Here is a 72,089-nt window from a genome sequence, read left to right as displayed (position 1 = left end):
CCCGCCAAGTAATGCCCCCAGATTAAGGATCAAGGGAAAATAATACTACGTGACGCGAATTTTCACAATTTTGTATTCCCCTTTAACCCTTCGGTGACCGCTCGTAGAATTTGCCGAGGCACCCCCAATTTAATTTGTTTCCAAAATAAGCTGTTTTAATTCACTTCATATTGATGATATGTTTATTTTGCAGGAGCAGACGAGACTACGACACATACGTACGGAATGTCAAACAGAATTATATAAATATATACATGCATAGAGATAAAGAACGATAAGCGTGACCATCTGTTGCTTTGAACTACTTAATAAATAAAGTGATTATATTGAAACAGTGTAATTTGAATAAATGTATACTTCAATCGATAGCTGGATCAATTATTTAAATCTTAATTAGGTATCCCATCTAGGGAATGTCATCTCGATCTCGTGAAATCTCGAGCGGATTTTCGAGATTCAATCTCGTTGACAGAAAATATCGGACTTTACAAACTTGATCGAGAACTCGAATAATATTTTTGAGATACAAGCGAGATTGAAAAATTGACGCTTGTATATAACTTTGTTTTGACCCAGGAACGAAAAGAATTTTGATCCAGGTTCTGATATTAAATGGGACTGGTTTTGACTAACGATAAAAGCGCTATGGCGCGTTTTGTGCGAAAGAATTGGGTGGACTAAGCGTGCTCACAATTAACCATTTATATGATTTTGGATCGGTTATCCTTTATTTTTCTGTATGTCAAGTACACTAAATAGCTAGTTATATAATGAATGTTTTTAGGCATTTTCTTCTTTCAACCCCTTTTTCACCACCTTAGGGGATGAATTTGCAAAAACGCTGAAATTTGTTTTCTTGTATTTTAATATTTTTACGAAGTTTTGAATTCCTAGCTTAAAATTAAACTTGAACCCCATACAAACTTTCATCCCCTTTTTAACCCCCTTAGGGGTTGAATTTCTCAAAATTGCTTCTCAACTCTTGTACTCTTTATAAATGCAACCTAGTGTATAAATTTCAATATTATAGCATTTGCAGTCAGTCAATCAGTTAGGACACGTGCATTTATATATATATATATACTAGCTGTTGCCCGCGACTTCGAACGCATGCATTTGTATGTTAGTGGTTATATACATGAGCATATAATATTATGCAGCAAAAGGTAGCAGTAGGGACGGTTAATCACTTGTTAATAATTATACAACGCATGAGATTTGTCTGACACAACCTACGAAGTTTCAAGCCCCTAAGTAAAAAAATTGTTCTCGATATAATCCCTCTCAATCCTTTAAGAAGATTTTCAATTTTTTTTCACTAATTTAGGGGATTAATACAAACTTTCAATGAACGCCATTTTAACTCCCTTGGGGAATTAATTTCTAAAAACGCTGAAATCACTTTTCTTGTTTCCTATTATTGTGTCTTATTGTTTACGACATTTCAAGATCACGAATTACAAAAAAATTCATTCCCGATGCAAACTTACAACCCTTTTTTCACTAACTTAGGGAATGAATTGTCAAAAAAGGTGATATGTCTCAGTTTTCGTCTATTTCTATATAGAGGTAATGCCTGTTTACCAAGTTTTAAGTTCCTAGCTTAAAAGAATACCACATATAAATTTCTATCTCCTTTTTAACCCCCTTAGGGATTGAATTATCAAGAACGTTAAAATAACTTTTTTTAATCTTCCATCATGTTTTTCTATGAAGTTTTAAAGTATTTGTAATGGATTCAAACTTTCAACCCCTATTTAACCCTTTTAGGAGAAGAATTTTTACAAACGCTGAAATTATTTTTGTTTTATTCTAATAATATGCCCATATACAAAGTTTCAAGTCCCGCACTCAAATAAATGTTTGACCTCCATACAAACTTTCAACCCCTTTTTCACTAGCTTGGGGGATGAATTTTCAAAAACTCTTAAAATAGTTTTCTTTTCTTTTAATGAAGTACCAATTTACAAGTTCCTAGCTTAAGTTAAATTTTAAACCTGATACAAATTATCAACCCCTTTTTAACCCATTTCGGGGATGAATTTTTAAAAACGCTGATATAACTTTACTTGCATTCTAATAATATGTCGTGATACAACGATTCAAGTCCCGCACTCACAAAAATGTTTGATCTACATACAAAATTTCAACCCCTTATTCACCACCTTGAAGGATGAATTTTAAAAAACACTGAAATTATTTTTCTTCTTTTTTAATCAAATATCTGTTTATGAAGTTTCAAGTTCCTAGGTTAAACTAAATTTTGAACCCCATACAAACTGTCAACCTACATTTAACCCTTTTAGGGGATGAGTTTACAAAACGCTGAAATACTCTTTTTTTTCCAATACTAACAATATGCCTTTATACAAAGTTTCAAGTCCTGCACTCAAAAAAATGTTTGATCTCCATACAAACTTTCAACCCCATTTTCACCAGTTTGAGGGACGAATTTTCAAGAACGTTGAAATTACGTTTTCTTCTATTTTAATAAAATCCCTTTTTACAAAGTGTCAAGTTCCTAGCTTATAATAAAACTTGAACCCCATACAACTTTCATCCCCTTTTTAACCCCCTTAGAGTTTGAATTTCTCAAAATCGCTTCTGAGCTCTTGTACCTAAGTGTAACCTAGTGTGTCAATTTCAACTTTCTAGCATTTGTAGTTTCGGCTCTGCGTTGATGAGTCAGTCAGGACACGTGCATTTATATATATAGAATATAGAATTATGTTGGATACGATACTTCATGTAAAAATACTAATTTACATGTGCCGAACGATGTTTCCCGCTCTAACCCATAGCCGCGTTCTTATCGGACGTACGTTGATTAGCTTGTTAACAGAACAGGGAACCCCCGCAATATAGCTCAAATGTTGCCACATCTGTAAAATCTAAAGCCCTGTACTCACAGGCCCTCTAGTCTTTCTAATGTCCTAGAATTCATAAAAGGCCTGTTTTAAACTGAAGTTAGTTACAAATTCGCCGGTTACCTGTTTTTTCTAACCATATTCGTTAAAAAGAGAGCTATATATATTGTAAATTGTAGCATAGTAAAACGCGCCCGTTATTTACACGCTATTATGTAAAGCGCTTAAATGACGCAGCGCCCGCGCATTGACTTGGACATTAAGAGGTTATATTGTGTAGCTATTTCAGATCGTTGCGAGCTGTACGTGGAACCGACTGTTGATCAGACTTGTGCATCAGAGCATAATATACAAGTAAGTGCTCATTTAAAATATTGCAAAAAATATGAATTATTGTTTATTAATTATTGTTCAGTCTCCATTCAGACAACATTGAATAAATTGAATTCGACTTTATTGAATAAATTATCCGTAGTCTTCACTATTCCAGTCAAGTTTTCGATGTCTTGCACAACATCAGTTAGATATTTCTTATAGCGATTTTTAAATTGTTTGTGATTGGATCGTTCTTCCTGATCCTTTTACCTATAATTATATTTAGATATGTAGATTCGTAACGAATAACAAATAAGACCGTCTAATGAGATAAATAATTAATCGATTTATGTATTCTTTAATTCTACTAAAAAATTAGGGTTTAGTATTTAATATATACATATTTAGTATTTAATAGATAAAGATATAGGACCGTATTTAAAAACAAAAATCTGGAAGCAAATTTCAGTTTCTATGAATATCAGTCTATGTCGTTGCATACACTTAGCCTTTCCGACACTTGGATAATATTGTCCCTATAGGATAAATACTAGGTGTACTGAGCAATCAATTTATGTACATATCATTTTCATAATCATCCTCCATACTTCCATACTAATATTACAAATGCGAACGAAAGTGTGTGTCTGTTCTGTTACCTCTTCACGCTTAAAGCGCTGAACCGATTTAGATGAAATTTAGTATAGGGATAATTTGAGTCCCGGGAAAGGACAAAGAGTAGTTTTTATCCCAGAAATCATCCTTTAAGGGGGTGAAACGGAGGGTAGAAATTTGTATCAGTAATCAATAATTTCTTAAGTAGGGAATAAAACTCAATATTATTATTATTAATTCCATTTCCACGCAGACGAAGTTGCGGGCTAAAACTAGTTATGAATATTTTTAGAACACGACGATGCCTGATGATGTCTGATGACTCACATCAGTATGGTATGGTCTGTATGTTGTGCCGATAGTGTTGATATAAGAATAAGCTAACAGGGAATTTTGTACCTTGGTATAGTGCTCATGAAGTATAATTTTGTTTGCATAGTTGTCTCTTTGTTCCACCATATCATTTTAAAAACGAATCTATCGTTTGGAATACTCGTAGGATACTTATGTTACATTTTTTTTTCGAATTATAAATAAGCGTTACGTTACGTAGAAAAATATTATACAAACATTTTTTTAATACGAATCCCTCAACAGCGCAACGTATTTGCTAAGTACTCGTATATTTTTACCTTGTTCACGATTATGTGTACGGTCAGCTTATGTCTTTTCTCTGCAGCTGACCGTACACATAATCGTACCGTATACTTTCATGAGCATTCTATTGTAATAATATAATTAATTACCTATGGTTATTTCTCGTCTTGGTACCACGATACCACCAATTTCAGTGCCGAGATTTAATTTGTGAGTTTTCTGGCAACGGTATTATATTAAACAAAGTTTATATTACCTATAAGTAAGACGGCTTTGCGGCTATCATGCGGAAGCGGTGCGCCTCTTTACTTAGCCGCTGGCGGGGCAGCGCTAACAGTATCATGATAGCGTTGTTGGACAGGTGGGACTCCCCTCTGCTGCAGCGGTGGACAAAACTCCACTCTGTAGCGAAATAACAATGTATTTAGGTTAAAATTATTTTGTTATTCCCCTAACACTATTTTATAAGTTAAATGAAAATGTAAAAATGTAACTAACAACTATGGATTTTTTATCCGAAATAAAATCCTTTTTATTTATTTATTATTTATAAGTATTTGAGAATAGTAGAGAGAGAAGAATACTTAAGTATTAGTATTTTTTCCTTGGAACTCACCCAACTTCATTTGCATGCAGAACTGTCATGAAATTTGTCGTTTTCAAGCAAAAGGTACCACATTGTCGCTTGTAATAAGGACGCTCTCTGACAGGTTATTCTTAGATACAAGCAATTATTTTCCTGATGGTAAGCAATAATGTGGTACCTTTTTCTTGGTAACGTCACAAATTTAGTATATACGTTAATTAAAGGTCCCTTCTTCATGCTCATACCATTTGACATTTGGGGACCTCGAGCAACTACCGCCATCTTGGAAAATGTTTACCATCTTGGAGAAATTCGCGTTTTACTCTGAATTTACGTTCTCTATGACAATATGGCGTTAAAGATTATTAAATTGTACAGAAAAAAGTAGAAGTAGGAGTTGCTGAATCTATCTATATTTAGTGCTTATACTTTTCGAGGGAAAATTCTCTGTGACTTAACCAGAAAGAAAAGTAATGGGTGTAAGTACTGATGATTCTATACGTCATGTCCTATACTACTGGCCGGATTTTTTCAAAAGAAATATTAGTAGCTTTCTCTAGACCTTCACAACTTTACATTTGTTTCATTAAACAAAAACCATATTTTAGTATGTTAATCATATTTTTTCTTCTAGTGCCTAAACTATTAAGCGGATTTCAAAGATACATCAGAGCCCCTAGTATAAATTTATTCGATTTCGTGACGTGACGTACGCGTTTGCGTTAAGTCTCGTTTAGTATGGGATTTAGAAACAGTACGCCAAGCGGAACGTTTTGGAAACTTAAAATCCCATACAAAATGAGAGTTAACGCAAACGCGTACGTCACGTTACGCTATCGAATAAATTTACACTATGAGTACAGTTAGGTCATTGATATGCAATACAAATTTACTAAAATGGATGTCGGAGAAATACCTATAGGAGTTAATAATGTGTATATCGGTTTTAAATGAGGTTCAACTGACATATAACATTGCTGGGATTCCTATTTGCACGTCTTAAAGTTTGAGCTTCGTGGTCTTCGGGGACCACGGTGATCAGACACCATATTGGAAAGCAAACGCCTTTTTTCTTTTTTTTTTTTCTTTTTACCCTACTGTCTCAGAAGGAGGGTAATGTTTTTCGAGCAAACGGCTAGACGGATTTTGACATTGAATACGTCAGAATTATGCTAGTGACGTCGGCTATATACATTTTGGAAATGGAGCCCGCAAATGAAAAAAGGGGGGCGGGGGATATCAAATGAAAGCTAGTAAAATACCATTTCAAAAATATATGTAACATATCCACAACTAAAACTAAAAAGTCTGATTTATTATTTTTAAGCAGTCGGTTTTTTTGTGTTTATAATAATTTTCTCAGAAACTATGGGTTTTATGTGAATATTGTGTAAGGCTAAAGGGGCCCAACAGTCTGCCGGACGCTATCGGCCTGTCAGTTGTTAGGAAATATCAACTTTTTGTTCTAACTTCCCTTAAGGCGAGACGAAAGCTAATTCAATTCCACACAGAAAAGGTTTGCCACACGTGGTTTTTGAAACAGGCGAATGTTGTTCATAATATTAAAAAATATGTCGTCTCTTACAGATATGGGGGATCAAGAAAAGGCCATTAAGAACGGTGCAACTTTTGGTACGTTGTCTGGGGATGCCCACTGATTACCAGTTCGCCGGAAGATATCGGCCTGACAGTTATTCGCAGTTGTCAGCTTTTGCGAATAACTGACAGGGCGATATCGTCCGGGGAACTGGTAATCAGTGGACCCGTTTACTAGTACGAGTATTTTTAGGGTTCAGTACCCCTAGTGTAAATTTATTCGATATCGTAACGTAACGTACCTTTACGTTAAGTCTCATTTTGTATGGGATTTTGAGTTTCCAAAACGTTCCGCTTGGCGCGCTGTTTCTAAATCATATACTAAATGAGACTTAACGCAAACGCGTACGTCACGTCACGAATTCGCATAAATTTACACTGGGGGCTCTGTAGTCAAGTATAGGAAATAGGTAAAAATAGGTAAATTAATTTTCTACGTGCCATAAATGCGAGTTCTTCAAAGGAGGCATAGTTAATTAGTTATGTTGTAATTATCTATATCGTGATACTAAAGAAAAAGTGTAATTAAAAAAATAAAAGTTATACAGGCCTCGGCTTGTTTTTAAAGTTTTAAGTGAGCGATCTAGCTGAGAAAACAATCTTGTCTTTCTGTTCTTACCGTCTTGGATTATAATGTACACTAGATAAGTAAATATTATTGTATATTTTATATTAAATAAAATAAAAAATTAAAAGGAAAATAAATTTAAATAAATAAATAAATTAAATTAAATATTTTTAGGGTAGGTACTTCTAGGAAAAGAATATTTGACTTTTGGTAAAATTCGTCAAAAAATTTTTTTGTGTGGGTTGTTTGTGTATTTTCTGCACACGACACGTTATTTTTCTTTCTTTTCGTGTCGAGAAACAATACAATGAATAAGTAAAGTTTTATTACATATTCATAATTATGGGAGTTTCCTTTCAAACTTTAATGTCTGTCAGTTAAAAAAAAATCTTGAAAGTAAAACGTAGGTAGCAGCCAATTTTTTTTCATGCGTAGGTATCCACTCTACCACCATTGACCAGGCAAGGATCCATTTCCATTATATATGTCAGCAACCAATCGTTAGATCAGGCAGATCGTGAAATTCCTAGGCAAATCATGAAACGTGAAAATCTTTGTCTCGTTCCCTGAGTCAGTTTGCCCTTCGGGCATTTGAAGGAACCTAACGAATCTATCCTACCTATACCTATCTATTGGTTTAATGTGACTTTCGTCAAAACATTACACAGGGATATTACGATCTGCCTGACCTTACGATCGGCCGCTGACATTATACAACCGTACGCTATGCCCACACTTTCTTGCAAATGAGTTGATAACAATCTCTCTAATCGCTTCTGGGCATTCTAGCTCCATATCCCTTGATCCTGTTTATTTTAGAATCGAACTTAAATTGTGTTTGTGTTGATGTGTTTAGGTTTAGCAACGGGTGCCTACACTGGGATGGCGATCGGAGGCGTCGTCGCGGGACCGCCAGGAGCGGCCATTGGCGGCTTATTTGGAGCCGCGGTGGGCACGATAACGGGCGGGACTGCGGTTGCCATCGCTAACAGCAAGAAGAAATGAGGACATTGCTCTGCAGATTATGCAAACAGTAAATTATTAACTAAAATAGATGTCATATACCAAACAAAAACTGACAAAGTCTTTCAGTGCCAGGGTAGCCTAAGGGTTCCAAGGCGTAAGCCACATAAGGGGCCGTTCATACGTAAGATCCCAAAGAACAGAATATAAAATAGTACTATCGTACAGAAACGACACGTCCTACAAAACCGAAATTTGACAGCGATTCAGGGACGAATCATGGTAACAGCATGATTTCTAATGTATGGCACTATTCCTTTCGGCTATTTAGGGTTGCCAAAATTCAAATACCAAACATTTATTCAGCAAATAGGCCACAGAGGCACTTTTACATGTCCATTTTTACAAACAATAAAAATTACAAATATGGAATCGATGAAATAAAAAATAAATGTCAAATTACACAAAAAAAAACTATGATAAAAAAATAAAACCAACAAATACTAAAATTCTTTAGAGATGTATAAGTCTCTAAGTGTCAGAGATAAGATAAAATATAAAAAAAGATATTAAATTATCCTTAGAGATGTAGAGGGTCTCCAAGGCTTGAATTCTTATATAAATAATTAAAAGACAAAAAATTAAATTAGACAAGAACCGAATGATAAGTGTCTCACGTTAATGCCACTCAAAAGTAAAGTTACATACTTATAACATAACATGTAGCCCGTGTAAGCTTAAACAGACCGGTCTCCACAAACAGCACCCGTTCACGAGTATGACGTGTATCTCAGCCATCGCCTCCCTCAACCTTCATTCGGGAAAGTGGCGGGAAATTCAAGTCATTATCTGTGGTTATGCACGCATAGGGACGTCAAGTTGTGCCAACCCTAATAATTGCTCGGAGCAATGCTGAGCCGAACGGAGCCGAGAATGCCCGAAAGGAGGAGTGTCGCCCCACCGCCCAAACATGCGCAAAGTTAAGATTATACCTTGAAAACCTATTATTACAGTGATCTTCTAGTGGAAGGTCCACTTTCCGAGTGGGTTTTGAGATCAAAATCTTAAGTAAAGATGAACGACAAAGAAAAATTTCGAGATGAAATCAAAACTGATAATTACAAAAAGTCCAAAATTAGGTACTTTAGATTCTTACGTAATAAATATTAAACAGAGGGGAGGGGTTGGCATATTCTTATTTTTTCTTACCAGGGGGGTCAAAAATGGCCAAAATTGCAATAAATAGCACATATTTAAGATGAAGCCGCCGTTTCGAATCCGGCCTCCGCCACTGGAGGCCTTTGTCATTATTTTTTTGGTAACTACTTATATGACATCAATTTCAGTTTATGATTTATAAATAGGAGTGTGACCTCTTTAAAAATACAAATTAAAGTACATATTTAGGTATCAAAATATTTTGATGTGTTCTGCAGATTTTACGAAAACAAATCATGTATGTTTTTTATTGGCATTACTTTTAGCTATAAAGGTGTCTTATAAATTATATGTTATATTTTAAATTTAAAATGTTGCTTCATTTCATAGCCATCTATAGTACATTGTTAACCAAGAGATTGAAAGGCGCCCATTTCTTCCCTTTCACCCGAAACACTCTACTTTTCATGTCGAATAAGTACGAAGAAAGTAAAATACATGTACTATGGAACGTAGAGTTAGGAACGAAATCTCCATGTACTAAAATGTGTCCCTCAAAAAACTTTAAATAGGTGCCGCAACAATACCTAGAATATTTGAAAAAAAAAATTCTAATCATAGACAGCGCACTTTACACCGTCAATAACGTCTAGGTTCTCTCTCGCTACTCTAGCGCTAGTCTGGAGAGTTTTGGAACTATTATTTAACAGCTGTACACTTTTGCAACAGTTCTGCCTATGGAGATTCCATTCCTTAATTCAACCTTCCATATACATGTGGAAATATAAGAAAACACGGCTAAGTATACACTTCAGAAGTATTTCATGAGCGTACTTGTAATTAACAATTTAGGTAAAACTAGCGTTATTTAAAGCGACTTTAAGAAATAACATGAAATTTGACATGAACATTTAAGTATCATATCTGGGGGCTTAGCCAAGATGGCAATCGTACATCGAGAAACGCTAAACGAAAAGATGAAGTGTATCGGTATGACAGATGCTATGAAAAGTCACGTGACTATTTCCATACATTATGTTTTGATTGGCGTTTTCTATCAACGGCTGTCATCTTGTACTAGTTTTCGTTGCAAAAAATTGTAAAACTAAGAAATTAGAATGAGTAGAAGTTTGTTTGAATGAATGAATATGTTTTTATTTCATGTAACCATGGACAAATTCTATAAGTAGAACTGTCAGACCAAGATAAGTTGGCAGCAATTTTAACAGCCCAGACATTGGAAGTGTTATTTTAAACGTCATAATTTACGTTTACTTAACACTTACACAGGCCGGGCTATCAAAATCGTCGCCAATTTGGCTTGGTTGGACTCTAAAAACTAAAAGGTTAGTAGGTTACACTTCCAATATGTTTGGGTTAGCGTTATACATTACTATTCCAAATTTCAAATCGATAGCTTAAGTACTTCTCGAGATATTTAGAATAGGACGGACGGAGTTGCACCATAAGGATTCCTTTAGTACCTTTTTGGTACGGAACCCTAAAAACACTGACAGGAGAATGCAATCCCACGCAGTGCCACAAGTCGGGAGACTTAACCCTGTCTCCTATAATTCGTAGGATGCTCTTATTGTTTTTACACCACCTTCAAAATTTTATGCCAAATGTCATGTCATTTGTTCATGTCGTTTTAAAATGAGAATTGATGAAAAAATGATTATTTACAGTAACAGTAGTTCTTTGGTGAAGAAAAATATAAGTTGCATTAATTCCTTTAGGCAATATAAATCAATTTCAACTCAATTTCAATTTCAATATAGTTCCCCCAGGGGGTGGAGAGTTCAAAAAATAGTCACTTTCGTACAAGAAAAAAGTACAGCGTACAGCGCCAGATCTTGAGATTACGTTAACCAGCGAACGAGTATGATCTAATATCTAATGGAAAAGTGCCAAGGTGATTAGGCGATCAAGATAAAGCTATAAACGAATCTTAAATATGGCAACATTTTCTAAAGATACGACGGGTATTCCCCTTTACCTTCTCTGTTCATTGTTTAAGCTGTAATGTACGTAACAGACGGCCGTAGGTATTGGTATAGGTATAGATAGATAGATAGAATACTCTTTATTGGCACACCTCAGTAAAAATATACAAGAAAAATAAACAATTGATTAAATTATTATTATTATTTGTATGTCTCTTACAAATTCTCGGGACCATGGGGTCCCGAGCATTTTGAAGGCGTGCGTGGGGCCGAAGCCAACACGTAGAGGCCCCTTGTAATAAGACAATTTACTCTAAAAGTATTGTGACACCAACCGACGATTATCCCTGTTCACACTATAGCAGTGCACCCACGGACAAGCCCAGGCTAGTGTAGGACTATTTGTAAAAAAAAGGTACAAAAAGAAACCGGGCTATTGGGTTGAGTTGCTAGTGGACTGGTAACCGAGACTATAGAGGTGACTATGGCACCCGCCCTGATCATATGTTATTATTATTATTATTGGTTTTTTATTTTGTTTTCTTTAAAAAAATGTAACCGTAGATCCGTACATTAGTTGAAAAATTAACGTGGGCACCCTGGTAGAAAGAAACAGTTGTCTCCCATCTCCCTCGAACTATCTCGCTAGGTAGGTTTGCAGGCAAGAAAGCAGTCTAGTTAAAAAAATACTTTGTCTATGGTAGCATGATCCAATGGCTTGTAATTATGGCAGCACTAACGCAGCATTCACATTATATTAAAATAAATATTATAACATCTTTAACAGTATCTGTATATTAAAATATAAATAAATATCTACTAATTATTTTAGTTTTACTTAAAAAAAAAAATCAAATGTAAATTTCATTTACTTATTTAAGTTATTTTTTTATGAATTGGTAAAGTTGTTCCGGTATTTCGTGGAACGGAATATTCGGGTAGTCCCCGCATCCGACACAAAGGACTGATGAAATATGGATAAAATAGCCTGGGCGTAGTCTGAACTCTGAACGCGGCCAGAGCGGGCTCTGCTCTTGCGCAGTTTTTATATTTGAGGTTATTTACCAGTGAAACTTTACGTCCAGAAGGATTATCTGAACAGTAAGTTTTTAATTGTAATTAAATTTTAACACTTAAATTAAATCGAACAAAACACTATTCTTATATCATTATTCTACTTATTATTTATATACGCTAGAAAAAAATGCAAAATGAGGGGCAAAGGTCACTATTATTTTGGACGTTGTCGAAATAAAGGTTTAATTAAAAAAAGTCATGGGGTTGCATTATAAAGTTCCTATTTTAGGTTGTTACTTTATGTTGCGCAATATTCGTATACTTTACAATTAGTTTGTAGGTATTTGGTTGTCTTTAGGGATTTACTTATTTAGGTCAATAATGCATTTTTGTCAGATTGTTCTCTAATAATTATGTTATTTAAAGGCGTCGCTTAATATATTGGATGCTCCATGATGAATATCATCTTTGATATTTTAATTTGGACTAAGATTTTCATAAATTATTTGATGACTCATTATCTCCGCTTATATATCTCCGCGCCACGCCATTACGTCACTCAGACACTTATCTCCGCACCACGCCACGACGTCACTCAGGCAGTCGATTCGATTGAGCCGAAACTTCAAATACATAATGTCAGTTAACAACACGTCTAAAAATATTGATACGGACAAAGTGCTAAAAATATATATACATTTCCTTAATATATGGGCAATAAGTTCGTGTATATACATATTGTTGGCACTTTGGTCGTGGCGATATTTTTAAACGTGACTGTACCATCGAATTGATCTGATGATGGACACAGGAGGCGATCATAGAACTCTGTGGTAAAGCAATGCAACCACATTGTGCTTATTAGAATTGTCTCTCTGTATTGAAAGAAAAGTACAGTCTGCGATAAAAGCTTGTATCAATTTTTTTTTCCAAAAAATGTCTTCAAACATTTTACGTGACAGGTATTCCGTATATGTAAAAATTAAATGTCAAAATGTCTTTATTAGCTCAGATGTATCTGTGATGTAGAATGTTCGCGGCCATATCAAGCAACCCTTAATATGTATCTGTATTTTTTCAGAAATGGGTAAAGGAAACAAAGAGAGGAAGACGGCAATTGAAGCCGGCACCGCCGTCGCAGGGGCCGGATACGGCGGCGCTAAAGGTATGGTACGGTATTACGGTATTACGTCATGATGTCTAGCAAACCCCACATTACGTTTTGTCATTTTTAGGGTTCCGTACCCAAAGGGTAAAACGGGACCCTATTACTAAGACTCCGCTGTCCGTCCGTCCGTCCGTCCGTCTGTCACCAGGCTGTATCTCATGAACCGTGATAGTTAGACAGTTGAAATTTTCACAGATGATGTATTTCTGTTGCCGCTATAACAACAAATACTAAAAAACAGAATAAAATAAATATCTATGGGGCCTCTCATACAACAAACGTAATTTTTTTGCCGTTTTTATAGATAATGGTACGGAACCCTTCGTACGCGAGTCCGACTCGCACTTGGCCGATTTTTTTATAATATTAGAATTTAGTGCACTATTGGTCCTTAATTTGCAGTTGCTTAAAAAAATACCTCTATACTTTAACAGTATAAGACAAATGAAGTTGGGGTTGCTGTAGAGCATCTCTCCAGCAACCCATACCGAATTCCAGTTCTTAACTTTAGGAATGAAAAATAACTTATTTTTATCCTTATTCACCTTTCATTTATGACCGGATACAACATATTTTTTTTATGTATTCAGGTAATTACAACGCAATACTAAACTTAATTACAAAAGTATCGTTAAGCCAATAAGGTTTGTCTTGATACTTTATTAATGTTTATATGTCATACTGCAGAGTTGTCACCATGCCACCGGTCAGGAAACGTTTTAATACCGTCGGTTCATCTCTGTGCGGCCTTGACCATCGGAGCTTGGGTTCTATTCTACCTCGCTGCTCCACATACCTACCGTTTTGGGGATTTTTTAATTATAAAATAATGATTTAGTACTATTTCTACCTACTTGAAAAAAATACCCCTTTAATTCGATAGTAAAAGCCAAATGAATTTGGGGTTGCTGAAGAGTATTTCACGACTCTGACCAACAACTCCTACCGAACTCCATCATCATTATTTAAGTTTTCAGCAAACGAGAGGTTGGAGAACTTAGTTTATTTACGATTTTATTCTTAAATAAGTAAACTTTGTTTAGCTTGATACCTGGTAGGTAGTTGCCAGATAACTTGCAAATAGAACTCGTATTTGTCGTACGTCGCTTAGACACGGTCAGAAAGGAAGAGCTTCACTCCTTCTCTTCTACCGACCTTCTGTAAGTGAAGTATGAGTACAAATGCAGGAGCTTGTAGACGGTCTTCCCTTACATACTATCTTCTCCACATTGACGTTATAGCACAGTTTATGCAGAAATTTATTTTACAGGTGCAAGCGCTGGTGCTACGTACGGGGCCTACATCGGGTGCTGCGGGGGACCGCCGGGGGCCGCTTGCGGGGCCGTGGTCGGCGGCATCGCTGGCGGCGTAGTTGGTGGCGTCAGCGGCTACATCGCTGGAAAAATCGTCAACGAAGTCATTGATTAAATCGATTAAGCTGTAACGCGCGAATTTATCTGGGTGCTTAGCTAAGATGACAATCGTTGACGGGAGACGCTGGCGAGGCTTAGTGTATGAAAATAGTCACGTGAATTTTCGAAGTTTCTATCATCCCGATACATTTTTTTTGTATGGCATTTGTCGACTTTCGATTGTCATTTTTGCTAGCCCCCCGGACCAGATCCATGTTTTACCACGCTGACATTGACAATTCACCGTATAGTGCTGATCCAACAATTAAACATTAACTCTATGTACCTACCGTTGTTAACTATCGACCCAGAAATGGATAGGAATTTGTCAACGTTAGGTGTCAGTTGTCAACTTGTCCACGTGGAGAAACAAACCAATTTCTTGTTTATCAACTTGTAGCTACACAGAAATTAATATTCTTCAAAAAAATTTTTTATTTGTTTTTATATAAAATTAAAATTGTGGTGAAATAAATATTTTTAGTTTGTCTTAAAAATTCTTTTATTCTTCAATCTGGGTAAGAGATTGAATGTTCAAATGCTAACGTGTAAGTACTTAACGTCATGTTGCCTGGCAACCCCACATTGCGTTTTGGCATTTTTATCAACTGAGAATTTAGTACCTACACAAGTAGTACTAATTTGTACTTGAAAAAAATGGCCTCTTCAGTTTGGAAGTACAACAAGCCAAATGAAGTTGGGGTGGCTGTATAGCATCCCTTCAGCAACCTCTACCGATTTCCAGCATAGTTATTGACTTTTTCAGCAGATACAATACAATACAATACAAATCCTCTTTATTGCCAACCTCTGAAAAAAAAACTAAAAAATAAGATACTAAAAAAAAAAATAGGTAAACACTCATCTTTTATTGCGTGGAATTCGACAGGTGTCATAATTTGACGTTTCAGGGATAGAAATTTTTTTTTTACTGTAAATATTATTGTTATTTATTTTTTATTTATTATTATTTTTATATGAAGTTAATATTCTTTGTATGAACTCTTATTTAATTAAAAAAAATCAAAATGGGCAGTTACCGTAAACAAAATTTCAAAGTAAATTGTCGAGCAATTACCTTTCGCAAGGAAAAGTTAACGGAAATCTAAATTTGTGGGACTGCATGTAAGGTGCCACTTTGCAGGTATTTACTTATCCGTAGCTCCAAAACTAGATAAAACTTGCTATCTTCACAAAAAAGAATCATGACTGTAGGTAACAAAAACGTAAACTCAAACAACTCGACCAATATAACCATGAAATAACAAAAATAAAACGACAAAGGAGAGCAACTACATTTACACGTGAGTCATGACGTAAACAATTTTGCAATTTGTTTGAAATGGAGGATAGATGTAATGGTATGCTATGGCCGCCGCTCGCTGCTGCTTCCGTCGCACGAACGGCGGATTACATTGAAACGCTTCATATAACTTTCAATCAATTATAGTTTTTACTTTTAAGAAAATGACAATAATTTTAAGTAGGTGAGATTGCCACATTGCAACATAATTATATAGCTGCAGCCGGCACGCTGTATAAAGTTAGTTAAGTACATCAACTATCTTTGTTTTCACGAATAAATTGTAATGATGGTTGTAAGTAAAAATAATCATGTCAAAATGTATTTCCAATATCTTATTTTGGCTGTTACGTGAAATGCGAAGGAGACGCAAGTTTTAATATCCAAAAACAAAGAAATAAACATACATAATAAAACTTACTAACAACTTAAACTAAAGATAAAAAATTTGGCCCAAATCGCCGTCAATGGGCAAGGTGCCTAGAAGGCTGGCCGTATTTCCCCGCTGTATGGCGATACTTATACGCTGTGCGAAATAGTGGCCAGCCCTCTGGTCGCCCGAGGCCTCTATTAGGCGCGCCGACAAATCTTTAAAAAAATAAATTTTGGCTTATAGTTCTCACCACAAATTTAAGGAGTATTTTTTTGCCTGGTATCACCAGGATACGTCAGTAATCCACGCAATAATGTGTGTGAAATAAAATGTGGCATCTGGTTTTTAGGCGGGAGTTCCCCGATTCGTATAAATTATATTTATAATTCTAGTATGAGATAAAAATGATTACTTTACCACAAGTACCTAGTGGGAATTATGATATCATTTCTAAGAAGTGCAATATACACTATTCGTTTGTTTACTTTATGCAGTAATAAGTATACCTACTTATCATTAATGGCCTGTAACGTGATGCAGTGCAGAGCCGGAAAAGATGCCATGCAGAAATAACCTTGGATAGATTTAGCAAGAAACCAGAACGTAGCCCGCGCCCGGAGTACTTACGTTCTGGGCTATAACCGCGAAAATCGAAGTTTGTCAATTGCGGGCATTTTTCTCTGTCACTCTAATTACATCTTAATGAGAGTAAAAGAGAACGATCCCCGCTATTTAGGTCGGTCGGCGGTCTAGGCCGCGCGGGGTCGCGGGGCGCCGTACCGTGAATAATTATTTTCTCTTATTGCTACATTCAACCCTCTTATTAAGAACTTCGGTAAAAATTTAATTAACACTTTATGTTAAACCGTTATTTAAGAAACGAGTCTGACAACTACCTATTTTCCATTTTGAGTCGTGTCTAGTCCAGGGCATTCCATCATGATACTTACACAACCTTTATGATACCTAGAAGTGTTAGATCACCACCATTTATTTTTTTATCTTCCAATTTCCGAGCAGTGCTCATTCAAAGGAAATAATCTGCTTGTACATAATGTGCTCTGATTTTTGATTCAAAATAGTTATTCAAATAAATCTTTTTTTGTATGATTAGGTGTAAAATGAGTATTTTATATTACAAACAAAATGGTGGCCATCTAAAATGTTCACGCTTTTGGTCCATTTATACGGTTTTTATCTATTTTCTGTGGCAACACTATTGCAAATCAAGAGCAAAGAGCATATAATCACTACGTTTTAATTAAGAGTTACTTTTTTGAACCCTGCCTTGCCCTGTTTATATTGGTAAATAAATTTTATCATCTTAGAATAATATCTTCAATTAGAAAAGTAGTTGTGAAAATTGAGAATTTCGAAAAATGGTCAACTTTGACCACCAAATAACCCATGTAGAACAAAAAATAAAAGTCGGAAATTATCGGAAAATATAGTCTATGTCTTCGTTAATTATAAACACGAAATATTATTCTGTTATTTTTTCCTATTTAGGAAATATGTTTTTTAGGTGTTACTTTTACAGAAACCTTTACAACAGAACCTATACTATAGCCCTTCATAATTTGTTTATTGCGACGGTTATTGCAAGAGATAGCGATACCAGAATTACTACACTTAAGATAACTACGGCAAAAATAAAGGTACTTGTCTCATTAATAAACACTTTATTAACAACTAAATGAAACTTAAACACAAACCCCACATCGTAATGTTTATTTTTGTAAACACCAAATTCAGTGACGAGTCTTATTAATAAATCACCGGGGAGTCACAAATCAGCGTTCATGGCCCTTTCAGGCTGAGCGGGCGATTAACCGCAGCGAGTTCTTGAGAACAGAGGGCTTACCGCGAACCACGTTCGACGTGTTGCCTCCCTGTTACACGTACGTGCGAATTTACAAGTGCGACAGAGAGGTAACACGTCGAACGTGGTTCGCGGTAAGCCCTCTGTTCTCAAGAACTCGCTGCGGTTATCAATCGAGCATTGTGTGGATGTCGTTATTTTGGGAAGCGTTTCCGATAAAGTCTTAAGCCTTGAGCTGCATTTCCACGTGATTCAACAACATTCGGGCATCGTAACGTAAGCCACTCGTAAGGCATTTTAAAGATAAGATAATAATAGGCATTTTAAAGACAATCAAATACCAGTTTTGCTAATATTTTGGTTTGTCTTGACAACCCGACGTATGGAATTCAAATTGTCATGTCAAATTAAAAAAAAAAAACTGTACTTCTTTGGTACTATGCCGCAGGGGCCATTTTTAGGTTTATTTTAGTTTTATTTTAGATCTAATTTAGTAATATTTTCTTTTTAGTTTACTTATAGTTTTTATTATTAATTATTATCATTGTAACATTACAGAAAAAAAAATATTGAACTAGAAAAAAGAACTGTTTAACGAATGTATTAAAACCTCCATACATGAATGCAATGACTTATCACCTACTTGTTCGTCCTTAGATGACAATATTTTTTTGATAGTTGTCTCAGATTTTAACCCCCGTACCACGACACGCCTTGTACCAAGTGCATTAACGATATGAGTAACAACGATTACCCACACACCCACCCACAACACAACCCATTACCCGCAACATTGAATGTGCGGATTTCAGAAATTAATTCACATAATTATGATTGGCTAATACACGCAAACAATTGCTAATGGATCGTATTATTAGCAATTTTAATAAATACCCGCATGACGGTAACACACTGTAGATATATTTTATGCTCAAGACTGTTGCGAATTGGCATTGCATCTCATTTTAAACCCGCGCTAATTTGTAACACTACATTACTATTATAATCAGAGATCGGACAAATTTGCGTCATTGCTCGCAATAATGTGGACATGACTCCAAAATTAATCAAATATGTAATCATTTAATTAATTTTTTACTTGACTTAAATTTTAATTCCTAGTCAATAAATACAAAAGTTTGTTAAAGTATAGATTTATTAAAGAAAATAATCAGTATTTTTTCCAAATTTTCTGCAGTCAGTCTATTTCTTTTTACATCAAAAATATACGTAAGTGCTGAAAAACTCCGCTCGCACTCCACTGATGTTAATGGGGCAAACTTAAGTAGTTTTATAGGAATATTATTATTCCAGTATAATTCAGAGTTTATTTTCTGTTCTAAGTTGTGGGCGATAACCTCAAAATCGGGATAAACTAAACAAAGATTAGATGACAAAGACTACATGACATTTGGGTCATTCTCTCATGCCCATTTAGTTTCTGAGCCCGAATCAAGTGTTAAAATTACTTTATTTTGCAAGTAAAACGCGCATCTTTTAGGATTTAGATAATAGTACAATAGAAATAAGATATTTATTTATTATATTATTTTTTTTTTTTCGGGTTCTCGAGGAACCAACGTATGAAAATATAGTGTAAGGCAACATTGAATTACAATTAAGCAAAAAGTCCTACATTACAATGCAATATCTTTATTTCAGAGTACCAGGACTTCTGAGAAAAACGATTAGAATAAATATAATAGTCGCGACAACGGACTATTATCGCGAATAGCGACGACAGAACACAATCAACAATGAACTACGAAAAGTAAAGTGGAGAAGAGATTCCACATATAATCAGAGAATAAGTACTCAAGGCAATCGAACCGCAAAGGAGAAGTAAAGCACCTGGGGAAGACTCGAATCTATATCAAACGAACTACTTTTAAGGGCATCGGCAAAAATGACAGACGTTATTACAGACCTTTTTAACGAAATAGTTGCCGCAGAATACATACCGAATCAGTGGACTTCTACTATCATTTTACTCCACAAGAAAGGCAAAAAAGATAACGTTGCGAACTGCAGTCTAATGTATACAAAATCTTTTCAGAGGTACTGTTAGATCGCCTGACAAGAAATTTGGAAGAAAATCAGCCAAGAGAATAGGCTGGGCTTAGAAGCGACTTCTCCACATTAGATAACATGCACACTATAAAAGAAGTTATCCAGAAATGCAACGAATATGGTTTTACCTACTATTTAGCCTTCGAGGATTATAATAAGGCTTTAGACTCTCTAAAACACTCTATAATATGGGAAGCTAGCTAGCAAAACAAGGAGTCCACAGCAAATATATCCGTTTAATCAGCAACATATATGTATGAAACATGACAGCAAAAATTAGAACAGAGAAAGTAGGAAAATATTTTCCTGTAAAGAAGACGTCCGACAGGGAGATCCACTGTCTATTAAAGTCTTCTCGGCGGCGCTCGAAAATATTTTTTGGAACCTAGATTGGAGTAAATATGGACTCAATATCAAAGGAGTGCACTCAATCACATTAGGTTCGCAGATGACCTTATTTTAAATACTAGAGACCTGAAAGTTTTCCAAGATATGTTAAAACAGCTTGTAGAGGAAAGTAGCGAAATGGGACTATCAATGAACAAGTCAAAAACAAAACTGATGACAAACAAAAAAAGCGGCCAAGTGCGAGTCGGACTCGCGCATGAAGGGTTCCGTACCATTTAAGACGTATTAAAAAAAAATCTACTTGCTAGATCTTGTTCAACATTTTACCACTTTGGACACACATTTTACCACTTTGGAACTGTCTCTCGCGCAAACTATTCAGTTTAGAAAAAAATGATGTTAGGAACCTAAATATCATTTTTGAAGACCTATCCATAGATACCCCACACGTATGGGTTTGATGAAAAAATTTTTTTTAATTTATTTACGTATTAAAAAAAAAACAATTCACTAGATCTCGTTCAAACCAATTTTCGGTGGAAGTTTGCATGGTAATGTATATCATATATTTTTTTTAGATTTTTCATTCTGTTATTTTAGAAGTTACAGGGGGGGGACACACATTTTTTCACTTTGGAAGTGTCTCTCGCGCAAACTATTCAGTTTAGAAAAAAATGATATTAGAAACCTAAATATCATTTTTGAAGACCTATCCATAGATACCCCACACGTATGGGTTTGATGAAATATATTTTTTTTTTTAATTTTTATGACGTATTAAAAAAAAACTACTCACTAGATCTCGTTCGAACCAATTTTCGGTGGAAGTTTGCATGGCAATGTATATCATATATTTTTTTTTAGATTTTTCATTCTGTTATTTTAGAAGTTACAGGGGGGGGGGACACACATTTTTTCACTTTGGAAGTGTCTCTCGCGCAAACTATTCAGTTTAGAAAAAAATCATATTAGAAACTTAAATATCATTTTTGAAGACCTATCCATAGATACCCCACACGTATGGGTTTGATGAAAAAAAATTTTTTTTAAATTTTTATGACGTATTAAAAAAAAACTACTTACTAGATCTCGTTCGAACCAATTTTCGGTGGAAGTTTGCATGGCAATGTATATCATATATTTTTTTTAGATTTTTCATTCTGTTATTTTAGAAGTTACGGGGGGGGGGGGGGGGGGGGGGGGGTCACACTTTTTACCACTTTGGAAGTGTCTCTCGCGCAAACTTTTCAGTTTAGAAAAAAATGATATTAGAAACCTCAATATCATTTTTAAAGACCTATCCATAGATACCCCACACGTATGAGTTTGATGAAAAAAGATTTTTTGAGTTTCAGTTCTAAGTATGGGGAACCCCCAAAATTTATTGTTTTTTTTTTCTATTTTTGTGTGAACATCATAATGCGGTTCATAGAATACATCTACTTACCAAGTTTGAACAGTATAGCTTTTATAGTTTCGGAAAAAAGTGGCTGTGACAGAATCGGACAGACAGACGGACATGACGAATCTATAAGGGTTCCGTTTTTTGCCATTTGGCTACGGAACCCTAAAAAGACTCCCGTTACTATAGACGGTAATATAACAGAATATGTGAACGATTATACATATCTGGGACAAATCATTTCACCCAATGACCTATCATCAAAGAAAATATAAAATAAATAAATACTGCATGAAAAGATATTGGTTCTTAAAAGAAATCATGAAGAACCCCGGAGTACTATTGAATGCTAAAAAGAGTGTTTGATTCGTGTATCCTGACTAAGCATGGCGTACGGGTGTCAGACATGGTGCTTGACGAAAGATCACATACACAAATTAGAAGTCTGCCAGCTCAACGTAGAATATAGTATACTCAACGTCAAATTAAGAGACAGAATAAAACTTAAATGGATGTGAATGAATTTGGTCGGGCCCTTTTATGTCCACTGCTAGTCAGGCACTCGCAACTGGTTGATCATGCCACTTGTTATTCGAGAAGTGACGTCACAAACGTAGTTTTTCATGTACGTCATCCAAATGACAATTGCCAACCCAAAAAAACCCTTATGGTTTCGTAGAGTTAGGCATTGTAGAGATAGAAGCTGGGCTCTACAAGAGATCTGATAACTTTTTGACAGTGCGAGCTTTATGGTTTTGTGTTGTCAACATTTAACATGAAAATGTTTTTAGTGGGATACTTGACACGTAAAATACACTGTTAAATTTTTAAAAATATATTTAAATAGTAATGACTCGTAAACCACTGGCAGTAAGTTTTGAGTTTCACGCTGCCGCACCAAATGTGTTAAACAATACATAGAATGTGTACTGTGTTTAAAAAACGCTACATTAAAAATGCTAAATCGGCACAAAATGAGAGAATAGCCCATTTAGCGCCAGAGTCACCATCCTACTATCCGGGGTTAACCGGTTAAACTGTTAACTTAGTGTCAAATTGTAGGATTAACCGGTTAACCCCGGGTAGTAGGATGGTGCAAGTGGCGTTTAAGGGTTAAATAAGTAAGTAATATTATTACCCGAGTTATTCCACAACGTAAAAACATAAGTCATTGCCAGAAATATTTTTTTTTTAGCTTTTATCGATTGACTGTAACACAGGCAATTGGTACTCATTGTAACTATTCTAAAAATCCCAAACACAATTAGGTTGCGTTGTTTCATCACAGAGTTCCTATGGCCACCTCTTGTCTCCATCATCAGATCAGCTCGATCGTACCATAATATTGCATAGTGACCCGACTTACATATGTATGAAAATTGAAAGCTCAATTGAAAATTGCGAAGTGGGCCAAATTTAGGTTACAAAGTTTAACCCACACTAACTAATTAACCAACTAACATACTAACCGCGCAGCAAGTTAACTGAAGGAGTGTAAGAAGGAAAAATAGTGATATCAATGCGTTGACTATATATGTTTTATATGAGTACCATCCAGCTGAAATAGAAAAAAATATTAGTATTATTACCTTAGTAACGTAATTCGACGAAAAAGTAAGGTAGATGAATTTAACCCTCCCTGGCGCTAAGAGACGGGTTTGACATACAGTTTACGATACAAATATTACAAACAAATATATTAGACCGCGGGCTAGGAGCATATTTAGGAGCCCCGCTTCTGTTGCGCATCAGGGATATTTGCTGAAGCGCACGTCAATTGCTTTTATACTTAATAATCAAACGAACTTACCTGTGAAGTTTGATTACAATTATGCGAGTATCCAAATCCAAGACAACAAATATAATTTACTAGCAGCAGTACACGTTATCGTGCAGTCCAAGTCACACATTTTAGAGATTATAGTATTTAAAAAACAAGTTCGCGCTGTCCCTCTCACTCGCTACGCTGCGTTCCTGCTTCGACATCGCTCCTCCAGTACTCATTATTTCAGAGTTATTTTTGTGTTATTAACAGAGACTATTTTATTTTCATTTTTGGGGATGGGGGGCGGGTCTTTGTTGTCTTGGATTTGGATACTCGCATAATTGTAATCAAACTTCACAGGTAAGTTCGTTTGATTATTAATTATACTTCGTATCCAAATCCAAGACAACAAATATAATTTACTAGCAGATGTTCAGAGCTTTGTATTTAAATTCAAATCCTGAATGCGAAAATAAAATAAAATATCGATATCAAATCAGTATGTTACGAACATACTGATATTATTGATTTTGACTAAAGAGAACAACGTACCACCTAGAAGTTATTAATTTATATCCAATTTAAATAATTATTTATGTATCCACATAGTATAAATGTAAAATGTATGTATAGCATAATAAAATTAAGGAGTGAAATTGCTCTTGGTATTTCATTTCGTTAATATTAAAAAAGTATAAAACTTTCTTTGATTTCACTGTAGTATATTGATAAAGTTGTATATATCTTAATATTCACAAGGTAGAACTATTTTTATGTCATTTACAAGCCAGGACGCCATTAAGTGTAAATGTGTTTTCAAGCTTTAGTTGGCTCTAAATAAGTTTTAGATGGGCATTTTCTGTCTGTAACCATATAAACAAACCATTTTGTATAATTTAGAATTTACCAACCATTCTCTGGATGTAATTACAACGGAGACAAACAAGCATACGGCCTGCCTGATGGTAAACAATCACCGTAGCCTATGAATGCCCGCTACTGCAGAGGTATATTACATGCGCGTTACTGACCCTAAAATATAATCTAATTTTATGTTACGACACTTTAAAGTTAATTTTGAATACAGCAATCAATACTTTCCTCGGTAAATAGCCTTTGAGTGAGGTAGATAAAGGAGAATTTTCTTCATTGTAAAGCTACCATAAATATCAAGGCTATATGTAAGTACTTTAAAACTAAGTCTGGACAATTACTAGTAGAGTATCCTGTAGGTATTAAGTATTTGAAACTTATCACTTTGAAAATATAGATGGACTAATTTTAGTTATTACCACAGATCAAGAAATAGTAATATGATATGATTTATAACTAAATAGCTAATCTCATCTGCTTATGCGTATCTGAACGATGATGGCTACTACGCTAACAAGTGGCAAGGAACTTAGGTAGATTATGTGTTGAGTTATGATATATTTGTGAACAAAATATCTGGCATGACTTGTAACTTGTACTTCATTTTAAGGAGTAACATTTTTTAACGTTACCTACAATAAAACTGTACAGTGTGCATTGCGACGAAAAATGAAAACTATTTAAGCTTTCTTTTACAGCAAGACAATATGACAACCCGAGCATTTACATTTCAGACAATAATAATGTTATTGTTAAAGGATTTCAACCCTTTATTGCGATTATTAATCTAGCTACTTAGCGCAAGCGGCTGCAACACGTGGCAGCATAACTCTAGTTGCATGGTTGCACAATTTACAGCACTTATTTCGCGTCGCGGGATAGTGCATCAACGGCGGTTCACCTCTTGTTTGATGCGGCGATGTTCCCCTGAAGTTTGGAGCTGAGAATCCGTAAGTAAATTGTACCGGATTTATTACATTAGGCTCGTTGATATGGTATATTCTTGACAGCATATCAAAGCTGACGTTTGAAGTTATTAGGAGTATAATTTGACGTTGAGTATACTATATTCTACGTTGAGCTGGCAGACTTCTAATTTGTGTATGTGATCTTTCGTCAAGCACCATGTCTGACACCCGTACGCCATGCTTAGTCAGGATACACGAATCAAACACTCTTTTTAGCATTCAATAGTACTCCGGGGTTCTTCATGATTTCTTTTAAGAACCAATATCTTTTCATGCAGTATTTATTTATTTTATATTTTCTTTGATGATAGGTCATTGGGTGAAATTATTTGTCCCAGATATGTATAATCGTTCACATATTCTGTTATATTACCGTCTATAGTAACGGGAGTCTTTTTTTTCATGCAGTATTTATTTATTTTATATTTTCTTTGATGATAGGTCATTGGGTGAAATGATTTGTCCCAGATATGTATAATCGTTCACATATTCTGTTATATTACCGTCTATAGTAACGGGAGTCTTTTTAGGGTTCCGTAGCCAAATGGCAAAAAACGGAACCCTTATAGATTCGTCATGTCCGTCTGTCTGTCCGATTCTGTCACAGCCACTTTTTTCCGAAACTATAAAAGCTATACTGTTCAATTCGGATCGGCTTGACTCCTTGGCGCTGCGTAGAGATGTGGCTTCGCTCTGCATTTTCTATCGCATGTACAACGGGGAGTGCTCCGAGGAATTGTTCGGATTAATCCCTGCCGCTTCTTTTCGCCATCGCCCTACGCGACAACATTTCCATCCTCACCACTTAGATGGTTGGCAGTCCTCAACTGTGCGTTTTTACAGGAACTTTCTGCCTCGCACTGCTAAACTGTGGAATGAACTGTCGCCTGCGGTATTTCCGGACCGATACGACCTTCAAACCTTCAAGAAAAGAGCGTACTCCCATCTTAAAGGCCGGCAACGCACTTACAACCCCTCTGGTGTTGCAGGTGTCCATGGGCGGCGGTAATCGCTTACCATCAGGTGATCCGTCTGCTCGTTTGCCTCCTCTACCATAAAAAAAAAAAAAAAAGAACGTTATCTTACTATTTTTGTAGAATATTATATAAGCGTACGCAAAAGGCCCGCCAAATATTATGAACATCGCCGCGACTACAATGGATGCCGTGCGAAAGCTGCCGCCTAAGTTGTCCTGCGCCATGGTCACTGAAATATTTTAAAAAAATTGATCACGTAGGTCCCAATGTCCGTTTGTTAAGGTGTGTACACACCAAGCCAACGAACACCTACTAACATTTTTCAGTGTTGGCTGTCGCATGTTCCTTGGTTCCGGTTCAGGTGCGTACACACCAGGCCAACGAACGCCAACGAATGGGTTTCGCTGGCCTTCGTTGTCTGTGTCTGGACGGATTAACAAACGCCAACGATTGTTTGTTGGTGTGTAATTTGTTGGTGTGTAAAAACTAAAAACGCAGTGTAAATTTGCCATACGATAGGTAAATAAATAAAATAATAGTAATTTAGAAACTGTTCTGTGAAGTCGTTTTTTTTACTAAAGATTATATCTAATTCTACTCACGTTTTCAGAATCTTTTCCTCTTATATACATATCAATACTAAATAATTAATCTGTAAAAACTAATACGCAATCTAGATACAGCGATGCTATATGGAGATATGTCAAGATTGTCGTCTGTCACGTAATAGTTTTTCATGGAGGTCGAATTTTCTGTGGTAAAGTATGTTAATAAGGCATACAATATATAATTTCATAATTAAAATTATTATAAACAGGCGACGCACGTACCACTACGTACGTAAATCGAAAAAAAGATCGACATGTTTATATCCAATTTTCGAGGATAAATATATTAAAATAAATATTAGGTATAGGGCATTATTAGTATTATTACACAAATTGACTATAAAGACAGTAAGCTCAATAAGGCTTGTGTTGTGGGTACTTAGACAACGATATTGTATAAATATTTATAAATACCGAAATACATAGAAAATACCCATGACTCAGGAACAAATCCATGCTCATCGCACGAATAAATGCCCTTACCAGGATTTGATTGAACCCGGGACCATCGGCTTCATAGGCAGGGTCACTAGGCCAGACCGGTCGTCAGGATATTCTTTACGGAGCACTGAATTTATTTAATATATCCTCTCTTTCGTAGTAGTGCGTAGTGCGGCTCCTTAGCTCGATTTAGTATGGAAGTATGGTCCCATCCGGCAGCAAACGAAACATGGCATGCATATAGCTTTTAGGTTGATAAAAATAAATAGAAGTAGAAACACGCACGATCTCATGGCTACCGGGTTAAATCAGCTTTGTTTCATCTAAGGAACAAATCGTGCCAGTGGCATCGCTTGAGACCGAAGTGTATACTCACTGCACTTCACTTAGTGTGACTTAGTCGTCGGACGCAAATATTATAAGGAGAAATTAAGCATAATTTGAAAACTATAAGTCTGAACAATATAAGTACTGAACAATATACTTCTATGAACAATATTGCAGAGAATTTTATGGAAAAATATACATCTCCGCCGTCGTCGTGAAGACGACCAGGAGCAACACCGGTGTGAGTGGCTCAGGGGTGTCGAGAGGTGTACGCCGCTTTCTAGTCTTCTACCCAGTGGCTGATAACAGCCACTGTGCCAACTCGCGTCTTATGCAAATTTCCACTTCCACCCCTGGAGCAGGAACATGAAAATATACATCATCAAGACATTTTAATTATATAGCTTTCACAGTACTCATAAGAATCTATGAAAACTAAAAATGGGGATTTAAAATGCATGCCAAGTTTTGTGCTTTCTGCCGGATGGGACCATAGTTGAGGCTATGAAACCGCACTTGCAGGTAGAGGGAAAAACTGTAGCATTCGGGCATTCCCAGCTCCGTTCGGCACAGCATTGCTCCGAGCAATTATTTCGGTTGGCACAACTTGACGTCCGCGTCCCTTTGCATGCACGACCACTGATAAAATAATGACTTGAATTTTGTCAACCCTAAATAGCCGATAGAGATAGTGCCATAGAGAAGTTTCTTTTCTGTACGATAGCATACGATAGTATTACTACTTCGGACTCCTCTACATGATGGCACAGCGTAGGCCAGTCTAAGGGACGCAGCTATGCGGTGGAATGAGATAGCAATATCACTTGCTCCCTCTAACGCATAAATGCGTCCCTTGGACTGGCCTACGATGGGCCATCATGTAAAGGAGCCCTAAGTAGCAGTACTATCTTACAGAAAAGAAACTTCCTATAGGTAGATTTGCAAAGCGCCTCTACCTTATTCTTTACTTAGATTACTAGAAATTAAAACCTCCATGCAAAATGATTTCTGAACTTATAACGTCACATCCAGAAGACAAGTTTGTCATAAAATAAGTTATATATTTTGAAATACTTATTTATAGAGTATTTATAGAAGAAGACAAGACTGTGAAAGCGTGAGTAAACAATAATACTAATAATAATAACAGTAAAAACTGATTTTACGAAACATGCGTACGAATATATACAGTTGACGTCAAAGACATGTATACATTTTAAGCCTTATTTTCATGCAAGTACAAGATTGTTATATACTAAAGAACGGTCACTTAACATGAAGAATATCGTACATTGATTCGCCTGTTCCTCTCTCTATCGCACGCCCATAATTTTAACCATTTAACCAGCAAAGTGCCATTAACTGCCGGCATCATGGGCAGGACAGCAATATAATTACGCGCGTGCTTTAGAGACATCAAGAACATCATATCGCGAAAACCGAAATTCAAAATTGCGGGGATCTTTCTGTTTTACTTTCACTAAGACGTAATTAGAGTGACAAGAGAAAAATGCCCGCAATTGACGAACTTCGATTTTCGCTGTTATAGCCCAGACGGGTCAACGAAAGATTTCAAAAGTAAAGATAGATCCGTTCATATAATTCCGACCGAACATTCTTGTTTGGTGTCAAATCGCATTGTGCGTGCACCAATGCCACAACAACTGTTTGATGAGATGTGCAGTCACTTCACGATTGGCTCGCATTCGTCGCACAGCGCGATTTAATCTGTACCTGGCCCCATTCTTTCTTCATTGTCTTGGAGTATCCCATCTTAAGGTACGATGGCCTAGTGGAGGAATTTAAAACATACCGTGTTCAGATATTACTTACATGGAAAAGTTTAGATTTAATTTGTAAACTTATTAATGAATAGTGCATTGTTATCGACGATAAATAATTAGTACATTACGATACAAATGCGAAAAATAGGAAATTCGAAACGAGTGGCGATAAATTAAAACACGACCGAAGGAAGTGTTTTAAAACGACACGAGTTGCGAATTACCTATTCGCACATGTATCGTACAACGTTTTACAGTACATATGGCCCTATAAATGTTCGACACAGTAACGTAATATGCTAATTTTCGCACTAGTGCGGTAAAGTAGCACCATATGTACTGTAATAGTACATTATGATACAACTGTTGGCCGTTGGTCAATACTCTTAAGGCGATTTTGTGCACGCCAGCTGGAAGCGAACGCGCAATAAGAAATCGGACATGTGTCTAGACCAAAGCAAACGTGTTTCTTACGTTTTTCCACACACTTGCACAGGAAACAAAAAAAAACGTATTAATCTAAATTTAATTCCTAAAACAGTAAAGGTACATGTTACTTTGTAATCCTTTACTATACTATGGGATTATTTATGCAAAAGTTATTTATGCAGTTGGTGTATCTAGAAAACACTAAACACTAATTGTATTCTAAATTTGAAGCTTCTATGTCTGCTAGAAGTTGCCTTAGAGTTTTGATGATCCGTCAGTCAGTGAGTGAGTGACAAAATTAAGAAACTTTGACTAGTTATAATTCTTAAACTACTGGTTCAAATTGAATCAAATTTGAAATATACTGTGTTTATACAATGCCTGTTTGGTTACTGAAAATTCAGGCTTTTAGTTTTATAGGGGGTCGAAAATGGCCTATATATATTTATATATTTTTGCTTGAATTGGCGATAGAACCGCGAGATTTTAGACAAGCTAAGGTCTTGAATATGGTTTCATGATGTGAAAGAGTCAAAAGTTGCTCGTAATGTTTCGTGTAATATAGTAATATTACACACGGTTGCGTCGCCAATTTCTTTTTCTTTGAAATTGGCTGTACACGCTGCCGCGTCTCTACATAACATTACCGCATAAGTTCGATAATTATAATGAAAAAAACAAGCGAGCTTAATATCTAGGATTATGAGCCTAAAGGCGGTTCAAAACGTCCCTCATTACGAGCAAGTGTGTTGAAAATAAATAAATACCATAAACTTTCAAACCCTTAAAATGTTTTTATTCTATGTTTCAGGGATCATGGCTCTGAATAACTGCTGTTATTGCCTCGAATTGCGCACAGGATGCATTATAATCTCAGTCATATACGTGATAATAGGCGGGCCTCTTGCTTACGGCTACGTAACACTCTCCGAAACTTGTACGTTAATCTTCCTATACTCTTTCTTACACACGTAGATGATATTACACACACGTGGGTCAGACACACACTTGTATAAGGGGTCTAACCATAATATTAAAAGAACGGTAGGTGTGATCAAAATACATTTATTTGGCACAATGAATATAACCTCTTCCAATCTAACTAACCACACGACAGTAGTACGCTTGTCGCTTAGACAAGCAATTATATTGTATCGAGTTCTAACAAAACAAAACGTACTGACCTGCTAATAATACAATCAACGTAACCACTTGTAATTTGCATCGACTGTCATCGTTCGACTGTCATCGTTCGAATGTCACCTCCCGAATGCTCGTTCAATATTTAAGATGGAGGGATCGATCACGTGACTCTTCACGTGATCGATCGTTACAAATACTTTTAATACTATAGTTAGCTTATTTAATCTAGAAAAATGTATTATAATGACAAAATATCTATATAAACTAAACAGTATCCTTACAGCTCGGCCATCCTGCTAGAGCAAGTCCCTTTGCTCACCTACATTTACCATTAGGTTACATTTTAGATTTACTCGTTTCATATCAGTATATTACAAAATAAAGTATTTTAACTAAGCAATACGAATTTCAAAATTCTAAAAGTAAATCTGCAAGTAGACCTCAAGGACTCTTTTACAAGCAACTCGTGTCGTTTTAAAACACTTCCTTCGGTCGTGTTTTAATTTATCGCCACTCGTTTCGAATTTCCTATTTTTCGCATTTGTATCGTAATGTACTAATTATTTATCGTCGATAACAATGCACTATTCATTAATAAGTTTACAAATTAAATCTAAACTTTTCCATGTAAGTAATATCTGAACACGGTATGTTTTAAATTCCTCCACTAGGCCATCGTACCTTAAGATGGGATACTCCAAGACAATGAAGAAAGAATGGGGCCAGGTACAGATTAAATCGCGCTGTGCGACGAATGCGAGCCAATCGTGAAGTGACTGCACATCTCATCAAACAGTTGTTGTGGCATTGGTGCACGCACAATGCGATTTGACACCAAACAAGAATGTTCGGTCGGAATTATATGAACGGATCTATCTTTACTTTTGAAATCTTTCGTTGACCCGTCTGGGCTATAACAGCGAAAATCGAAGTTCGTCAATTGCGGGCATTTTTCTCTTGTCACTCTAATTACGTCTTAGTGAAAGTAAAACAGAAAGATCCCCGCAATTTTGAATTTCGGTTTTCGCGATATGATGTTCTTGATGTCTCTAAAGCACGCGCGTAATTATATTGCTGTCCTGCCCATGATGCCGGCAGTTAATGGCACTTTGCTGGTTAAATGGTTAAAATTATGGGCGTGCGATAGAGAGAGGAACAGGCGAATCAATGTACGATATTCTTCATGTTAAGTGACCGTTCTTTAGTATATAACAATCTTGTACTTGCATGAAAATAAGGCTTAAAATGTATACATGTCTTTGACGTCAACTGTATATATTCGTACGCATGTTTCGTAAAATCAGTTTTTACTGTTATTATTATTAGTATTATTGTTTACTCACGCTTTCACAGTCTTGTCTTCTTCTATAAATACTCTATAAATAAGTATTTCAAAATATATAACTTATTTTATGACAAACTTGTCTTCTGGATGTGACGTTATAAGTTCAGAAATCATTTTGCATGGAGGTTTTAATTTCTAGTAATCTAAGTAAAGAATAAGGTAGAGGCGCATTGAAAATCTACCTATAGGAAGTTTCTTTTCTGTAAGATAGTGAAGAGTCACGTGATCGATCCCTCCATCTTAAATATTGAACGAGCATTCGGGAGGTGACATTCGAACGATGACAGTCGAACGATGACAGTCGATGCAAATTACAAGTGGTTACGTTGATTGTATTATTAGCAGGTCAGTACGTTTTGTTTTGTTAGAACTCGATACAATATAATTGCTTGTCTAAGCGACAAGCGTACTACTGTCGTGTGGTTAGTTAGATTGGAAGAGGTTATATTCATTGTGCCAAATAAATGTATTTTGATCACACCTACCGTTCTTTTAATATTATGGTTAGACCCCTTATACAAGTGTGTGTCTGACCCACGTGTGTGTAATATCATCTACGTGTGTAAGAAAGAGTATAGGAAGATTAACGTACAAGTTTCGGAGAGTGTTACGTAGCCGTAAGCAAGAGGCCCGCCTATTATCACGTATATGACTGAGATTATAATGCATCCTGTGCGCAATTCGAGGCAATAACAGCAGTTATTCAGAGCCATGATCCCTGAAACATAGAATAAAAACATTTTAAGGGTTTGAAAGTTTATGGTATTTATTTATTTTCAACACACTTGCTCGTAATGAGGGACGTTTTGAACCGCCTTTAGGCTCATAATCCTAGATATTAAGCTCGCTTGTTTTTTTCATTATAATTATCGAACTTATGCGGTAATGTTATGTAGAGACGCGGCAGCGTGTACAGCCAATTTCAAAGAAAAAGAAATTGGCGACGCAACCGTGTGTAATATTACTATATTACACGAAACATTACGAGCAACTTTTGACTCTTTCACATCATGAAACCATATTCAAGACCTTAGCTTGTCTAAAATCTCGCGGTTCTATCGCCAATTCAAGCAAAAATATATAAATATATATAGGCCATTTTCGACCCCCTATAAAACTAAAAGCCTGAATTTTCAGTAACCAAACAGGCATTGTATAAACACAGTATATTTCAAATTTGATTCAATTTGAACCAGTAGTTTAAGAATTATAACTAGTCAAAGTTTCTTAATTTTGTCACTCACTCACTGACTGACGGATCATCAAAACTCTAAGGCAACTTCTAGCAGACATAGAAGCTTCAAATTTAGAATACAATTAGTGTTTAGTGTTTTCTAGATACACCAACTGCATAAATAACTTTTGCATAAATAATCCCATAGTATAGTAAAGGATTACAAAGTAACATGTACCTTTACTGTTTTAGGAATTAAATTTAGATTAATACGTTTTTTTTTTGTTTCCTGTGCAAGTGTGTGGAAAAACGTAAGAAACACGTTTGCTTTGGTCTAGACACATGTCCGATTTCTTATTGCGCGTTCGCTTCCAGCTGGCGTGCACAAAATCGCCTTAAGAGTATTGACCAACGGCCAACAGTTGTATCATAATGTACTATTACAGTACATATGGTGCTACTTTACCGCACTAGTGCGAAAATTAGCATATTACGTTACTGTGTCGAACATTTATAGGGCCATATGTACTGTAAAACGTTGTACGATACATGTGCGAATAGGTAATTCGCAACTCGTGTCGTTTTAAAACACTTCCTTCGGTCGTGTTTTAATTTATCGCCACTCGTTTCGAATTTCCTATTTTTCGCATTTGTATCGTAATGTACTAATTATTTATCGTCGATAACAATGCACTATTCATTAATAAGTTTACAAATTAAATCTAAACTTTTCCATGTAAGTAATATCTGAACACGGTATGTTTTAAATTCCTCCACTAGGCCATCGTACCTTAAGATGGGATACTCCAAGACAATGAAGAAAGAATGGGGCCAGGTACAGATTAAATCGCGCTGTGCGACGAATGCGAGCCAATCGTGAAGTGACTGCACATCTCATCAAACAGTTGTTGTGGCATTGGTGCACGCACAATGCGATTTGACACCAAACAAGAATGTTCGGTCGGAATTATATGAACGGATCTATCTTTACTTTTGAAATCTTTCGTTGACCCGTCTGGGCTATAACAGCGAAAATCGAAGTTCGTCAATTGCGGGCATTTTTCTCTTGTCACTCTAATTACGTCTTAGTGAAAGTAAAACAGAAAGATCCCCGCAATTTTGAATTTCGGTTTTCGCGATATGATGTTCTTGATGTCTCTAAAGCACGCGCGTAATTATATTGCTGTCCTGCCCATGATGCCGGCAGTTAATGGCACTTTGCTGGTTAAATGGTTAAAATTATGGGCGTGCGATAGAGAGAGGAACAGGCGAATCAATGTACGATATTCTTCATGTTAAGTGACCGTTCTTTAGTATATAACAATCTTGTACTTGCATGAAAATAAGGCTTAAAATGTATACATGTCTTTGACGTCAACTGTATATATTCGTACGCATGTTTCGTAAAATCAGTTTTTACTGTTATTATTATTAGTATTATTGTTTACTCACGCTTTCACAGTCTTGTCTTCTTCTATAAATACTCTATAAATAAGTATTTCAAAATATATAACTTATTTTATGACAAACTTGTCTTCTGGATGTGACGTTATAAGTTCAGAAATCATTTTGCATGGAGGTTTTAATTTCTAGTAATCTAAGTAAAGAATAAGGTAGAGGCGCTTTGCAAATCTACCTATAGGAAGTTTCTTTTCTGTAAGATAGTACTGCTACTTAGGGCTCCTTTACAAGATGGCCCATCGTAGGCCAGTCCAAGGGACGCATTTATGCGTTAGAGGGAGCAAGTGATATTGCTATCTCATTCCACCGCATAGCTGCGTCCCTTAGACTGGCCTACGCTGTGCCATCATGTAGAGGAGTCCGAAGTAGTAATACTATCGTATGCTATCGTACAGAAAAGAAACTTCTCTATGGCACTATCTCTATCGGCTATTTAGGGTTGACAAAATTCAAGTCATTATTTTATCAGTGGTCGTGCATGCAAAGGGACGCGGACGTCAAGTTGTGCCAACCGAAATAATTGCTCGGAGCAATGCTGTGCCGAACGGAGCTGGGAATGCCCGAATGCTACAGTTTTTCCCTCTACCTGCAAGTGCGGTTTCATAGCCTCAACTATGGTCCCATCCGGCAGAAAGCACAAAACTTGGCATGCATTTTAAATCCCCATTTTTAGTTTTCATAGATTCTTATGAGTACTGTGAAAGCTATATAATTAAAATGTCTTGATGATGTATATTTTCATGTTCCTGCTCCAGGGGTGGAAGTGGAAATTTGCATAAGACGCGAGTTGGCACAGTGGCTGTTATCAGCCACTGGGTAGAAGACTAGAAAGCGGCGTACACCTCTCGACACCCCTGAGCCACTCACACCGGTGTTGCTCCTGGTCGTCTTCACGACGACGGCGGAGATGTATATTTTTCCATAAAATTCTCTGCAATATTGTTCATAGAAGTATATTGTTCAGTACTTATATTGTTCAGACTTATAGTTTTCAAATTATGCTTAATTTCTCCTTATAATATTTGCGTCCGACGACTAAGTCACACTAAGTGAAGTGCAGTGAGTATACACTTCGGTCTCAAGCGATGCCACTGGCACGATTTGTTCCTTAGATGAAACAAAGCTGATTTAACCCGGTAGCCATGAGATCGTGCGTGTTTCTACTTCTATTTATTTTTATCAACCTAAAAGCTATATGCATGCCATGTTTCGTTTGCTGCCGGATGGGACCATACTTCCATACTAAATCGAGCTAAGGAGCCGCACTACGCACTACTACGAAAGAGAGGATATATTAAATAAATTCAGTGCTCCGTAAAGAATATCCTGACGACCGGTCTGGCCTAGTGACCCTGCCTATGAAGCCGATGGTCCCGGGTTCAATCAAATCCTGGTAAGGGCATTTATTCGTGCGATGAGCATGGATTTGTTCCTGAGTCATGGGTATTTTCTATGTATTTCGGTATTTATAAATATTTATACAATATCGTTGTCTAAGTACCCACAACACAAGCCTTATTGAGCTTACTGTCTTTATAGTCAATTTGTGTAATAATACTAATAATGCCCTATACCTAATATTTATTTTAATATATTTATCCTCGAAAATTGGATATAAACATGTCGATCTTTTTTTCGATTTACGTACGTAGTGGTACGTGCGTCGCCTGTTTATAATAATTTTAATTATGAAATTATATATTGTATGCCTTATTAACATACTTTACCACAGAAAATTCGACCTCCATGAAAAACTATTACGTGACAGACGACAATCTTGACATATCTCCATATAGCATCGCTGTATCTAGATTGCGTATTAGTTTTTACAGATTAATTATTTAGTATTGATATGTATATAAGAGGAAAAGATTCTGAAAACGTGAGTAGAATTAGGTATAATCTTTAGTAAAAAAAACGACTTCACAGAACAGTTTCTAAATTACTATTATTTTATTTATTTACCTATCGTATGGCAAATTTACACTGCGTTTTTAGTTTTTACACACCAACAAATTACACACCAACAAACAATCGTTGGCGTTTGTTAATCCGTCCAGACACAGACAACGAAGGCCAGCGAAACCCATTCGTTGGCGTTCGTTGGCCTGGTGTGTACGCACCTGAACCGGAACCAAGGAACATGCGACAGCCAACACTGAAAAATGTTAGTAGGTGTTCGTTGGCTTGGTGTGTACACACCTTAACAAACGGACATTGGGACCTACGTGATCAATTTTTTTAAAATATTTCAGTGACCATGGCGCAGGACAACTTAGGCGGCAGCTTTCGCACGGCATCCATTGTAGTCGCGGCGATGTTCATAATATTTGGCGGGCCTTTTGCGTACGCTTATATAATATTCTACAAAAATAGTAAGATAACGTTCTTTTTTTTTTTTTTTTTTTATGGTAGAGGAGGCAAACGAGCAGACGGATCACCTGATGGTAAGCGATTACCGCCGCCCATGGACACCTGCAACACCAGAGGGGTTGTAAGTGCGTTGCCGGCCTTTAAGATGGGAGTACGCTCTTTTCTTGAAGGTTTGAAGGTCGTATCGGTCCGGAAATACCGCAGGCGACAGTTCATTCCACAGTTTAGCAGTGCGAGGCAGAAAGTTCCTGTAAAAACGCACAGTTGAGGACTGCCAACCATCTAAGTGGTGAGGATGGAAATGTTGTCGCGTAGGGCGATGGCGAAAAGAAGCGGCAGGGATTAATCCGAACAATTCCTCGGAGCACTCCCCGTTGTACATGCGATAGAAAATGCAGAGCGAAGCCACATCTCTACGCAGCGCCAAGGAGTCAAGCCGATCCGAAATACACTGGCAGTCGACAATTCGAGTCGCTCTTCGTTGGATGCGGTCCAGAGGGAGAAGCTGGTACTGGGGTGCCCCTGCCCATAGATGAGAACAGTATTCCATGTGCGGGCGCACCTGCGCCTTATAAAGCTGTAGGCGTTGGGCCGGTGTGAAATACTGTCTCGATCTGTTGAGCACACCGAGCTTTTTTGAGGCTAATTTAGCCTTACCCTCTAGATGGCCGCGGAACTGGACTTCACTCGAGATGTCGACGCCAAGGATTCCGATACCGGGTGTGGCAGTCAGGGGAGTGCTCTCAAAACGAGGTGATACGACAAACTCTAACTTTTTTGCGGTAAACGCGCAAACTTGTGTCTTGGTAGGGTTGAAACGGACTAAGTTAAGTCGACCCCATTCAGAGACTTCTTTTAGGGAAGTCTCAATTTCAGACACAAGTTTGTTCCGGCTCTCTATGACGTTTTCCCGAGAGATATTAGTGCGGCCGGTGTAAGACGCATCACCCGTATTATCATCAGCATAACAATGAATGCCGCTGATTTGCAGCATGTCATTGATATGAAGAAGGAATAGGGTGGGTGATAGCACACAGCCTTGGGGGACACCAGCATTCACAGACATGGAGTCTGAGCATTTACCGTCAACTACGACCTTTATGCTTCTGTCTGCTAGAAAGCTCCTGACCCATACACATAATCTCTCGGGAAGCCCATAAGATGGTAGCTTCGAAAGAAGTGCTTTATGCCAAACGCGATCGAAGGCCTTCGCTATATCCAAACTAACAGCCAATGCTTCACCCTTTGTCTCGATCGCCTGTGCCCAACGATGTGTCAGGTAAAACTAGAAGATCACCAGCCGAGCGGCCTCTACGGAATCCGTATTGTCGGTCACTAAGCAACTGGTGGTCCTCTAGGTACCGAAGGAGCTGGCAGTTGATAATGGACTCCATTATCTTCGAGAAAAGGGAGGTTATAGCTATTGGCCTGTAGTTGGATGGATTTGAGCGGTCGCCTTTTTTAGGGATCGGGTGTACCAAAGCTGACTTCCACGAGGTTGGGACTACGCCAGAAGAGTAAGAGAGCCGAAAAAGACGCGTTAAGACCGGTGCCAACTCAGGAGCACATATCTTCAGCACAATCGGAGGGATTCCGTCGGGCCCACTCGACTTATGAGTGTCGAGGGAAAGAAGTGCTTCTTAAAGCTGTAACAGACGGGCGTGCCCAACCATGCCCTTGGTCCAGTCTGAGTAGGTCTATTCGATCGTCTGCCTCCGCCGTACGTCCGTTAAGGACACAGTTATAAGTTTATAACTTATAAGGGAGAGCGAGAAAGAAATATGCTGACCAGCCTAAGGTCGTGCTCCGGTACGCCTATCTGTCATGGCTTTCCTCTTAATATTTCTAACTATTTTATTTAATTATTTTCATAGAAAGTAATGTTATTTATTCTTAGAGTTCAAATCATTTTCTATGAAAATATTTTAATTTGTGATTTTTACAAGTAGGCAGTAGTAGTTTTATTTCGTTTGCATGGTATTTTCGCTAGCTCACTTCTGACGCTAACATATCCAATCGACTGTAATTTGGAGCTAGCTTTTTCCGCCATTGTCATCTCACAATTTCCCCGGCCACGCGAGCATCCACGCTCGACGCTGACACTTAGGCCGCGCACTGGACGCAAGCGACGCGAATCAAGGCCATTCGTACATTGCGCTCGACCAAATGTATACTGAGAGCCTACCGCGAACCACGTTCGACGTGTTGCCTCTCTGTCGCACTAGTAAATTCTTACGTAAGTGTGACAGGGAGGCAACACGTCGAACGTGGTTCGCGGTAAGCCCTCTGATTTGCCACTCGCCGCGCCCCGTGCCCCTTGCGTCCAGTTCGCGGCCTTAGTGTCAGCGTCAAATAGTAAAAGTGACTTAGAAATGTAGGGGCGTCTTTGAAATTTCAGTTTTTATCCCTTTGAACGCCTTGTCATAAAGGGTCATCCATTAATTACGTCACACATTTAGGGGCAGGGAGGGGGTACTGAAAATGTGACATGCTGTGATATGGGGGAGGGGGAGTGAACAGCTTTGTACGTCACTTAACTTCACTTGTAGACAAAAAATTTTTTGTTCCCAGCAGCAGTATCATGGTCGCATTTTTATCACCTGTCATGTCATGCGTCACTTTCGCACTTACATACAGGTTAGAACGGGACAGGCATGGTGACAAATGATATAGAACCGACCATCTTAGCCATACAGTACAGCTAAATAACTAATTTTTGCAACGATATATACCTAGTTTTTATCCGTGATTTTTTATTCCTAATTGGTTTAGTGTCATAAAATTTGTAAATTGCTATTATGAAAAATAATTTCTATTAAAATAATAATAGTTACTATTCGTTAATAACAAGATTTCCAAATATGTGACATCACCCCAGGGGGGAGGGGGTTGCCAAATGTGACCAGGTGTGACAAGGAGATGGGGAGGGGTCAAAAATTCGTGAAATTAGTGTGATGTAATTAATGGATTTAGGGACACAAACATTATTCAAATGCCAAAATACTAATGTAAACTTTACGGAAGGAACAGAATCTCCTTAGGCAGAACTGTTGCAAAAGTGTCCAGCTGTCAGCTATAAATAATAGTTCCAAATCTCTCCAGAGTAGCGCTAGAGTAGCTAAGAACCTAGGCGTTATTGACGGAGTGAAGTGCGCTGTCTATGATTAGATTTTTTTCTCAAGTATTCTAGGTATTGTAGCCCCACCTATTTATGGTTTTTGTCGCACACTTTTTTGGTATATGGAGATTCTGTTCCTTGCCTCTACCTTCCATAGTAAACTTACTCGAAACTTTACACAGGACTATGTTTGCATGAAAAAGGCTATGGCGCGCGGGTCCACCATTTTCTCCTTAAACAGCACCCCATCCCAGACCAGTGAGTGAGAGAGGGCCCGGGACTGTTCCATTTTAGGGTTCCGTAATCGACTAGGCACCCTCATAGTTTCGCTATGTCCGTCCGTCTGTCTATTATTTTTCTGTTACAGGTTCTGCTTACACCTGGCTTTTACTTTGTGTCATATATGTAAACGCCATTTATATGGCAGTCGCGAGCATTATGTTTTTGCTTCTTGGAATTTGGCAGGTACATAATATATTATTTAATTGAAGACTGGGGCTGCGATCCTCGCTCTGGGTCGTATCTGGTTCAGCAGGTCTTCATTACGGTTCAGCGAGGAAACGCAGCGGGAATAATGAGGACTGATTTGAGCTGGGTACGATCCAGGGCGGGTTATTTTAGATTAGATTTTAGAGGCTGTAATTTAAATGTAATTTTATTTATATTTCATTTTAATGTGACTTTATATTTTTTTAGAAATGTAACTTTTGTAACTACTTTTGTATTTAAAACTTAAGGTCAAAGTGGAGAAGACATCAAGTAAGACCGTCTACAAGTGCTTTCCTCGCTTCGAACTGCATTTGTTTAGTCAGCAAATCTACCTTAGTACCTCTGCATACCAATGTGTATGCAGGAATAGCTTTCCTGACAAGCCATTGTCCATGAGAGGTCAATAGAGCCGCTCTTCGAGTGAAGCTCTTTCTGACTACGTCTGAGCGAAGTAGACGTATTAAAATAGGAGAATTCTTGCCTGATGACGGTCTCCCCAACCAAAAAAAATATTGCATGGAGATTTATATGCATGAAGTATTCAATATTGATACTGAAACAAAACCAAGTTCTGTTGAAATTAAGAATTTGTTATGACAAGTTCCAATCTTGCCGGAAGAAGTGATGTTTTTTTTCTATTTTTTCTTTCTTGATATTTGAATTTGTAATCATCTGGGGCGATAGGGTGGTCGCGTTTTTATCGCATTTGTATCATGTATCACTTTCGCACATACCCACTGTGAAATCTTGTCAAAGCCAGGAACAATTTCCATGACCAATCGCCTCCCGGTTGAAAACTCGTGTACCTAGTGGTTAACGGGTAGGTATGATGAACCCTCGTGGACGTCAGCTGCCGCTCCGTTGGTGGGTTGAGGAATGGCAGCCACCGAAACACGTAAAGCAAAAAAACATTTTCATCGCCTCCCGTTTTATACTTTGTCAAATGATAGTTCAGATGCTGTTGTTACTTTAAAAATCGTCAGCCGGATATATCGCGGTGGTAAGAACATCAGCTGGTCGCATGAACATGTAAAAAATAAACGCTATACCTTTTATGATAGCAATAACAAATCATGAAATTTTGCATGTAGCATTTCATCAGGCGTAAAGCCATCAATGGATTACGCAATTTACAAATTACGCATACTTTGCCGCGCATTAAGTGGTAAGACGCATATTTTTTACATGTTCATTTTACAGCTGACGGTCATTCCACCGCGATAGAACCGGCTGACGGATTTTTTATTTTAAAACAGCATCTAAACTATCATCTGACACAGTATCAGCCGGGAGGCGATGACTGACGAAACATGCTCCTGGCCCGCGGTCTATATGGTGTCTCTGGTTTACGATAAGTGCTGGTGCTGCACTCTGGTGGCAGAACCTTTCAGTAATACTCCCTATTTATAATCCCAATGTTCGGAAAAGAAAACAACGAGTTGCACTCCTGGAGTGCCGGAAGAACTGAAAACTTAAATATTAACGTTGTGCATTTTTGATATTTTGGAATGGTTAGGGAATAATTTTGCACGAATTGCTTTAATTATCAGTATAAAAGTACTATCATTTATGTGGTAAAATACAATATTCATTTATTGCGCTATCGTACACAAACAGGACAATTTATATTTTGTCTTAAATGCTTAGCATGGACCAATAATAAAACAGTAGAATTTCTAGAAGTACTTGAATTATCTTGTAGAAGGAGGTACTGGATAAGAAAAAAACTACCACTGCTTGCAACTGTTTACTCCGACGTAAAACATGAAAGGATATTCACCTCAAATCCCCTTAAAATGTTCAGTCTGAATACTTGGGTTTCTAATATACATTTCAGAGATGTTATCATTACTAATTTAGATTTAGTGCAACGTGCAAAGAAATTGTACCACCCTAGCGATATAAGAAACAATGTTTTATTTGAAGTTAGTGAAAAATATGGAGATTGGCACAAAGTCTACACAGATGCATCAAAGAACGAAACTAATATAGGAGCCGCATATTTTGACCCGTTGTTTAAAAACAAAAGCTGTTACAAAATAATTTCAGAAATTTGTATTATGTCGGCGGAGTTGTTTGCAATTTCAGAGGCTATATCTTATGCAATTAGTTTAAAATGCAAAAATATCGTCATTTTTACAGACAGTAAAAGCGCTTTGCAACATGTAGCTCGCTGCGCCTCTGGAAACAGAGGTACAGCGATAGCTTATACTGTGCTTGATAAATTGTACTCTCTGCCAACTGATATGTCTTTGAGGCTGCAATGGATCCCCGCACACGTAGGATTAAGAGGAAATGAGGAGGTTGACATTTTAGCAAAAGAAGCCTGCACAATTGGAGCAGAAGTTTATATTACACCAGACTATACAGAAAAGTTACATAAATACAACAAGAAAGTACGTGAGATATGGAAAGAACACTTTGATGAGCGTTGTAAAGAAAAAGGTGTATGGTACAGGACTATGCAATGTGAACCTCCTCATATTCCTTGGTTTATGAATGCTAAGATAAGTAGGAAATTGATTAAGATAGGATTAAGACTTCGTTCAGGACACATTCCTCTAAAAAAGTTCGCTTTTATGATGAAAAAAGAGCTATCCCCGAACTGCGAAGCTTGCAATGTTGTAGAGGATGTTCAACATGTATTGGTGGAATGTGTGCGGAACGAAGGTAAAAGACAAATATTGTTGAAGTCAATAAAGCTTAATAGGTTAGATGTAGGCGCGTTCCAAAGCATCTTGGCGACACCAAATTCAGAAGAAGCAAAGGAGGTATATTTATTTATCTATAATTCTATTAGTCAGTATACTGTCAGGCCGTGATTGATGCGTGATTGTAATTTACATAGTTTAAGGTACGATGGGACTGGCATAATCTTTAGATTAAAAGTCCCTAAATAAATAAAAGACAATAAAAAAAAAATAAAAAAAAGAGACTGCTTTCCATCAGGTGGGCCGTATGCTTGTTTGCCACCGACGTAGTATTAAAAAAACATCCACACTTCATCAGGCCTGATATCAGTAGCGAGTATTTTATTATTCCGTTTCTAAATGTAAAAAAATGTGCTGATATTCCGCGAAACGGAAAACAATTATCAGGCCCAAAATCGGGACTGGGATGGGGAAGTATGGATGTAATTGGCGCTTCAGGACTGATAAAGTGTGGATGTAATTGGCACTTAAATCAATAGACAGTAGATGTATAGTATAGAGTATAGTGTTGACAAATAAAGTTTCAGGGACATATAACTCAACAGAACTCTAAACCGCAGACTCGTAACTCCAGTAGCATTAAAGAGTTATCATTCGGCGTTTTAAATGCGCATAAAGCATTATATCCTTTTCAAATGTGTTTGAGATAAAATCCTGTTTGTTTTTAGGGTTCCGTTCCTGGGTTATAACATGGTATTTTAGTTGCGGATCGAACTGACACAATTTACATTCTTAATTACTAAGCTAATGAAACCAAAGTGTTTTAAACATTTTTTAATACAGTTGCTCAAAAAACGCTACATTACGTAGCTGTTTAGCGTGCGGAAAGTTGTATTTCGCGAACTAGTGCTTTTTACTTTTCCACTTGTTCCAATTCATGACTACTTATTGATGAGTGTTAATGTTAGTTTCCTTTAAACGTCGTAATCAACTTAAAAACCTACTGTTCATGTAAAAATAATAAATATAAGTGTATTTCGTATTTTATTACTTACCTCTTCATCATTATAACACGTTTATTGAATATTGAAAAACCGTTCTTAATAAGATGTCTGAATGGAACGGAATAGCTGCCGAAACGCCTGTCAAAGCAGAGGCGTTTTTACTGCAAGAATGTTTTAAGTTTCCAAAGGCAACATTCGATATTGTTTTCATACAATTTAAATATACGATACACAAATAATCGTAAATAACGATACTTAGGTAATAATAGTATAATATTTACAATTGTTTCTGTCTTATAGAACATGCATAAAAAAATAATTGTTTTTTTTTTCATTTTTCGCAACTGTATTAAAAAAAGTCGTTCGATACACGTGCAGAAATGTCATTCTACATATTAGAACGTAGTGATTATATGCTCTTTGCTACACTCGTCCCGAGTCTTACTCGCCTACGGCTCGTGGCAAGATACCTATCTCGGTACTCGTGAAGTAATGACATACTTTCCGCACTAGCATCGAAATGTACTATTGTATCCTTGTAATTTAGACAGACCACTAATGTACCTCCGCCTTGTATCGCATTGCTCTTTTGGAATTGTTTTCAGGGGATTATCCAACTACATAAAACTAAACGCACCAGCACAGCAACCTAACCGTAGAGACACGACCAGACTGTTGTCTAACAAACAGGTAAAATTGGTAACACACGGTTGGATATCATCTGCTGAAGACGGTATGGTTACGAGCATCAAGAATGCTTACTTGAGAAGTAAAGATGTCGCAGTAATAGCTGTTGACTGGAGTGATACGGCGAATGACTATAACTATCCGTTTGTAGCGAAGAGCATAAGGAAAGTGGGGGCACATGTTGGACAATTTTTAAATGTGTTTTGCGAACTTTATAATATTTCCGGCGACAGATTGCATTTAATCGGACATAGCCTCGGAGCACATTTGATGGGTATCGCTGCGTCGAAAACTAATGTGAGAGTAGGAAGAGTCACCGGTAATTATGAATTCTGAAAACTCCTTAAATGATTTATTCAAGAGTAGGTAATTTAGAACGCACAATAACAGCAGAATATAATTTTTAATCAGCGAACATATGAGAGTAGAGGCTTTTACATTATCTAACCGCGCATAACTAAATGTTCTTCTTATATCTTTAATACTTCAGGCCTTGATCCAGCACGACCTCTCTTTGACAGTGCCGGATTAAGACATTTTGATGCCCTAAGCATTTCTAGACCATGGTGCCCCCTCATCAAGATTCCATTGAATTTTCTTGGTAAATTAAGTGACGTTTATTGCCGCATTACTGCTGAGAATAGAATTTTCAATCCAACACATCATTTTATCACGGAAATTGACAGTACTGCAGCAGTAATGTTCCAACAGTATGTAAGGTCAAGTGTTAGCAAATTGAAGATCGTGCTTCGCATAAGGCCGGAGGCGAGCCAACCAATGTCCAAGTGTGAGAAGACATAAAAGGCATAGGCCGTACTCCGCACAGCGTTTTGCAACCTCTAGAGCTTTCCTGCGAAGCTCATTCATGTGAGAGCAAAGGCAGAGCTTCAGTAGGAGCTTAGCCATTGGCCATTGGTTCTTGTCAGAACAAGAACCAATGGCCACAAGTGTCTTAAATAGCAAATTATTGTTTACGAAAACGGGACTTAATAGGGTAAGTTTTAAAATTACCTCTGATCCGACGTTTCAAAAACGGCGTTTTCCCCATGGTCTCGGAGAAGACTGGGTAAAGTCGACATCATTATCTTGACGTTGGAGGTAATTTTAGAACTTAATCAAACGCGATTAAGTCCCGTTTTCTTAAATAATAATGTGTCACAATTAGGCCAATAAAATTAGATTTTTTCGAATTTGTCCTAAAATTCCGTGTAATCCGAGTTTGCTCCATTCCAGGAGGTGTGCATAAATGTTTCCTCTTTTTCAGTTTTTTTTGCTTGAAAATCGAAAACGGTACGTCCGGCGGAAAATTTGTTCTAATTATGATTAAAACTGATATCTGAGGATCCGAAATGTTATTTAATTATGTTCTTGCAATAAAACATATTGATTTATTGAAGGTACCCTAATATGTATTCCTAGTCTAAATTGTATAAAAAGGTCGACATTTATTATTTTTGGTAAAAATCATGTTAAAAATCCAAAAACGCCTTCTTACCATGCAGTGTCTAATCCACGAACTGTCGTATGCCGTTCAAAATCAAGTGGTTTCGAAAGGAAAAAAATATCTCCTAAGGATCCCAAAATGTATGCATACCCCCTGGGATGGAGCAAACTTGGATTGAAAGTATTACAACATTTTCCAGCTTGCTGGGAATTAATTCCTCAAAACGCTATTTTTGGATCTAATTTGATTGGCCTAAATCGTGAAAGTTTAAATCAGTGTTTTTAAAGGCAAAGTCTAAGGCTGAGCTTTTCATAAGGCTGAACGCTCGGAGCGTTCGATCGGCGCTTACGGATGAGGCATGGATGAGGCCAAAGGTCGAGCTGGAAGAAAGCATTTGAATTTGACCACTGGCGAGGTATGAATGGCTGAACGTCCGGAGCGTCCGATCGCGGTGGGTTATCATACGATACAACTGATGGCGAGGTGTGAGCAAGGCAGAAGGCCCAGCTTCGAGAGAGGACAGCTTAGATTTGGATCCATGTTAAGTGAAAGTAAGGCAGATTGCACAAAGTAGCGTCGCATAAGACCTAACGCCGAACTGCAATAGAGTGGCTTGAAATCGAACCTATGGTATCACGGTTCTCCTACTGCTCGGCCTTTGGCTTAAGTGGAAACCGAAACTTAATAAGTTGCTTTTGGTTTTGTGCCTTCGCGGGGCCCTTTATAACAGTTTGACAATTAGGTCGCAGGATCGTGGTTCTGCAGCAACTCGGCCAGGCCGACACATCTGGCGTGCAAGAGAGCAAAATTCGCTACAAAATCGGTAATCTACGTCGACAAAATCGGTTGGCCACAAGCCCGACGGTAAGATATTTTGGCTATGAGCTTTGAGGGCCTCCGCGAAGGGTTGGAGATGTGCTTACGTGTCCTCACTCTATTACGACCCCGTTATTAGATGGGTACTTGCACACGTCAAAGTCGACAAAAAATTTCGTGTACATAAGTACTACGACTGCGATGCAGCCTGCGCGTTTTTTTCCTACGATTTTGGTGCCCCCCTAGACGTGGTGCCCTAAGCAAGTGCTTATTTTGCTTAATGGTTAATCCGGCACTGCTCTTTGAGTATCCAAAGGTACTGGAAACGTTGTCCCTGAGCTCATCCGTTGCGGTCTTCGTAGACGTGATACACACATGTGGTGGAGCCCTGGGCATCCAAGATAACAGTGGCCATGCTGATTTTTACCCAAACGGCGGTAAATCACCACAACCTGGGTGTGACAGTATGTTTTTTCAATTCGGTAACAATTTTGATTATATTTATTTCAAATTTTACCTACTTTTATGTAAATTTTGTATAATATTAACAGATACTCTAAATTTGTTTGTAAAGTTCCAGAGCCTTGTAGTCATTCGAGAGCGCACATGTATTTTTCCGAATCCATTGATAATCCTACTGGTTTTCCTGCTTGCCGAAGCAAACATTGGACGGAACATTTAAATAGCACTGAATGTAAACAGCAAACATATATGGGAGAGAATGCCGATCGAAATTCAAAAGGGCAGTATTACTTAAAAACAAATGCAAAAGCACCCTTCGCTATTAATAATCCTAAACTACGTAGTGACTCATAGTGGTGGTCATCGATTTCTGTGATAAAAAAATGTATTTGGATGTGTTACAATTGTCTATGTGTGTGTTTGTATACGTTTTACTACTACTACTAATACTATTAATTGTCACAATGAATGTTAGTTTTTTACCCAATTTGAAACAGAGACGCTTCTTACCAGACTGCGCTCAACTCGGGCTGCTCGATCAACTAAAATAAATAAGTAAAACTGAAATTGTGTATCTCTGTAAAGCTTATTAAGCGTGTTATTATAAAGACTAAATTTATTTATTTAGTCGTATAGCATTAATACAATTCTTGGTCGTTTTACAAATTTACAAAGGAATATCTAGAATATCTAGATTAACAAGCCCTGCTAAAGGAAGCCAACAAAATTACTTCCAATCCAAAACTGTCCGTCTTCTCGGAATTTTTCTGTCCGCCTAGGCTACACTTAACATTCGCCGTACAATACGGCACAGGAACTTCAACAGAGCTTCTTTAACATCAAGGATAGGTACATGGAGAGAGGACTGGACTGTTAGCTTGCCCAGGGCATGCCAGCTACAAACCGCATGGCGTTTCGGCTTCGAGGCGGAAATGGTGCCAACGAAATTGACTTTTCACTGAAAGCGGGCGATCCGGAGAATTTATGTTTAAGACCCCCACGAAAGAGGACCCGCGTGAAATCACCTTTTCATACAAACGTAGTCCTCATTTTCCTCTCTGGATATTAACATTATTGAGGATATTTTGGCACAATTTGTTGTATATCAGTTATGCCCCTACGTTTGATTTTTTCGAATTTTTAAATTATCATAAGACTCCCAGTAGGGCTAAGATAGTCGGCTCTTTATCATTTGTCACCATGCCTGTCACGTTCTAACAAGTATGTAAGCGCAAAAGTGACGGGTATAGTGACAGGTGATAAAAATGGAACCATGCTGCCACTGCTGCATTTAAAAATTTGTATGAAATCTGTTTTTCGCTCGTAATTTTTCCAATAATCAAAAAATCTAAAATAGTCAAACATAGGGGGTATAGCTATGGTTAATATAAGGTGACTGTGGGCAAGACCGGCATACTTTATTTATTTTTTACATTGGAGTATTCTAGCTCCGTTAATTATTCACTTACGTGACCGCTTGTAATCACATACGATAAAGAATTTCATAAATAATAGTTAAGCTATAGTGACAGATCATTTTAATCATAAATTAAGCAAATACAATAGTATTTTTAAAAATTCGGCGAGTAGACGGACTTCCCGTGTAGTTTAAGGTAAGTCCGTCTAGTAACAATATCAGCCATACTATGGGTGCTTATGTGTTCGTATTCTAATCCTTACAAAGAATGAAACAAGACAATGAAAAGTGTACTCTAAACTTGTTAATATAGGGTTTAGATTCGAAATAAATTCAATTTTTCTAATTAAAAGGTAAGTCCGGCATATATTACGTAAATGGGGTGGTAAACCTTTTTTGGAAAATAATTATATGTATTTATTTTTTAGACTTCTCAAAATTTCATGTTATTTCAAATTTACTCGTTGTTTTAAATTTACGGAGATCAAAGAGGGTTACATAAATAAACTCATATTAGTAGCAGTTTTAAACTACGAGCACCGTTTAAGTTTGAATCAAATAGTGACTGGCAAATCAAACTCCATAACACAAGTAGGTACCCTACATACGTAAATTTTCAGGATAAGTAAGGCGAAGAACCCACGTCACATAGCGGCGTGGCACGCGCGGTACAGCGTTGGCGTGACGCGTAACCTTGTATCACGGTGTAGGCAAAACGCCTAAACCACGATAAGTATAATAAATGTTCCGAAATAAAAAATACGTACGGACTGATATGGCTGCAATGATTTTAATCTTCAAAACTGTCAAGAAAATATGACTGTACAACCGTATTCTAAAATTCAAGAGGAGTAAAAAGGGTAATAATATGTGTCATAGGTATAATAATATAACATATGAAGGCGATGATCATGGGTTCGAATCCCGGTAGGGGCATTTGCTTGTATAATCTACACATATTTGTTCCTCCAGTCATGTTTGTTTTTATGTATTTATCTATATAAGTTTGTATATGTCATCGCCTAGCACCAATAGTAAAAGCTAAGCTATGCTTAGTTTGCGGTCAATATTTATTTACTTAATAGGTATTTTCTTATTTGTATTTTCGGTTACATAGTGCTGAGGATGAAGAACACATTTCTTTTGTAGGTTCGAGATTAAAATTGTTAATAAACACAAAACACAAACATCATGCGCAATGTCGTAAAGATGCGTATCTGTAGTAACCTTATAAAATCGTAATAAATAATATTGAAGCCAACCGTAATAAATAATATTGAAGTTAACAAACAGTTGGTAACCTCTGATTCAAGGAAAGTCCGGCATATGACGGACTTGCCTGGTACATAGTAGACGGACTTTCCAACTTAGCAAAATTTTAATGTGATGAATGATGGAACGTATAATTACAAAACTAAGCCAATATCTGATAATTTAAACACATAATAAAGATTGCCGGGTCTTATATTACTTACGTAGTCAATTTCTGGTGCAAAATCTTGTCACAAACTATTTTTAACAATTTTATTTGCAGAGACTGTCGCACTATCACTTCGAGTTCCATACACGTAATGACTTGTTTACGCGGATTGCTCTGAAGTTCGTTGTCACAGCGCCATCTGTTTTAGAGTGAGGGAACTAGCGCGAAAAACTGACTTATAAACTCGACGCCAAAGCGGCAAACGCTTTCTAATTCAAAAGTTATAATGTGTTGACGGACTTGCCTTGTAGACGGTCTTGCCCACAGTGACCTTACATCAAATTATGTATAAATATTTTCCATGATGTCAATATCCAGAGAGAAAAATAGGGACTACGTTTGTACGGAGAAGCGGCCGTCCTCTTTCCTCTTAAGTGTAGGTAGCGAGATACACTGAAGTGCGACGTCCACCTACACAGTCCATTTACCCAGCGCCAATTACCACATTGTGCATGATGCCCAAAAAGTTCAAAACACACAGGAGATCCTCTGGACTTACTCAAGGATGATTCACGCTAGAACGGCCCAGGACGAGGCTTCCGAGCTTCCGACCCGACCCGACAGTTCTTTTTCTATGACGGGAGATCTGTGATTACGCGATACTTTCTATAGAAAACTGAAGTGTCCCGGGCCTGGACCGTTGCAGCGTGAGTCATCCTGTAAGCAAAAACACACCCGATATCATGAAGACTAAATAAATAATGTTGTTAAAAACCGTACATATCATTATCATAATTATATTTAAACATTCACACCTCTTTACCTTTTTACCCCTCTTTTTATAGAAACCTAAAAAAATATTGATAGCGGAGATTTGTGACGAGAGTGTGAAATTGGGAAAATGTTGCAACAGACAACTATGAAGTTTTCAGGAGAGCCACTAAACAAAATATATTTTAAGCAAGAGTAATACAACTACACATTAAAGTAATATTATTGAACCCTTTCGTCATCGAGTTGCGCTAATTGTGGCAACACTGTCAAACGAAGCGTCTGTTATTCCCCGTTCTGTATATTAGTATAGCTCGTGTCATCCACGATGACGCGCAGATTTGTCAAATCTAACCTTTAATAACATGGCAATACGAGTCAAGGCGCGCGTCGTAGTTAATGACACGATGTATATGTTTACTTGAATAAAGTCGGTTGCTATCTCGCTTTCTGATAAGAATGTAAGTGCAAGTAATTCAAAGATTATTGGTACAAAGTCTAAGAAAGATATTGCAATAGGGATGATGACACGTGTTGAATTTTATATTTAAATCTAGTAAAATATATAGCAAATGGCAAATTATCACAGTATGTGCATATATGGACCTATATTCAAATAATATACTTACGTATGGAAATGGTAAAAAATACAGGACTCGAAACTTTCAAAATTTAGTTTTTATTTATTTGGAGATCCAGCAACTGTGACATGAACATAAAAAAAACTCTCTTTTATTACAAGTGCGAGTCGGACTCGCTCACCGAGGGTTCCGTACTTTTTAGTGTTTGTTGTTATAGCGGAAACAGAAATACATCATCTGTGAAAATTTTAACTGTCTAACTATCACGGTTCATGAAATACATCTTGGACCCGGGTACGTCCTTAAACTACGTCCAAAAGAGAGGTATGGGCATTGTGAATTTCATCTCGCTTTGTGTGGTAGGGCACAGCCATTGGATGTCATTCCATATCTAGAGCAGAGCCCAACTGGGGAAGTACATCCACCTTACAGAAAACCGCAGCCAAATAACACTAGACCCTACTCATAGTGTTGTGTTCCTGCAGGTGAGTAAGTTTGCCAGAGCTCAACGAGGGTGGGAGGGGGTTAGGGTCGGCAACGCGCATGTAACTCCTCTGGAGTTGCAGGCGTACTTAGGCTACGGATACTGCTTACCATCAGGCAGGCCGTATGCTTGTTTGCCACCGACGTAGTATTAAAAAAAAAACTAATACAAACCTATTTTCGGGTTGTACTCTTTAGATCATGAAATTCATAAAGATAAACAACTTATACCTTCATTGTCAGTCCGATCAAAAGTAACTTTCCATCGGAACTGGGAAGAACCGCAGTATCACCAGATCATGTTGCCACATGCAAAAACTATATCGCTGTGCCGGGTAAGTACCTATACGTCTAAATATAAGTACTATATATTAGTATATTCTTGTAATCTGTGAAGGTATATAAACAATTTCCTGAGGCATGAAGAATCAGTTCTACCGAGTAATCAACTCTGTTCAGTACGAGATAAAATAAACAGTGAGTACCTTTTTTATTCAACAAGATGGACAGCTCTAGTTTCTTAGGGCCGGGTAGGTAGCGAACGAAACGGTAATGTCTCTCAATAACTCTTCCTTATAAGTGTGACAGAGAGACATTAGCATTTCGTTCGCTACGGCGCAAACGATTTGCACCTTGACTAGGCCCCCTGCTTTACACGGTTACAGATCAGCTGGAAACAATCCATTTAGGAAAATAATTGCATTTCTTATTGTGTATTGAATTCCAAACATACTTTCCTCTATTGTATTTCATCAAAGAGAGAGAGAGAGAGAGAGAATTATAATTATTTAAAGTAATCATGGAAAAATTCCCCGCTTCGAGTTATATTCGAACTTGAGAACTTTAAAAACACCGATCCGATTTCTCTTAACCAACTGAGCTGCCAAGGCTTAGGTACCAGAAGCATGCTTCTCAATTCCTTCCTTTTTGTTTACACGCCTTAGCTTTTTGTTTACACGCCTTAGAGCGTTTTCACATTGTCCGATCTGATGTCGGCTGTCGGAAGGACGTAAATTGTAAAATATATGTGTTCCTTTGTTTTTATTTATGCATTTACTAAATCATTATTACTAAAAAACGGACTTCATGCCATATGGCACTCTCCCGCGGCTTTTTTGTCATGAACACCTTCCAACATCCGATATCGGATGGTGCTTCCGACAGTTTTAAATAAATAAATAAATAAACATTTACATCGATATCGGATCGGAAAATGTGAAAACGTTCTTAGGGAGGCGCATAGCGACATCTATCGTAAGAATGTTATGTCTTAACGGCCCCGGACCGGTTAGAGCGATTCGAAAGGTCGCAAGTCCAAGTTTTCCCATTAGTAGAAAAAGCTTATTAAATATACAGAAAATACAAAATTATGTTGTAAATTATTTTGTATGGCAACTTGGCATCAAAATAAACGTCAGTGACGATCAAAAATATTTTTTCTGGATCCTTATTTTATTTTAAAGACTTTCGATGACAGACCAACACCATAGGGTTGAAGCGAAAAGCAACGGACGGGTGGACAGAGATAGAGATGGGAGAGAATTTGCCACACAGATGAACATAGCCAGACTGTAAGGATACTAGGCACCCTTGACCACTAAATCCCAGAAACTTATATTAAAAAATGTATTTAAGCTTTTATTTAACTTGCAATGTATGTGTTCGATTTAAATCGTGCGAAATTAGACGAACTTCCCAATTATTCGATTGAACTTAAATTTCACATACATTTGTATTTGTCACATACGTTTGTTGGGTGATAATGGAATATTATGGTACGATCGATCTGATGATGGACACAGGAGGTAACCTTAGGATCTCCGTGGTAAAACAATGTGTTTGTTTGGGTTTGTTAGAATTGTCTCAATGAGTATTAGTTCCCTGTTGAAAGAAAAATACAGTCCGCGATAAATCATGTATAAAATTTTTTTTTTTTTTACAAAGTACTTATTGTAAATTACTTTATTTCAGAAATGCCACCCACACCTGGCCAAACTTCTGGAAAGCCGCCAACTGTAACTGGTGTTGCTGGACTCGCTGCTGGTAGTGCTGTGGCCGGAGTTATTGGATCTCTTGTCGGGTTGGCTTCGGGCCAGGGTGGAAAAAATAAGTAGTTATTTACTTCTCTCGCTCTTGCAGCATTATGATGATTGTATGAAATAAAAAATAGGAATAAATATGTTGTTTTTTTTATAAGTACAAAAATACTTAAATCTTTCTTGGTCTCGCTTCACACACCTTACAAATCAGTCGTCCTAGCTGGCTGCCTAACTAGGATCCAAAAAAATCCTATTTAGTGCAGTCAGACTCTTCCTATATAAAGGCGGTTACACTTACGATTTACGATTACTTAGGATTCTGAATTAAGTAACATGTGTGAAGCGCTTTACAAATATTTATTAATGTGTAAGTTTAAATGTGTGTTAGTTGAATTATACACAGATTTTAAAACAAAAGTTGTCATTCATGTGAGCATAAAGTGTGTCTAAAGGCCCATCCAGAGGGAATGATCAAATTGACCAAGTTTATCTGAAAATAAATTGGCGTCAATTTCATCTAGCGTCCACATGTACACAATTTAATCACCAATCTTAGATCAAAATAAAACAAATGCTCTCAAACGCGCAAACTAGTGTCAAAAATTGGCATTCTTTCGTCCGTACCTCTGTTTGATCAGTCGTAATCTTACAATCGAATGTGAGCCAATTTCATTTTTGCGTTCACACCACCTGATTTCAGCTGACAATTTTATCAGATCAGGGAAAAAATAGTTACGTCTGGACTGACCTTAAGCTAACTTTGCACCGACATAACAAAGTAAGGAGTGTCATTATTTAACGAAATATTTTCATAGAAATTTGACATTAATGATGGCAATGCAATCATTACACATGGTATGCAGAATTCGATTAGACTTGCGTGTCTATAGGCACAATGGTGGTCGACTTGCGGAAAATGCTCAGAAGCACTAACTAGATTGTCCGTCTCTAGCATGTTTATTAATTTTGAAATGGCAACACCGGGCGAAACTATCGAGGTTATTTCTACAGACTGATATCATATATATGCTACGCTCATACAAGTATAGTATGTATTATGTAGTAGTTACTTATAATTATCTACGTCAGTGTTGCCAGGCGTACGATAATTATCGTACATGTACGATAATTTGGGCTCCGGTACGATGTACGTTCCAAAAAGCATTGTCGTACGTATTTGAAGCAAAATATGACACTTTCCCTCAGAAATAGGCCACAATTTCTTTTCAGGGACCTTTTGGGTGTTCGGCTTCTTGGTGTCAGTCAAAAATGTCGAAAAGTCCTGTAAGCCGTTCGGATCTGTCACAAACATATAAAAATATTAAACTGATGTTTTAGCATTTTAGACGAATATTTACATCGGACCATAGCTTATTTTGCAAGAAATTTTAGGGGTAGTGCTGTTTTGACAGGCATACGATTTTTTTCATCGGATCGATAATTTTAGAACTCAAATACGATAATTCTCTTCCACTAACCTGGCAACACTGATCTACGTATTATTTCAGTGTCTGCGGAATGTCGACTAAACCACTCGCCAACGGAGTGCATTTGTTTATTTAGTGTAATTGTGTAATATTGCGGTAAGTGTTTTTTATTAATCGGTTTTATTTAGCTTGACCAGTTTGTTTGTTTATTTATTACAAATGTAACTATGTATGTAGTGGGAATAACCCGACAAAAGGTGGCGATAGGAACTCTGTGATAAAACAACGCGACCTAATTGTGTTTGGGGTTTTTAGAATTGTCTCGATGAGCACTAATTGCCCGTGGAAAGAAAAGTGCCAAATACTTATTTTATTCTATAAACAGAAGAGGTTACGTCGATGTCCAAATGTGTCTTATTAGCCAAAAGGGTACCTGTACCTACCGAGGTACTTTTTTTCGGTTGTATTTGTCAATATAACTGTTGTAAATGGTATGACGGGAGGATTAAGTCAAACACACGTATTGACGACAGTGTGGTAGCTATTTGTGTGCTATATTAATGACTAATCGGGCGCGTTTACTACAATAACAAAAGCAAAAAGAATATATAGATTCAATAAAAAAGAAAGATCTGTATTTCGTGCTTTTCGCATTCATAAAAAGTATAGCGCCAATTACATCCACCCTTCTCGATATCAGGCCCGAAATCAGTCCCGATTTCGGGCTTGATAATCGTTTTCCGTTTCACGGAATATCAGGACATCGTTAACAATATTTTAAATGTAAAAAATTCTTTGTCTCTAATTGATAATATCTCTAATTGAGATAAACACAACCTACAATCTCGAATCTTAATAATAATCAAGCAATTTTAAACGGTGAGGGTTATGTTGCACAATATTTTATTATTTTACATTTCTCATGCTCTGAATGAGTCATTGTTGTTCTATGATGTGCGCAAAAAGTGATACGTTTTGCGCGCCATATCTTTTATTCTCCTTTAATTTATTGGCTTATTTACGCATCATCTTATGACACTATTACACTTTGTCATGATAAGTAGAAGTAACTTGTAGTGATATAACATCTTATACATTCTTTGGTTTCAGATATGGAAGGGGACGCGAATAATGCAGCACCTGATGCCGTCGTTGGAGAAGTCATTCATAATGGTATCAGAATAGGTAAATACCGTACTTTAGGTATACAATTTTACCCTTACACTCACTGACAGAGTAGGCAAAAGACATTTTTTTTCCGCCAGTTATCGGCTTGGAGAAATTTTGCCGTGAATTAAATTGAAATATTGTTTTGTGAAGGTGCAGGTGTCGCTAGGCCGGTTCAGCGAGTGGTCGGTGCAGCGACCGGCACGGCTGTGGGAGCGGCCGTGGGTGGGCTGTCCGGCGGCCCGGCGGGCGCCGTCGTCGGCGGCGTTGTCGGATACTTCGTCAGCCGTCAAGCCGTCAGGGATGACCATCAGGATTAACGTAGGTTTAAGGCATTCCACACAATTTAGCTTAATATTTGGCTTGGTCGTATCGTTACCGTGACATGGGCGTATGGTGAAAAATCATCACTATTCATTATTTTTTATTATGAGAGTTCTTGTTGTAATGAAACGGCCACATATTTTGACTAAGGTGTAGAGTTTGTGAAGTTAAGGCTTGTAGAAGTTGTAGAGTTAGAAGCTTGGCTCTACAAGAGAACTGATAATTTTTTGACAGTGCGAGTGGTTTCGTCTTGGCAACATTTTCCATGAAAATGTTTTTGGTGGGATTTCGCTTCTTTTTGTAAGATGCTTATGACAATCTTCCATCCCCTAATTTAAAGAGTTGAGGCATCTTTTATACAATGTGTTTTTACTAATTCCCCATAAAAATTTCAATCCCCTTTTCCCCCTGACGCCCTTTTTCACCTTTTCACCCTTACGGGGTGATTTTGGGGTTGAAACTATTATGTCCCCTTCCCTATAACAAAAACTATCTAAATACCAAATTTCAACTAAATCCGTTCAGCGGTTATTGATTCCCCATACAAAATTCCAGCCCTCCTTTCACGTCCTTTAGGGCCTAAAAAATTGAAATTTTAGAATGTTTTTGTTATTTGTGTACTGATTATAGCTTACATACCAAATTTCAGCTTTCTAGGACTTCAGGGTTTTGATGACTGAATGAGTCAGTGACGAAATCGTTTTTTGTTTATGAATAAAATCGAAAGTACATAAGTTCACTATAAAATATTTTATCGCGAGAATTTTGTTTATCTGGTATAATTCAAACCCTTGGGTTTAAAAAGACGTCAAAGCGCTTCGAGAAAAGGTAGGTAGTGCCTTTGCGTTTGGCTTGACTCCTCTTGGCCCCCGCCAAGTAATGCCCCCAGATTAAGGATCAAGGGAAAATAATACTACGTGACGCGAATTTTCACAATTTTGTATTCCCCTTTAACCCTTCGGTGACCGCTCGTAGAATTTGCCGAGACACCCCCAATTTAATTTGTTTCCAAAATAAGCTGTTTTAATTCACTTCATATTGATGATATGTTTATTTTGCAGGAGCAGACGAGACTACGACACATACGTACGGAATGTCAAACAGAATTATATAAATATATACATGCATAGAGATAAAGAACGATAAGCGTGACCATCTGTTGCTTTGAACTACTTAATAAATAAAGTGATTATATTGAAACAGTGTAATTTGAATAAATGTATACTTCAATCGATAGCTGGATCAATTATTTAAATCTCAATTAGGTACCCCATCTAGGGAATGTCATCTCGATCTCGTGAAATCTCGAGCGGATTTTCGAGATTCAATCTCGTTGACAGAAAATATCGGACTTTACAAACTTGATCGAGAACTCGAATAATATTTTTGAGATACAAGCGAGATTGAAAAATTGACGCTTGTATATAACTTTGTTTTGACCCAGGAACGAAAAGAATTTTGATCCAGGTACTGATATTAAATGGGACTGGTTTTGACTAACGATAAAAGCGCTATGGCGCGTTTTGTGCGAAAGAATTGGGTGGACTAAGCGTGCTCACAATTAACCATTTATAAGATTTTGGATCGGTTATCCTTTATTTTTCTGTATGTCAAGTACACTAAATAGCTAGTTATATAATGAATGTTTTTAGGCATTTTCTTCTTTCAACCCCTTTTTCACCACCTTAGGGGATGAATTTGCAAAAACGCTGAAATTTGTTTTCTTGTATTTTAATATTTTTACGAAGTTTTGAATTCCTAGCTTAAAATAAAACTTGAACCCCATAAAAACTTTCATCCCCTTTTTAACCTCCTTAGGGGTTGAATTTCTCAAAATTGCTTCTCAACTCTTGTACTCTTTATAAATGCAACCTAGTGTATAAATTTCAATATTATAGCATTTGTAGTCAGTCAATCAGTTAGGACACGTGCATTTATATACATATATATATATATATATATACTAGCTGTTGCCCGCGACTTCGAACGCATGCATTTGTATGTTAGTGGTTATATACATGAGCATATAATATTGTGCAGCAAAAGGTAGCAGTAGGGACGGTTAATCACTTGTTAATAATTATACAACGCATGAGATTTGTCTGACACAACCTACGAAGTTTCAAGCCCCTAAGTGAAAAAATTGTTCTCGATATAATCCCTCTCAATCCTTTAAGAAGATTTTCAATTTTTTTTCACTAATTTAGGGGATTAATACAAACTTTCAATGAACGCCATTTTAACTCCCTTGGGGAATTAATTTCTAAAAACGCTGAATTCACTTTTCTTGTTTCCTATTAGTGTGTCTTATTGTTAACTTAGGGAATGAATTGTCAAAAAAGGTGATATGTCTCAGTTTTCGTCTATTTCTATATAGAGGTTATGCCTGTTTACCAAGTTTTAAGTTCCTAGCTTAAAAGAATACCACATATAAATTTCTATCTCCTTTTTAACCCCCTTAGGGATTGAATTATCAAGAACGTTAAAATAACTTTTTTTAATCTTCCATCATGTTTTTCTATGAAGTTTTAAAGTATTTGTAATGGACTCAAACTTTCAACCACTATTTAACCCTTTTAGGAGAAGAATTTTTACAAACGCTGAAATTATTTTTGTTTTATTCTAATAATATGCCCATATACAAAGTTTCAAGTCCCGCACTCAAATAAATGTTTGACCTCCATACAAACTTTCAACCCCTTTTTCACTAGCTTGGGGGATGAATTTTCAAAAACTCTTAAAACAGTTTTCTTTACTTTTAATGAAGTACCAATTTACAAGTTCCTAGCTTAAGTTAAATTTTAAACCTGATACAAATTATCAACCCCTTTTTAACCCAATTTTGGGATGAATTTTTAAAAACGCTGATATAACTTTACTTGCATTCTAATAATATGTCGTGATACAACGATTCAAGTCCCGCACTCACAAAAATGTTTGATCTACATACAAAATTTCAACCCCTTATTCACCACCTTGAAGGATGAATTTTAAAAAACGCTGAAATTATTTTTCTTCTTTTTTAATCAAATATCTGTTTACGAAGTTTCAAGTTCCTAGGTTAAACTAAATTTTGAACCCCATACAAACTGTCAACCTACATTTAACCCTTTTAGGGGATGAGTTTACAAAACGCTGAAATACTCTTTTTTTTCCAATACTCACAATATGCCTTTATACAAAGTTTCAAGTCCTGCACTCAAAAAAATGTTTGATCACCATACAAACTTTCAACCCCATTTTCACCAGTTTGAGGGAAGAATTTTCAAGAACGTTGAAATTACGTTTTCTTCTATTTTAATAAAATCCCTTTTTACAAAGTGTCAAGTTCCTAGCTTATAATAAAACTTGAACCCCATACAACTTTCATCCCCTTTTTAACCCCCTTAGAATTTGAATTTCTCAAAATCGCTTCTTAGCTCTTGTACCTAAGTGCAACCTAGTGTGTCAATTTCAACTTTCTAGCATTTGTAGTTTCGGCTCTGCGTTGATGAGTCAGTCAGGACACGTACATTTATATATATAGAATATATAATTATGTTGGATACGATACTTCATGTAAAAATACTAATTTACATGTGCCGAACGATGTTTCTCGCTCTAACCCATAGCCGCGTTCTTATCGGACGTACGTTGATTAGGTTGTTAACAGAACAGGGAACCCCCGCAATTTAGCTCAAATGTTGCCACATCTGTAAAATCTAAAGCCCTGTATTCACAGCCCCTCTAGTCTTTCTACTGTCCTAGAATTCATAAAAGGCCTGTTTTAAACTGAAGTTAGTTACAAATTCGACGGTTACCTGTTTTTTCTAACCATATTCGTTAAAAAGAGAGCTATATATACTGTACATTGTAGCATAATAAAACGTGCCCTTTATTTACACGCTATTACGTACAGCGCCTAAAATGACGCAGCGCCCGCGCATTGACTTGGACATTAAGAGGTTAGGTATTGTGTAGCTATTTCAGATCGTGGCGAGGTGTACGTGGAACCGACTGTTGATCAGACTTGTGCATCAGAGCATAATATACAAGTAAGTGCTCATTTAAAATATTGCAAAAAATATGAATTATTGTTTATTAATTATTATTCAGTCTCCATTCAGACAACATTGAATAAATTGAATTCGACTTTATTGAATAAATTATCCGTAGTCTTCACTATTCCAGTCAAGTTTTCGATGTCTTGCACAACATCAGTTAGATATTTCTTATAGCGATTTTTAAATTGTTTGTGATTGGATCGTTCTTCCTGATCCTTTTACCTATAATTATATTTAGATATGTAGATTCGTAACGAATAACAAATAAGAATAAATAATTAATCGATTTATGTATTCTTTAATTCTACTAAAAAATTAGGGTTTTGTATTTAATATATACAAATTTAGTATTTAATAGATAAAGATATAGGACCGTATTTAAAAACAAAAATCTGGAAGCAAATTTCAGTTTCTATGAATATCAGCCTATGTCGTTGCATACACTTAGCCTTTCTGACACGTGGGTATATCTGTCCCTATAGGATAAATACTAGGTGTAGTGAGTAATCAATTTATGTACATATCATTTTCATAATCATCCTCCATACTTCCATACTAATATTACAAATGCGAACGAAAGTGTGTGGTGTTCTGTTACCTCTTCACGCTTAAAGCGCTGAACCGATTTAGATGAAATTTAGTATAGGGATAATTTGAGTCCCGGGAAAGGACAAAGTGTAGTTTTTATCCCAGAAATCATCCTTTAAGGGGGTGAAAAGGAGGGTAGAAATTTGTATCAGTAATCAATTATTTCTTAAGTAGGGAATAAAACTCAATATTATTATTATTAATTCCATTTCCACGCAGACGAAGTCGCGGGCTAAAACTAGTTATGAATATTTTTAGAACACGACGATGCCTGATGCCTGATGACTCACATCAGTATGGTATGGTCTGTATGTTGTGTCGATAATGTTGATATAAGAATGGGCTAACAGGGAATTTTGTACTTTGGTATAGTGCTCATGAAGTATAATTTTGTTTGCATAGTTGTCTCTTTGTTCCACCATATCATTTTAAAAACCAATCTATCGTTTGGAATACTCGTAGGATACTTATGTTAAATTTTATTCCGAATCATAAATAAGCGTTACGTTACGTATAAAAGTATTAAGACAAACATTTTTTAAATACGAATCCCTCAATTCAATTATTTTTTTTCAATTATTTATTTAATTCGAATCCACAATAGATCCATAATTGTTAGTATTTACAACAAATCTTAAAATTAATTAAGGTTAGTGATATACAAAATAATAATAATAAATTTAATAATATATCTACAAGTACAAAAAAATAAATATAAAAAAATAAATATAACTATAACTAGGCAATCTAGATGCACCACTTCTCAGCATCTGTGGCTGCCACATGCAGTCCATTCCAGTGCATGAGCAGTGGTGCATCTATCTTACCTGCCAACGTTTTCAGGATGCTATTGGTACTGCCACACAGTCTCTGCATAAGTGACGCCGATCTGTTGCGTATAATTGCAAAAAAGTCATCCGTGTGCGCCTCCGCGAACATTCCCGACGCACTACAGTGCCGTGGCAACCCCATCAGCATCCTGAAAACGTTGTTATATTGTATTCGTAGTGCTCAACAGCGCAACGTATTTGCTAAGTATATTTTTACCTTGTTCACGGTTATGTCACGGTCAGATGCAGAGAAAAGGTACCACCGTGCATATAAGCTTTTATGCAGAGGTGGTACCTTTTCTCTGCAGCTGTCTGTACCCTTTCATGAGCATTCTATTATAATAATATAACTATTACCTACGGTTTGCACCAGCGCGCGATTTTAATAAGGAATCTTCAAGGATTAAATCTATCTATACTAGTACCTAAACTATTTTCTTTATTGTTTATGCCATAAAATTTATATGCTAGTGTGCTAGAAATATTTAGAAAGTTAGCTTGGTTCTATTTTTCATGCCTTTCAATACGTTGACGGCCAATAGGTATACCTTTCCCACTTAAGCCGGGCGAAGGAGTCCCGCATTGTATACCCAAGTCCCGCAAATTGATCGCAAATGTACTGCAAAACTGTGCACTAAGGTTGGCAACCTTACTTACTACCAGGAAAAAATTTGCTTGTATCTTTATAAGAATACCCTGTCAGAACCTCCTTATTACAAGCGACAATGTGGTACCTTTTGCTTGGAAACGACAAATTTCATGGCAGTTCTGTATGCAAATGAAGTTGGGTGAATTCCAAGGAAAAAATAATACTAACTATATTATTCTCAAATACTTATAGGTAATATAAACTTTGTCTAATTTAATACCGTTGCCAGAAAACTCACAAATTACGCCAAATCTCGGCACTGAAATTGGTGGTATCGTGGTACCAAGACGAGAAATAACCATAGGCATATATTATTATGCCAGACCGGTTCTCATGATTAACAGACATATAAATACATAAAAAGTTAGAGCATTGATAAAGGGTTGTTGATAACTGGATGCCGAAAAATATGATTTATAGATGCATATTAGCGCTAAATAATCAGTTGATCATCTCATTAGCAAACACTTGGAATATAAACTGTAGATAAAGTCATGTTTGTCCAAGGCTGTATGTTTTCAGATGCAGGCAGTGGGTCAAATTTGTTGGGAACGAAGACCTGATACATCTTCCCATATAAAAGTTACATTTATCGAAACATGTATGTGCAGATCATTTTGAAAATAAAGCTTTCAATGAAAAAAAAACACGACTTAAAAACTGTATTAAAATAATTCGGGTCCACATTAAGCCCGACCAGATATTAGTCCACTCAAAGAACTATCCACTATATAACATACAACTTAAATGTGATGAAACTATGCTAACCTAATTTCGAGTACAAAATTTGTAGACCGGAGCCTATGTTTCAACCCTCCCCATTTTATCGATATCGATAAGAATCGCAAGCGTGTATCGTACTACACTATTTATATCGCTTATATTGGTACTATGGTTCTTTGACAGTTCTTTGTCGTATATTTTGGTAATGATTTGCGAAACAAACTGATTCCACTCGCTAGTATGGAAGTCCCGTCTCTTAAAACGTAGTGATTATATGCTCTTTGGTTTGCAGGCGAGAAAGCAGTTTAGTTAAAAAAAATACTTTGTCTATGGTAGCATGTTCCAATGGCTTGTAATTATGGCAACACTAACGCAGCATTATATTAAAATAAATATTATAACATCTTTAACAGTATCTGTATATTAAAATATAAATAAATATCTATTAATTATTTTAGTTTTACTTAAATATTTTCAAATGTAAATTTCATTTATTTAAGTTATTTTTTTATGAATTGGGAAAGTTGTTCGGGTATTTCGTCGAACGGAATATTCGGGTAGTCCCCGCATCCGACACAAAGGACTGATGAAATATGGATAAAATAGCCTGGGCGTAGTCTGAACGCGGCCAGAGCGGGCTCTGCTCTTGCGCAGTTTTTATATTTGAGGTTATTTACCAGTGAAACTTTACGTCCAGAAGGATTATCTGAATAGTAAGTTTTTAATTGTAATTAAATTTTAACACTTAAATTAAATCGAACAAAACACTATTCTTATATCATTATTCTACTTATTATTTATATACGCTAGAAAAAAATGCAAAATGAGGGGCAAAGGTCACTATTATTTTGGACGTTGTCGAAATAAAGGTTTAATTAAAAAACGTCATGGGGTTGCATTATAAAGTTCCTTTTTTAGGTTGTTAACTTGTTACTTTATGTTGCGCAATATTCGTATACTTTACAATTAGTTTGTAGGTATTTGGTTGTCTTTAGGGATTTACTTATTTAGGTCAATAATGCATTTTTGTCAGATTGCATGTTCTCTAATAATTATGTTATTTAAAGGCGTCGCTTAATATATTGGATGCTCCATGATCATCTTTGATATTTTAATTTGGACTAAGGTTTTCATAAATTATTTGATGACTCATTATCTCCGCTTATATCTTATACCTTTAAACGAGCAATTCTTGTATATATATATATATATATATAAATATATATATATATATATATTTTTTATTTTTTTATTTCCGGGATCTCGGAAACAGCTCTAACGATTTTGCTGAAATTTGGTATATGGGGGTTTTTGGGGGTAAACAATCGATCTAGATTAGTTTTATATTTGGGAAAACGCGTGTTTTCGTTTTTTCATGCGTTTTTCTTTCGACGCAGAATATGGTCGCTAATTTCGTGTTACCGGCTACTGTCTGTCTGGACCAGCGGGTTAAGACGCGGACTGCTAAACGAGTGCTAAACAAGTTTATATATAATTTTTTAATTTTTATAGTTTTAGACAAGTTTAATTTAGTAAAAAAATGTAGTTAAGATTATCACCTATAGACCACCATATTACAATAAATAGTTATAACCGAGCAAAGCTCGGTCGCCCAGGTACTATATATATATATATAATTATATATATCTCCGCGCCACGCCATGACGTCACTCAGACACTTATCTCCGCACCACGCCACGTCATCACTCAGGCATTCGATTCGATTGAGCTGAAACTTCAAATACATAATGTCAGTTAACAATGCAACATTATGGTACAAACACGTCTAAAAATATTGATACGAACAAAGTGCTAAAAATATGTATACATTACCTTAATATATGGGCAATAAGTTCGTGTATATACATATTTTTGGCACTTTGGTCGTGGCGATATTTTTAGACGTGACTGTACCATCGAATTGATCTGATGATGGACACAGGAGGCGATCATAGAACTCTGTGGTAAAGCAATGCAACCACATTGTGTTTATTAGAATTGTCTCTCTGTGTTGAAAGAAAAGTACAGTCTGCGATAAAAGCTTGTATCAATTTTTTTTTACAAAAAATGTCTTCAAACATTTTACGTGACAGGTATTCCGTATATGTAAAAATTAAATGTCAAAATGTCTTTATTAGCTCAGATGTATCTGTGATGTAGAATGTTCGCGGCCATATCAAGCAACCCTTAAAATGTACCTATATTTTTTCAGAAATGGGTAAAAGAAACAAAGAGAGGAGGACTGCAATTGAAGCCGGCACCGCCGTCGCAGGGGCCGGATACGGCGGCGCTAAAGGTATGATGTCTAGCAAACCCCACATTACGTTTTGTCATTTTTAGGGTTCCGTACCCAAAGGGTAAAACGGGACCCTATTACTAAGACTCCGCTGTCCGTCCGTCCGTCCGTCCGTTCGTCTGTCACCAGGCTGTATCTCATGAACCGTGATAGTTAGACAGTTGAAATTTTCACAGATGGTGTATTTCTGTTGCCGCTATAACAACAAATACTAAAAAACAGAATAAAATACATATCTATGGGGCCTCTCATACAACAAACGTAATTTTTTTGCCGTTTTTATAGATAATGGTACGGAACCCTTCGTACGCGAGTCCGACTCGCACTTGGCCGATTTTTTTATAATATTAGAATTTAGTGCACTATTGGTCCTTAATTTGCAGTTGCTTAAAAAAATACCTCTATACTTTAACAGTATAAGACAAATGAAGTTGGGGTTGCTGTAGAGCATCTCTCCAGCAACCCATACCGAATTCCAGTTCTTAACTTTAGGAATGAAAAATAACTTATTTTTATCCTTATTCACCTTTCATTTATGACCGGATACAACATATTTTTTTTATGTATTCAGGTAATTACAACGCAATACTAAACTTAATTACAAAAGTATCGTTAAGCCAATAAGGTTTGTCTTGATACTTTATTAATGTTTATATGTCATACTGCAGAGTTGTCACCATGCCACCGGTCAGGAAACGTTTTAATACCGTCGGTTCATCTCTGTGCGGCCTTGACCATCGGAGCTTGGGTTCTATTCTACCTCGCTGCTCCACATACCTACCGTTTTGGGGATTTTTTAATTATAAAATAATGATTTAGTACTATTTCTACCTACTTGAAAAAAATACCCCTTTAATTCGATAGTAAAAGCCAAATGAATTTGGGGTTGCTGAAGAGCATTTCACGACTCTGACCAACAACTCCTACCGAACTCCATCATCATTATTTAAGTTTTCAGCAAACGAGAGGTTGGAGAACTTAGTTTATTTACGATTTTATTCTTAAATAAGTAAACTTTGTTTAGCTTGATACCTGGTAGGTAGTTGCCAGATAACTTGCAAATAGAACTCGTATTTGTCGTACGTCGCTTAGACACGGTCAGAAAGGAAGAGCTTCACTCTTTCTCTTCTACCGACCTTCTGTAAGTGAAGTATGAGTACAAATGCAGGAGCTTGTAGACGGTCTTCCCTTACATACTATCTTCCCCACATTGACGTTATAGCACAGTTTATGCAGAAATTTATTTTACAGGTGCAAGCGCTGGTGCTACGTACGGGGCCTACATCGGGTGCTGCGGGGGACCGGCGGGGGCCGCTTGCGGGGCCGTGGTCGGCGGCATCGCTGGCGGCGTAGTTGGTGGCGTCAGCGGCTACATCGCTGGAAAAGTCGCCAACGAAGTCATTGATGAAATCGATAAGCTGTAACGCGCGAATTTATCTGGGTGCTTAGCCAAGATGACAATCGTTGACGGGAGACGCTGGCGAGGCTTAGTGTATGAAAATAGTCACGTGAATTCTCGAAGTTTCTATCATCCCGATACATTTTTTTTGTATGGCGTTTGTCGACTTTCGATTGTCATTTTGGCTAGCCACCCGGACCAGACCCATGTTTTACCACGCTGACATTGACAATTCACCGTATAGTGCTGATCCAACAATTAAACATTAACTTTATGTACCTACTGTTGTTAACTATCGACCCAGAAATGGATAGGAATTTGTTAACGTTAGGTGTCAGTTGTTAACTTGTCACCGTGGAGAAACAAACCAATTTATTGTTTATCAACTTGTAGCTACACAGAAATAAATATCCTTCAAAATTTCCTTTTTTATTTGTTTTTATATAAAATTAAAATTGTGGTGCAATAAATATTTTTTGTCTTAAAAATTCTTTTATTTTTCAATCTGGGTAAGAGATTGAATGTTCAAATGCTAACGTGTAAGTATTTAACGTCATGCTGCCTGGCAACCCCACATTGCGTTTTGGCATTTTTATCAACTGAGAATTTAGTACACAATTAGTACTAATTTGTACTTGAAAAAAAATGGCCTCTTCAGTTTGGAAGTACAACAAGCCAAATGAAGTTGGGGTGGCTGTATAGCATCCCTTCAGCAACCTCTACCGATTTCCAGCATAGTTATTGACTTTTTCAGCAGATACAATACAATACAATACAAATCCTCTTTATTGCCAACCTCTGAAAAAAAAAAACTAAAAAATAAGATACTAAAAAAAAAATAAGAAAAAAAAATAGGTAAACACTCATCTTTTATTGCGTGGAATTCGACAGGTGTCATAATTTGACGTTTCAGGGATAGTAAATTTTTTTTACTGTAAATATTATTGTTATTTATTATTATTTTTATATGAAGTTAATATTCTTTGTATGAACTCTTATTTAATTAAAAAAAATCAAAATGGGCAGTTACCGTAAACAAAATTTCAAAGTAAATTGTCGAGCAATTACCTTTCGCAAGGAAAAGTTAACGGAAATCTAAATTTGTGGGACTGCATGTAAGGTGCCACTTTGCAGGTATTTACTTATCCGTAGCTCCAAAACTAGATAAAACTTGCTATCTTCACAAAAAAGAATCATGACTCTAGGTAACAAAAACGTAAACTCAAACAACTCGACCAATATAACCATGAAATAACACGGACAAAGGAGAGCAACTACATTTACACGTTCAAACTGTTGAAAGTCGAATGACATGAGTCATGACGTAAACAATTTTGCAATTTGTTTGAAATGGAGGATAGATGTAATGGTATACTATGGCCGCCGCTCGCTGCTGCTTCCGTCGCACGAACGGCGGATTACATTGAAACGCTTCATATAACTTTCAATCAATTATAGTTTTTACTTTTAAGAAAATGACAATAATTTTAGGTAGGTGAGATTGCCACATTGCCACATAATTATATAGCTGCAGCCGGCACGCTGTATAAAGTTAGTTAAGTACATCAATTAATAATTAGTTTTTAAGATTAACTAACAAAATTGTATGGGCTCTGTCTGAATTAAATGCTTTTTATTTTTTTATAAACAAATTGAATCGAAAATATTTTTTGTTTAAAACGAGACGAGATAGTAAGTATAAAAATTACAATTATAAACCAAAGGTTTATGATATACGAGTCATTAGAATGATACCAGTAAAAAATATTTTTCACCCGAGAAAAATACCTGATATTTTCTCATGACCAAATAGTGCACTTTAAAATTGAACTATCTTTGTTTTCACGAATAAAGTATAATGATGATTGTAAGTAAAAATAATCATGTCAAAATGTATTTCCAATATTTTATTATGGCTTATAGTTCTCACCACAAATTTAAGGAGTATTTTTTTGCCTGGTATCACCAGGAAACGTCAGAACTCAGAAATCCACGCAATGTGTGTGAACTCGACCGAACATAAATATTATTTAAAAGCAAACAAAATGTAGCATCTGGTTTTTAGGCGGGAGTTCCCCGATTCGTATAAATTATATTTATAATTCTAGTATGAGATAAAAATGATTACTTTATCACAAGTACCTAGTGGGAATTATGATATCATTTCTAAGAAGTGCAATATACACTATTCGTTTGTTTACTTTATGCAGTAATAAGTATACCTACTTATCATTAATGGCCTGTAACGTGATGCAGTGCAGAGCCGGAAAAGATGCCATGCAGAAATAACCTTGGATAGATTTAGCAAGAAACCAGAACGTAGCCCGCGCCCGGAGTACTTACGTTCTGGGCTATAACCGCGAAAATCGAAGTTCGTCAATTGCGGGCATTTTTCTCTGTCACTCTAATTACATCTTAATGAGAGTAAAAGAGAACGATCCCCGCTATTTAGGTCGGTCGGCGGTCTAGGCCGCGCGGGGTCGCGGGGCGCCGTACCGTGAATAATTATTTTCTCTTATTGCTACATTCAACCCTCTTATTAAGAACTTCGGTAAAAATTTAATTAACACTTTATGTTAAACCGTTATTTAAGAAACGAGTCTGACAACTACCTATTTTCCATTTTGAGTCGTGTCTAGTCCAGGGCATTCCATCATGATACTTACACAACCTTTATGATACCTAGAAGTGTTAGATCACCACCATTTATTTTTTTTATCTTCCAATTTCCGAGCAGTGCTCATTCAAAGGAAATAATCTGCTTGTACATAATGTGCTCTAATTTTTGATTCAAAATAGTTATTCAAATAAATCTTTTTTTTGTATGATTAGGTGTAAAATGAGTATTTTATATTACAAACAAAATGGTGGCCATCTAAAATGTTCACGATTTTGGTCCATTTACACGGTTTTTATCTATTTTCTGTGGCAACACTATTGCAAATCAAGAGCAAAGAGCATATAATCACTACGTTTTAATCAAGAGTTACTTTTTTGAACCCTGCCTTGCCCTGTTTATATTGGTAAATAAATTTTATCATCTTAGAATAATATCTTCAATTAGAAAAGTAGTTGTGAAAATTGAGAATTTCGAAAAATGGTCAACATTGACCACCAAATAACCCATGTAGAACAAAAAATAAAACTCGGAAATTATCGGAAAATATAGTCTATGTCTTCGTTAATTATAAACACGAAATATTATTCTGTTATTTTTTCCTATTTAGGAAATATGTTTTTTAGGTGTTACTTTTACAGAAACCTTTACAACAGAACCTATACTATAGCCCTTCATAATTTGTTTATGGCGACGGTTATTGCAAGAGATAGCGATACCAGAATTACTACACTTAAGATAACTACGGCAAAAATAAAGGTACTTGTCTCATTGATAAACACTTTATTAACAACTAAATGAAACTTAAACACAAACCCCACATCGTAATGTTTGTTTTTGTAAACACCAA

General features: G+C 36.7%; 3 protein-coding genes and 1 long non-coding RNA gene across 9 annotated transcripts in view; all 4 read left to right on the top strand.

The window, feature by feature from the left end:
• LOC133530966 (uncharacterized) overlaps positions 1-15,305 on the top strand; it is a 23,418-nt gene extending 8,113 nt beyond the window's left edge. For 4 of the 5 annotated variants that reach the window (XR_009801415.1, XR_009801417.1, XR_009801418.1 and 1 more), the window contains 5 exons: positions 194-3,221; positions 6,568-6,612; positions 8,001-12,312; positions 13,310-13,393; positions 14,667-15,305. Coding sequence is in view for 1 of the 5 variants with exons in the window: in XM_061869030.1 (XP_061725014.1) it covers positions 13,312-13,393; positions 14,667-14,824 (240 nt within the window). In the remaining 4 variants the exon portion in view is untranslated. Of the gene's footprint in view, positions 1-193; positions 3,222-6,567; positions 6,613-8,000; positions 12,313-13,309; positions 13,394-14,666 lie in introns of those variants that run through there. The other variant, XM_061869030.1, reaches the window with a different exon arrangement.
• Positions 15,306-44,501: 29,196 nt separating this feature from the next.
• On the top strand, positions 44,502-49,849 carry LOC133530875 (phospholipase A1 2-like). The gene is made up of 4 exons (XM_061868932.1): positions 44,502-46,062; positions 46,234-46,265; positions 48,206-48,467; positions 48,578-49,849. Exons 1-4 carry the CDS (start codon positions 45,615-45,617, stop codon positions 48,817-48,819), a joined length of 984 nt encoding a protein of 327 aa, XP_061724916.1. The 5' UTR covers positions 44,502-45,614; the 3' UTR covers positions 48,820-49,849.
• Positions 49,850-52,940: 3,091 nt separating this feature from the next.
• Positions 52,941-59,328, top strand: LOC133531079 (uncharacterized). The gene is made up of 5 exons (XR_009801446.1): positions 52,941-53,614; positions 55,109-56,759; positions 57,714-57,788; positions 57,924-58,091; positions 59,156-59,328. It is a non-coding gene; the product is annotated as an uncharacterized LOC133531079 (long non-coding RNA).
• Positions 59,329-61,991: 2,663 nt separating this feature from the next.
• Positions 61,992-69,110, top strand: LOC133531076 (uncharacterized). 2 transcript variants are annotated; one of them, XM_061869172.1, is made up of 3 exons: positions 61,992-62,128; positions 67,140-67,223; positions 68,475-69,110. In XM_061869172.1, exons 2-3 carry the CDS (start codon positions 67,142-67,144, stop codon positions 68,645-68,647), a joined length of 255 nt encoding a protein of 84 aa, XP_061725156.1. In that variant the 5' UTR covers positions 61,992-62,128; positions 67,140-67,141; the 3' UTR covers positions 68,648-69,110. The 2 variants fall into 2 exon arrangements, with proteins under 2 accessions (XP_061725156.1, XP_061725155.1); XM_061869171.1 differs by lacking the exon at positions 61,992-62,128 and adding an exon at positions 65,487-65,640.
• Positions 69,111-72,089: the final 2,979 nt, after the last annotated feature.

The sequence above is a fragment of the Cydia pomonella genome, chromosome 24 (assembly GCF_033807575.1).
Source record: "Cydia pomonella isolate Wapato2018A chromosome 24, ilCydPomo1, whole genome shotgun sequence".
In the NCBI taxonomy this organism is placed as follows: Eukaryota; Metazoa; Arthropoda; class Insecta; order Lepidoptera; family Tortricidae; genus Cydia; species Cydia pomonella.
The sequence above is the reverse complement of the archived record's forward strand: the minus strand, read 5'-3'. Positions and strand labels throughout refer to the sequence as shown.

Bases quoted from the DNA above. Each gene is read 5' to 3' on its own strand.
- LOC133530875 (XM_061868932.1), top strand. From the start codon at position 45,615: ATGTACCTCCGCCTTGTATCGCATTGCTCTTTTGGAATTGTTTTCAGG. The intron at 46,063-46,233 runs GTAATTATGAAT...TTAATACTTCAG, and splicing joins GAGAGTAGGAAGAGTCACCG to GCCTTGATCCAGCACGACCT. The intron at 48,468-48,577 runs GTATGTTTTTTC...TTGTTTGTAAAG, and splicing joins ACCACAACCTGGGTGTGACA to TTCCAGAGCCTTGTAGTCAT.
- LOC133531076 (XM_061869172.1), top strand. From the start codon at position 67,142: ATGGGTAAAAGAAACAAAGAGAGGAGGACTGCAATTGAAGCCGGCACC. The intron at 67,224-68,474 runs GTATGATGTCTA...TTTATTTTACAG, and splicing joins CGGATACGGCGGCGCTAAAG to GTGCAAGCGCTGGTGCTACG.